Here is a 72,089-nt window from a genome sequence, read left to right as displayed (position 1 = left end):
ATAGCATGGATTCCTCTCTCCAAACAGCGATCAGATCCCGTACGTCCCGTTCGGTCCATGATGGAGCTCTTTTGCGATTCTGGGACTCCATCATGGTCACCTGTGCTGATGAGCTCTGCATGGTCACCTCCAGCTTGCCACGCTGGCCAAACAGGAAATGAGATTTAAAAGTTCGCGGTTCTTTTCCTGTCTACCTGGCCAGTGCATCTGAGTTGAGAGTGCTGTCCAGAGCGGTCACAATGGAGCACTCTGGGATAGCTCCTGGAGGCCAATACCATCGAATTGTGTCCACAGTACCCCAAATTCGAGCCGGCAACGTCGATTTAAGCGCTAATCCACTTGTCAGGGGTGGAGTAAGGAAATCGATTTTAAGAGCCCTTTAAGTTGAAATAAAGGGCTTCATTGTGTGGACGGGTGCAGGTTTACATCGATTTAACGCTGCTAAATTCGACCTAAAGTTCTAGTGTAGACCAGGGCTTAGGGTGGCATCCAGGAAGGGACTTAGGCATTGCAACATTGAACATTATGACACACAGAAAATCCAGCAACACCACCGTGATCCACAAAGCCAAGGCTCCTAGGCTCCCCATACAAAGCATGAGGAGAGAGGCATGGAAGAATGCAAGCCACAAAAACCAGCATGCTAGCAGGGACCTACCTAAACTAGCCAATAGGAGACGCTGCCTGGAGGGCTGCATACTAAGCCTGCCCCTCTTTCAAGTCCAGGCTGCAGGGAGGTGCCTATCCATGCCTAGTGATCCACAAACAGGAACCCACTGACTGGAGTTAAACTCATTAGGCACCAGAGGTGTTTCTTGTAGGAATGACTTAGGCACCTGTCTTGCTCCATAAGAAACAGGAGGAGGCGGTGGTGCCCACCATGTAATTTTTAGCAGAGTGCTTAGACCGCTCACCTGGGATGGGGGAGATCCAGCTTCAGTTCCCCACTCTGCCTCTCTCTCTGGCCCAAGGACTGTTCCAGTGTGGATAAATACAGTCACTGGGTGAGAGCAAGAGGATTAGAATGACTCTGTAGCCCAGTGGTTAGGATACCCCTCCCACCCGGGAGGTGGGAGAACCTGGATCCAGTCCCCCTGCTCCAACCACACTGTCATCGTTTATTCACAGTGGAACAGGAGACATGGAGGGTCCCCCACATCAGAATATCCCATAGCTCAGTGGTTAGAGCACTTTCCTAGAGTTGGGAGACCCCTGTTCTATTCTTTTCTCCCCATCAGGCAGAGGGGGGAACTGAAACTGGGTCTCCCCTATCCCAGGTGAATGCTCTAACTACCAAGCAAAAAGTTATAAGATGGGCACCAGCACCACCTCCTCCAGCCAGATTTTGAATGGGACCTTATCCAGTAGGGGCCCTCTGAGCACACCTACCAGATCCAGGTGGGCCTCACACACGACTTATGCGACTAATCGCCTGTGGACCCCTGGTTCATGGATTGCTCTGGGATGGGAGGCAGGTATCTGGTTGGTATAGAGATGTAGCAGCATGCCCAGAGGCAGAAACTTAGGCGCTTAGGGAACTTTTACCCTGAAAAACTTAAGGCACAGAGTGAGTTTAGGTGCCTACAGGCTCTGGTAGGAGTTTGATGGATCACGGTAGAGCCAAAACTGGACTCTGGGTACCTAAAACAGGGACTTAGGCACCTAAGTCTGGGGTTTATGTGCTTAAATGCTTTTGTGGATTCCACCCTTACTACCTATTGCATTCCCACTCGGCACCTTCCAGGTTTGGCCATTGCAGTGTAATGGGCTCACCCCTCCAAGGATTAGGTATTAGGGCACATCTACACTTGCTAAGTTACGGCGCCAGCAGTTACAGCACCACTCAGAGAGCGCCGAAGAGAAACCACTATTATGTGTTCACACTGACAGCTGCCTGCGCAATAGCATGTTCACACTTGCCGTGCTATTTGGAGCGGTGCACTCTGGGCAGCTAGCCCACAGAGCACCTCTTTCTCTTTTGTCGCTAAGTCTTGTGGAAAGGCGGAAGGGGTCATGGGGCATCCTGGGTCCTGTCCCAATGCCCTGTGATGCATTGCTTCACATCCCAGCATTCCCTGTGCTTCTGTTTGCATTTGGCACCATATTTCAATGGTTTGTTTACTGTGCACCCTGTCCTGCCTCTTTCGGGCTGCAGGAATGGATCCTGAGCTGCTGACCACTATGCTGCTCGCACTAACCAACATGTCTCGAGTGGCAGTGGAGTTATTACTTAAACTACAAAGTCAAGAGGAGTGCAATGTTGATCTTGCCACACGTAGTAGCCATGACACAAGATTGCTTGTGGCATTCACGGAGGTGCTGACCACAGTGGAACGCTGCTTTGGGGCTCGGGAAACAAGCACTGAGTGGTGGGATCACATCGTGATGCATGTCTGGGATAAAGAGCTGTGCCTGCAGAACTTTCACATGAGGAAAGCCACATTCATGGAACTGTTTGATGAGCTCGCCCCCATTCTGCGGCACAAGGACACGAGAATGAGAGCTGCCCTGCCACTGGAGAAGCACGTGGTGATTGCATTGTGGGAGCCGGCTACTCCAGACTGCTACCGATCAGTCATTAACCAGTTCGGAGTGGGAAAGTCAACGGTTGTGTTGTGTTGATGGAAGTGTGCAGGTCCATTAATCATATCCTGTTCTGAAAGACCATGACTCTGGGCAACGTTCGTGACATTGTAGATGGCTTTGCACAAATGGGCTTCCCTAAGGGGTGATCGATGGCATGCACATTCCAATTCTGACACCAGACCACCTAGCCATCAAGTACATTAATTGCAAGGGGTATTTCTCAATGGTTCTTCAGGTGTTTGTGGATCACTGTGGGCATTTCACAGACATTAACGCAAGCTGGTCTGGAAAGGTGCATGATGCATGCATCTTTCGGAACACTGGCCTGTTCAAGAAGCTGCAAGCAGGGACTTTCTTCCCTGACCAGAAGATCACCGTAGGGGAAGTTGAAAGGCCCACTGTGATCCTGGGAGAGACCGCCTACCCCTTAATGCCATGGCTCATGAAGCCATATACGGGGCAACTTGACAGCAGCAAGGAGTGGTTCAACAACAGGCTGAGCAAGTGCAGAATGACTGTAGAGTGTGCATTTGGCCGTTTAAAAGCCCGCTGGCGATGCCTGTATGGAAAGCTGGACATGGCTGATGACAATATTCCTATGCTTATAGCCGCGTGCTGTACGCTCCATAATATTTGTGAAGGGAAGGGTGAAAGCTTCACTCAGGGCTGGACTGCAGAGGATCAGCACCTGGATGCTGAGTTTGAACAGCCAGAGACCAGGGCTATTAGAGGGGTACAGTGCGAGGCCATAAGGATCAGGGATGCTTTGAGGCAGCAATTTGAAGATGAAAGCCACTAATAGTTGTTGCTATGCTCAGGATTGCAGTGCTTGTAATGCTAGACCAGTGACTGGTGCACATGATGCAAGAAGGGACCTTAACTTTGCAGTGCTCTTTTTGCTTTCACTTAATAGAATAAAGATTGTTTGTTTGAAAGCAATTCTTTTATTGAAAGACAATAACCAAAGGAGAGAGTCAAATGAAAAAAATCATCAGCAGGGAGGATGATGGGGGAAGGGAAGGTATCAAGAGGAGGAGGGGTCCCGGGATGGCTACAGATCTGTGTATGTCCAAGGATCATACCCAAACTTCTCCTTTGGAGTACGATGCAGTGGGTGCTGGACTTCAGCAGGGCCAAACTGCAGAGGGATCGGTGTTGAGTGCAGTGGGTAGAGAGAGTCCACACTGCTGGCTGGGAGGAGGGAGGAGTGGAATGCTGCGGGTAGAGAGTGGAGCCAGGAGGTTGATAAGAGTGTGTTGGTGGGGTTGGGAGGTGCATGGGAAAGAGTTTTGCGACAGTGCTGCAGGGGAGAGCAGGCGCGGAGCTGCTCGGTTTGAAGAGCTAGTATCTCCTGGAGCGTGTCTGCTCGGTGCTCCATAACTGTTAAGAGCCACTCCATGGCTTCTTTCTGGTGTGCCGCATTCTCCTTTCAGTCCCTCTTCTCACTGTCTCGCCACTCCTTCAATTCTTTTTTCTTGGCGGTGTAGTGCATCATAACCTCATGCATAAAGTCCTCCTTAGTTCTTCTTGGATGCTTTCTAATTCTGTGCAGCCATTCTGCCACCGATAACAAAGAAGGAGGCTGTGCTCCCAAGGTCATCTCTGTGACGTTTAAATGCAACATTTTACAGAAGCAGTATTGTTTGCAACATAGACAACACTGTTTCAGTGCTTTAACACACAGCCAGTGCTCACACACCTGTCGCTAACTGACTGAACCCAGGCAAGCACACATGAGCCACAAGACCCCAAAAATGGTGAGTAGCCGCAGGGGCAGGGTAAATCACTGTTCCAAGACCCTGCTGTACACTGGGCATGTGGCTCTTGGGCACTTGAAGAGAGTCAGCACTGTAGGGTGGGCCTGATAATCATTCCTGTCCCCACAGGAGGTAATCATTATCAAAGATATCTCGCTGCTGAGGGTGAGCAGGGAATCAAGGGAGAGTTTTCTCCAAGCCTGAAGCTTCTGCCCTGGTGCCTATGCAGCTAGCCTGTGTGCAACAATGATCCCCTCACCCGTCACAGTAAAGTGACGTGGAAAAGTTACTGTTTATGGGTCAAGAAACAAAACAGCTCTGCCGAGCAACCTGCGGCAGTGGATTGCTCAGTATCTCCACGAGTTTCCTGAAGATCTGTGAGGGAGATTACCGTGAAGTGAGGGAGTGTATCAACAGCCTGTTCTGCCACTCAGGCTAGGCATGAGGTAGTAGACAAGTCTGCTTTCTGCATCCCTCCTGTCCCCAACAACTCACTTCAGCAATTCCCAAAATCAGAGGCCTCCTCTCCTGATTGCACTTTGCCAAGCTCCAACTGCTGTGACTGGCTAGGCTCCTCCAGGGTAGAAAAGAGCTCCTGACTGCATACATCTCTGGCCTCTGAGTCATCCTCTGCCTCTGGGTCCTCCTCCCGCTCTTCGTCCAGGATTGCCTCCTCCTGGCTCGGTCCACTCTTGACTGGCACGCAAGCCAATGAAGTATCCACAGGGTCCTTCGTAGTGGAGGTGGAGTCGCCACTGAGTATCGCATCCAGCTCTTTGTAGAACCAGCAGCTCATGGGCACAGCATAGGAATGGTGATTTGCCTCCCATGCCTTGTGGTAGGCTTTCCGCAGCTCCTTCACTTTGACCCTGCAGTGCAATGTGTCCCGGTCATGGCCCCTTTCTATCATGCATCTAGAAATCTGTCCATAGGTATAATTCCAACGGCTGGAGTGCAGCTGGGACTGCACTGCCTCCTCTCCCCAAATGCTGATGAGGTCCAGCAGCTCGGCATTGCTCCAAGTGGGGGATCGCCTGGTGTGTGGAGCAGGCATGGCGACCTGGAAAGATGTGCTGAGACCACTGCATGCATCACCGAGCAAACAGGAAGGGGACTTTCAAATCTGCAAAGGAATATACAGTGTGGGGCTGAGGGTTGGTCACCTGAGGGCAGGGCAGTAGAGTTCAAACCGATGACCGGAGGGGTGAGAACAGACGCTGCAGGACACCTCCCGGAGGCCAGTCGCAGCACTGTAATCACCACGCTGTCTACACTGGCAAAGCAGCACTGTAGCCCCGGAGCAGAAAGCTCTTCGCTTCTCGTCAGGGTGGTTTTTTTACAGCGCTGCATCTGCGCACTAAGTGGCTTGGCAGTGTGTACACCTTGGGAGTTACAGCGCTCAAAGCTGCTTTACTGCGCACAAACTTGCCAGTGTAGGCGGGGCCTTAGACCTGTGCTGCACCAGAAGCAACAACAGCGCAAATTACGGTCAGCAAGTGTGAATCATTAGAAAGTAAAACTACTCAAAGTTGTAGGTAGCCATCGGTGGTCCAGAAAGCACCTGGAATGCTTCCCTAATTGGGCCTCTGGTGATCGCTCATGTAAAGAAATCCCAGGCATAATGCCAGCATAGCAGCTCTGCACCACCTACTCCCCCACTCCCAGGGAATGTTAGGGCTGGGAGGATATGTGGCTAGAGTAATCTGTGCTGCAAAGATCCTGGGCTGGCAAAGCAGCCCCAAAGGGGCCAAACCAGCACCAGGTTGTCTTCAGGACCAGGGTAGCAGAGAGTCATCTATGATCTCATGCTGACCATCGCTCATATGTAGGACCCTACCAAATTCACGGCCATGAAAAATGAATCACAGACTGTGAAATCTGGTCTTTTGTGTGCTTTTACCCTATATTATACAGATTTCACAAGGGAGAACAGCATTTCTCAAATTGGGGGTCCTGACCCCAAAGGGAGTTGTAAGGGGGTTGCAAATTTATTTTAGGGAGGTCATGGTATTGCCACCCTTACTTCTGTGCTTCCTGCAGAGCTGGGCAGCTGTAGAGTGGCAGCTGTTGGCCAGGCACCCAGCTCTGAAGGCGGCGCCCTGCCAGCAGCAGTGCAGAAGTAAGGGTGGCAATACCATACCAGGCCATCCTTACTTCTGCTCTGCTGCTGCTGGGGCTCTGCCTGCAGAGCTGGGATCCCAGCCAGTAGCCGCCACTCTCCAGTTGCCCAGCTCTGCCAGCAGTAGCGCTGAAGTAAGGGTAGCAGAACCTCACCCCCCTCCAATAACTTTGAGACCCCTCTCCACAATTCCTTTTTGGGTCAGGACCCCTACAATTACAACACGGTGAAATTTTAGATTTAAAAAGCTGAAATCATGACATTTATCATTTTTAAAATCCTGTGACTGTGAAATTGACCAAAATGGACCATGAATTTGGTAGGGCCCAACTCATATGTCCTGAGAGTCTAGCTCATACAGAGAATAGCTAAGCAAGCCTACCAAATCTTAGGCAATGAGGTGGATTTGTAGTTGGGCATTATTCTGACAGGAGTTTCATTAATATCATTATCCACTTGAGATCCTGGTCATCTTAGATTTTGTTCACTTAAAGCCCACTAAGTATTTTGTACAAAAATGTGTAACAGTATTCCACTATCATTAGAAAATAACACAGGGTATGTCAATGCTGACCCATCACTGACATTTATAGGCACTGCTTCACCTCCATGGCTGTTGAGGTTCTCGTCTATGCCTTCATCTCCTTGATCCTGGACTATTTCTATTCCCAATGGCTTCTCCTTGACTCCCCTAGCAGCTCTAGACTGTTTATCACACAAAAGAGTCTGATCACATCACTCTGCTACTCAAACAACTCTGCTTGGTATTGGTAAATATATACAAGGTGTAAGTCATTTACAGATGCTCCCCAGGTTACGCAAGACCCAACTTACACAAATCCGCACTTACAGAAAAAGTTCCGTAAGCTAGAAATAGGAGGGATTTTTTGTTTGTTTTGTTTTTTGGCGTAACGGTTGGGTTTACGTTTCCGACTTACGCAAAATTCGAGTTACGCAAGACGTTCCGGAACGGAACGATTGCATAAGTCGGAGAGCGTCTATACCTTTTTGTACTTTACAGTAAGAAAAGGAGTACTTGTGGCACCTTAGAGACTAACCAATTTATTTGAGCATAAGCTTTCGTGAGCTACAGTGAGCTGTAGCTCACGAAAGCTTATGCTCAAATAAATCGGTTAGTCTCTAAGGTGCCACAAGTACTCCTTTTCTTTTTGCGAATACAGACTAACACGGCTGTTACTCTGAAACCTGTACTTTACATTGTGTTTCTTTATAAAAAATCAGTAAAAAGAATGATAAAAACCCTACAACTCTACTGGCTCCCCATTCATTTCAGGACCCAGTTGAAAACAGACCTTGTTTTCAAAGCCCTCCACAGATTGATATAAGCCTGTTTTATGGACTTTCTCCACTCCGGTGTCTCTTGCCCTCCATACAATGTCACCATTGTGGGTGTGAGAGCCTTTTCCTCTGCAGCTCTTGCCATCTTGAATAACCTGCCTCATTAAATCTCTCTCATTTCAAATCTTATCTGCAAACATCTCATCTCTTCATATTTTTCACCTGCTCCCCCACCATTAACTTTGTAATTATGTCATTGAACTCCATAAAGCTTTTTGGGGATTCAGTTTGTATAAAGACACTATAAAAAACAATATTGTATAGTGCTGCACTTTGTTTTCCGGAAAAATAATTTTACTTTTTTTCTTACCCTTGCACTGATTCAGTATAGCTTCATAAGACCAAAACAAACTCATCAACCAAATTGCCAGCAAAACTCTAATTTCAGACTGTTAGTTGTAGGTAATGCTTGGTGCTGATGTACTTGCAAAGTAAGAAAAAATACAGGCTGATTGGTTTCAGTTTACAGTTTTGGCAGTTTAAAAACAATTCACTTGGAAAATTGATCAAATATGCTTCGGAATTAGAACTGGAGAATAAATAAGGACCAAAAAGCCACTTCCACTAAGTCACTTTTCTGATCAAATTTCCACTTTAAAATTTGAACTTCATGCAGTCAATGCTTCAGCCTCAAGTGTCTCATGTTAATTGCCTGGTATTTTCATTACTGGCCATGATGGCAGCAAATGCTCTTCCACAGATACTGGTATTGTAATTTATCTGCAAAAATAAATCACACATTATAGCATTTCCCCCTCCCCCCGAGTTAATTGAATCACTTCTTTAAATGTCTTCAAGCCTGATGATTTGAGAGAGGTTTATTGTTTGAAATATTTTAAGAATTATACTCCTGGAGTTGCATGCAAAATGATCTCATTACTTCCTCCAGATAAAAGTACAATCCTAATACTCTCCTAAATAAGATTACTAAGGGGCACCTGTTTGAAGTAATTCCTGTAAAATAGCATCCAAACTTACTACAGGGATTTTAAAGAGAAATATTAATTCACTATAAAAAGATTCTACATTCCAAAAAGGATCCACTGTCTGCCTATTAGATATCTGTAGTCGTAATTGCTTAATGAGGATTTTTGGATCTGTCGTAAGTTCTACAAATGCTACTAAAACCATACTTACATTTTGATTTATCTTTTACACTAATGGTTTCAATATAGAATCCAAAATAGATGGTGATGTCAATCATCAGCAATGATTCCTGATCACTGGAAGTCCAGAAACTACCAGTGACGAAAACTTTGATATACTATTTACTGCAAATGAGACCAATGGATCAGCTTTCAAACCTGTGATAGTGTCCATTTCATGCTGGACAGATCTATTCCTCACTACTGCAGTTCATCTGATCCTAAGCCTAAAGTCAGGATTTTAGTCAAGCCACAAGTTACTTAGTTACCTATAAACCCATACCTAGGGTGCAAGCAGAAAGAGTCTGTAGGGGTTGGGCTCTGCGGTTTTGGTTTGGCCTATACTAGAAACAGGAGTCAGTTGCAAAGTTTGGTTTTATCTTTTTAAGTCTATGATTTAAACATCATGTTCTCAGCACAGATGTATGACTTGAATAGTCTGTAGGGGCCTGACGTTGCCCCCTATGGAATGTGCACGAGGAGTAGCCTCAAAATCTGAAGGTCTCCTGAGATCTGCCTGAGAGACCATCGTCATCTGGGTGGGTGTCCTCTGTCTGCTTAGTAGGGGAAGAGCCACATGCACAGTCTGTCCCACTGTTGTCAACTAAGCATCAGTAAAACTCACAAAGGGATGGGGACAATGTGCAATGGCTTGGGTCAATGCTCTATAAAGGGTGTGCTAACATCTATGCAGTTATGCCAGGTGTGCTTTTGGTTCCACATACTCTATGCTGAGCCTTCCTACTTTGAATGTCTCTTCAATTTACTTTTTTGAATTTACTATTTGAAAAACACATCAAGCCTCAAATGGACTGACCTTTCTGCTAACGTATCTCACCTAATGAACGGATGCAATTAACGAATTCATATTGGAATATTGCACTTTCCAGTTCACATTTATCATCTCTAAATGCTCCATCTGGTTTGCCAGTTTCAATTTTTTATTATTACCCTTTAAACTAAAGGAATAAGTCTTATATCTAATTAACTGAACTTACATATTCAATTAATAAATTCATTATACCTTAATGAATATGGATACAGCACTGGGGCAACAGCAGATTGCTGTGTCGGAGTGTTCCTACCTATATATCCTGTAAAGAACATGCTATGAATCTCAGAGCAATTTTTTTTAATTAAACAAACCTGAGTGCTAAGAGCACAGTGCACATGCAATCTAACGTTTCTGTACAGCGTGAATTGGACAATTTTCTGGGCTTTGCCCTCATTCTAGCATCTGAGAGATTCCCCCATGCAAAATGAACCCAAGCAGCAAAACTTCTGTTTCTGGAGAGGCAGGGAATCTGTTAGGTGGCAAGTAACGGATTGAATGAGCTTTCAGTGGAGTTAGTGTAACATTGCTATTAGAGATGACACAAGTGAGAAGTTAAAGGAGGACCTCACAGGGTCCTAGAGCCTGGGCTCGAGCCTGAGTCCCGATGTCTACATTGCAATTAAACAGCCCCACAGCCTGAGACCCAGGAGCCCAAGTCAGCTGGCATGAGCCAGCCACAAGTTTTTAATTGCTGGGTAGACATACTAGAAGTAGGGAAGTAGAAGCACTAAGCATGAGGCAGTGCCCGGCTGCAAGGAGATCTGGGGTGGGGGACAGGGAGAAAGAGGGGTGGCCTTGGGAGTGGACTGGCAGTGTAAAGGGAAGGTGGTTTGCAATGTAAATGGAGGAAGTTCTGTTGCCCTCCTAAAGATGCTGCCCTATCCATCTTCAAAGATTTGCTTGCCAAATGCAGCATTTTATATTGTTTTTGTGGAGATGGAATCAAGTCCTCACTTCCCTTGGGTTTTCTTAAAATAATATTTCACACTAGGTAGGCTTAGGTCTACTGCCCTTCTAAAATTCTTATTGTCTTATCAATAGCCATAACAAGGTCCACTGTTCCTGCTACCATAAGGAATTTAGTCTTTGTAACAGGGTAAAAGGGTTTGATAATGCAATCCATTCTGATTAGGAAAATGTAGAACTTACATCATCAGAAAAATCCACTGGAAATACTTCAAGGCTGTCTTCCTTTTTTCATACATCACAAATGTATTTATTGAGAAACCTTTTGTTTTCAAAGCAACACCCATTTGCGCTACCTTTTGAAGTGTTTCTTATTCAGGGGTCTGAAATTAATAAAAAAAATATGAAGTGAGCCAATGATATTCTGTTCTTGCAGAGAAAGGTGTGCACAACTCATGGACCTTAATTGTTCTGAAAAAGGGAGTGTGTGTCTGAAAATGGACAAGGAACTGGCAAACAAACTACTTCTCTGTACTAAATCAATCCATTCGCAAAAAAAAAAAAACCCTGGCCAAATCCTGCCCTGATTTACACACCCCTCTCCCGTGTGCATACAGTAAGATAGAGCTGCTTGTAATGCAACTTACAAAAGGAGCTTATATTAGTATTATAACCAGCGGTTTAAGGAAAAGCCAACACTAACGCTACATATAACATTGGCTTGGACACACAGACAGCTGTACAACATTTTTATTACACTTGCCTTTTGAAACAAGAGCAGCGATACCGCAGCATTTCACTACTGCCCTCTGCCCAGCTCTTAAAGCCGTGTCAGTGTGAACGGTTATCTGTGTCATACTATTTCAGATAATCTCTGACAGCACACATTCTCAACGAATCATTGCACAGTCATCCTATACAGGAACATGGGAAGTGCCATACTGTATGCTCCTAAAAGCTATGTCAATAAATGGTATGGCTGTATGTAGCGAGGTGCTGCTGGGCTCCTCTTGCTTCTGTCCCTGCTGCCCTCACAAAACCAATCAGGGGTGCCTTAGGTTGATGCAATCACCCGTGTATTTTATTTATAGTTCTTTCCCACCACCAGCTTACTATCTATGTACAGGGTTTTACAGCCAGACTTACCATCTATGTACAGGGTTTTACAGCCAGACTTACTATCTATGTACAGGGTTTTACAGGCCCCCACTCCCAGCCCTGGCTAATTACGCTGGCAGCTGTTTCTAGTTGCCAAGCAGGCAGGGCTATTCAGCCAGCTCCAATCCATTCTGGGGTGGCAGGAGGCTGATTAAGCACTTTGTGTCCAGCACCCTGTCACACACCTCCCGCCTTAGGTAACTACTAGGTTGATCCTTCCCTGTCCTCTCCTCCCTCTGCCAGTGGGGCTACTCTTGGAGAGTCTCTTGTCTCCCACCAGGTGCTCCCCGGGGTCCTTCCTGCGGGGTTTGTTCATCCCCCACCTGCAGAACGTACACTGTGTAGGGGCAGGATTGTCTGGCTATGTAGACTCCCTCCTCAGGCCCTACGCTACCAGCACTCCCAGCTACCTTCGAGACACCACTGACTTCCTGAGGAAACTACAATCCATCGGTGATCTTCCTGATAACACCATCCTGGCCACTATGGATGTAGAAGCCCTCTACACCAACATTCCACACAAAAATGAACTACAAGCTGTCAGGAACAGTATCCCCGATAATGTCACGGCTAACCTGGTGGCTGAACTTTGTGTCTTTGTCCTTACCCATAACTATTTTACATTTGGGGACAATGTATACCTTCAAATCAGCGGCACTGCTATGGGTACCCGCATGGCCCCACAGTATGCCAACATTTTTATGGCTGACTTAGAAAAACACTTCCTCAGCTCTCGTCCCCTAATACCCCTACTCTACTTGCGCTATATTGATGACATCTTCATCATCTGGACCCATGAAAAAGAAGCCCTTGAGGAATTCCACCATGATTTCAACAATTTCCATCCCACCATCAACCTCAGCCTGGTCCAGTCCACACAAGAGATCCACTTCCTGCACACTACAGTGCTAATAAGCGATGGTCACATAAACACCACCCTATACAGGAAACCTACTCACCGCTATTCCTACCTCCAGCTTACACCCTGACCACACCACACGATCCATTGTCTACAGCCAAGCTCTGCGATACAACCGCATTTGCTCCAACCCCTCAGACAGAGACAAACACCTACAAGATCTCTATCAAGCATTCTTACAACTACAATACCCACTTGCGGAAGTGAAGAAACAGATTGATAGAGCCAGAAGAGTTCCCAGAAGTCACCTACTACAGGACAGGCCTAACAAAGAAAATAACAGAACGCCACTAGCTGTCACCTTCAGCCCCCAACTAAAACCCCTCCAAAGCATTATTAAGGATCTACAACCTATCCTGAAGGATGACCCAACACTCTCACAAATCTTGGGAGACAGGCCAGTCCTTGCCTTCAGACAGCCCCCCAACCTGAAGAAAATACTCACCAGCAACCATATACCACACAACAGAACCACTAACCCAGGAACCTATCCTTGCAACAAAGCCCGTTGCCAACTGTGCCCACATATCTATTCAGGGGACACCATTACAGGGCCTAATAACATCAGCCACACTATCAGAGGCTCGTTCACCTGCACATCTACCAATGTGATATATGCCATCATGTGCCAGCAATGCCCCTCTGCCATGTGCATTGGTCAAACTGGACAGTCTCTAAGTAAAAGAATAAATGGACACAAATCAGATGTCAAGAATTAAAACATTCATAAACCAGTCGGAGAACACTTCAATCTCTCTGGTCACGCGATTACAGACATGAAAGTTGCGATATTACAACAAAAAAACTTCAAAACCGGATTCCAACGAGAGACTGTTGAATTGGAACTCATTTGCAAATTGGATACAATTAACTTAGGCTTGAATAGAGACTGGGAGTGACTAAGTCATTATGCAAGGTAACCTATTTCCCCTTGTTTTTTCCTACCCCCCACCCTCAGAAGTTCTTGTTAAACCCTGGATTTGTGCTGGAAATGGCCCACCTTGATTATCATACACATTGTAAGGAGAGTGATCATTTTAGATAAGCTATTACCAACAGGAGAGTGGGTTTGTGGAGGGGGGGAGAGGAGAAAACCTGGATTTGTGCTGGAAATGGCCCACCTTGATTATCATACACATTGTAAGGAGAGTGATCACTTTAGATAAGCTATTACCAGCAGGAGAGTGGGGTGGGGGGAGAGAAAACCTTTTGTAGTGGTAAACACCCATTTTTTCATGCTTTGTGTGTATAAAAAGATCTTCTGTACTTTCCTCAGTATGCATCCGATAAAGTGAGTTGTAGCTCACGAAAGCTTATGCTCAGATAAATTGGTTAGTCTCTAAGATGCCACAAGTACTCCTTTTCTTACTGTGTAGGGGGTGGATGGCCCCACAGCTCTTCCGCCACGCACAGGTGGTCACACCAATCACACCCCCCAGGTTTGACCTCTCTGCTTCTCCTTCTTTCCCTCCGGCAGGGGAATCGGGGTCAGCCGCGACTTCCTACAGGACACCCAGGGCCTCAAGTTCTTCCACCCTGTCCAGTGGGGTCTGGGTCTCTTTGCCTGGGGGCTCTATTTTGGGGCACTCCTTTGGCCCCTCCTCCTCTACTCCCTTTTCTTCCCCATTCGGATTCTGTTGTCTAGGGTTTTCCTCTGTTCTTTCCTAAGGATGTTGGTCCTCCCCCTTACTGGGGTCCACTAGTGTAGGGGGCGCCCCTCCCTTCTTTGGCGTCCCTTTTCTTTCCCCCTCCCATGAGTCTCCTCCCTCTGCCTCCTTTCCCTTTTAGGAAGGGGTTCCAGTTCCAGTCCATCCCCAGTACCACCAGGTACACTCTCCGGGTACCACCAGCGGGTATAACCCTCCACTACCCTGTCCCATTTTCAGGAAAACCTGCCCGACACTTCCAGGGGCACCTGGACCATTGGGCAGTGCTTCCTATCCTCATGGACGCACTCAAGTTTCATCCTCGCCCCGGGGATAAGCCAGTTTGGCTTTACCAGCCCTCTCTGGATGAGCAAGCACGCTGAGGCCATGTCCACTAGGCTCCTCTGGGGCTTCCTCCCCACACTCCCTGGAATGGTGACAGTCCTTACCCCTTCCCCCGCCCTCCAATGTTAGTCCAGCCACAAAACTCGGCTAGGCTGTATTCCATCTCTGGGCAGTGCCCCCTTTTTATGTCCTGGTCATCCAGGGGCTCCCCTGGTATAATCTTTCTTCCTCTCTGGGTCCTTCCTGGTTTTTTTTTCCCCTACTCCAGGTCCCTGCACATCCGATCCTCCTTCCGGGGTAAGTCTGCGTCCCCATATTCCTCAGTTAGCTTGACTGCAGCCTCCACTGTGCTTGGCTGGGGTTGTTTGACCCAGACTTGCACGCTATCTGGGAAGCCCTGTAAAAACTGTTCTAGAATCATTTGGTCCATAATTTCTCCCACTGTTTGGGTATCCGGCCACAGCCAACAAGCGGCCCAGCCCGTCAGCTTCTGGGTGAATGCCCGGGGCCGCAACCCCCGCATCCACCTGGCTGACCAAAACTTCTGGTGGTATTTTTATGCCAATAGTCCCACCCAGTCTAGGACTGCCTCATAGTCCTTGGCCTGGTCATTACTCAGCACCATATAGGCTGCTTGAGGCTTGCCAGGCATCCGGGTCATCGGTGGGTCCCATCTCACACAGGCCCAATCCCATCGCTTGGGTGCCATCACCCCACATGGGACTCATCAGTCATTGTAGGAGCTGCTGCTGCACGTTGGCCTTCTCCCTTATAAAGTCCTGCAGGGTTCTTGGTTGTTCCAGCTGCCAGGTGAGTAAGACCTGCCTCTCTAGCTGGTGAGATAGCTGGAAGGCTTGCAGCGCCTTTGGCATCTCCTGCTGCTTCACTAGCCATAGCAGGGTCCCTTCCATCTCTGGGCTGCCACCCACTCACCCTGGCTTCAGACCCTGGACAAGCCCCAACATGTAGCAAGGCGCTGCTGGGCCCCTCTTGCTTCTGCCCCTGCTGCTCTCACAAAACCAATCAGGAACACCTTAGGTCCATGTAATCACCTGTGTACTTTATTTATAGTTCTTTCCCACTACCAGCTTACTAGCTTTGTTCAGGGTTTTACAGCCAGACTTCACCAGCAACAGGCCAGAGCCACCAGCCCTTCTCAGCCTCTGGCCTTTCTTTCCCCCTCCTCGCCTTTATAGCCCCTGGCTAATTAGGCTGGCAGCTGTTTCTAGTTGCCAAGCAGGCAGGGCTATTCAGCCAACTCCAATCCATTCCCCTTGATTGGAGCTGTTGTGGCAGGGGGCTGATTAAGTGGCAGGGGGCTGATCATGCCCACCACCCTGTCACACTGCACTTCTGTATCTTCTAAAATGTTATCATTATTTGTTATTTCCTGAGACCCGATGGTGTATTCAGCCTTTTACAGAACAAAGAGCTGTTGGCTTTGCCCCAAGGAGTTTACAGGACTCTCACAGACTGCAGTGGGCTTTGGATCAGGCCCTTAAGGCTATAGCCAATGTGAAATATGCTTAAAGTGTTTACTAATAGATGTAACATGAATTCATAGGAATCTTTCAAGTTTGTCACTCCAAGGGGCTGATGTTTCTTCTATGGCCTGAGATCTTTTACTCCTATATCTGATTCACGTTAGTATTTACAGCAAAGGATAGATGGAGACAGACCAGAAAGGGAAAGATGGTCTGAAAATCTGTTCCTTAGGTAGCCAAAGAATCAGTAATGCTGCATTTGAATCTGTTCAGCTCATCATAAAATAGTTGTTTTCTTTGAATGCACCAGCAGTAGCAATGATTCACTTATTAGAGAAAATCTTTCAAAGATTGTGTAGTAATTTTTCTGTGAGTTGGGTGAATAAATTTGCATACGGACAGGAAGTTTTGGACATATTTGCCCCTGGCATAGCTCAACTAAAACCAAGAGATTTACAGTAGGGAAAAATTTTGCCCATATTACAATACAAATACTGAAAGGTGCATTGTGTTGCATGTTAATAAACTTGCTCACCCTAGCTGTGTTGGGTTTAGAACTTATATCAATAATGATTTATGTGATACTCGGAAAACTATCCTGTTAAGAACTCAGTGCTGTATATACTGTTACCCCTGAGAATTAAGCTCTGGGAACAATACACAGCAGCATTATTCTTTATTTCTGTAGGGCAAAGCATGAGGGGGAACGTAAGGAAGGTAGAATAATACAGTCTGTATATAACCCTTTCTCATTCCTATTCTGCTTGGATATAGACATAGGGCCAAAGTACTTCAATGCAGATTTCACGGATGTAATGGCACAATTTGTGGGGCCCAGTTCTGAGGTTACAGTATAGGTACAGTTAAGAATGGATCACATTAATATTGTAGACATTCTTTCCCTTTTTAAAAAGCATTGGCCTCCCTGCCTTCAGTCACCTGAATTCCATTTAAAGAAACTTAAACTGTATACGTTATACACATGGGAAACTCAAGTCCAGATGAAACATCACTGGCAAAAATCAATAAACTACAGGCAGAGAGCATTCGTCTCCTTGTGCTATTCTGCACATGTGCGACCGTCTCCACCTCTTTGCAGAAATAGCAGCCTTTCCACATGAGCGATGGCCAAAGGCCAGGATTAATCACAGTCCAGAGATGCTGGTGCAGAGTAGTAGTGCTTACTGCCTGGACCTGGGGAGTTCCATCCCAGTTGTCAGGTTTTTAGGCTCTAAGTTACCCTGACAGCTTTGAAAGGTGCTCGTGTCATCTGTTTGGCACTGCCAGTATTCCTACCATTATGACACCGCGAGCAGGGCCAAGATGGTAAACCTGAGAATGAGTGAGACTAGTAGAAAACAGTAATCATGGTGTTATCATCTGACCGCTGTTTAATTGGGCAGTCCAACTCTCTACGTAGTAAAGGAGCAGTAACAGGAAAGGTAGGTTGCATGGACTACTAATTAAGGTTTTAAATGTTTAATAGCATTTCTTTTTCCTAACATTTCATGTGTTCTTCCCCCCCAATGCTATCTAGATATTTGTTAGAACTGGGAGAATACCTCAATAAACCTGCTGTGATTATCACTCAAATGATAAACTGAATTCACTACAGCTGTGTTTGTGCCCCTTTTGTATTGGCTTTCTGCAAAGATTCTAGCCAATGACTTTAATGGGAAGAATATATGTGAAAACTGCAAATTTTAAGCAAACATTAAAGAATATTTGAAGAAAGCAAATTCTGATCTTTTAAGTGTAGGTATTGGCACTCCAAAGCGGATTCTCAGAGTTATGCTCACCTAGTCAAGGAACAAAAGCACTGTGGGGAAAGCAATGTGGTCTGGAGAAATGAGCATGGAGTTGGGAATGAGGAGGTCTTGAGTCATAGTCTTGGATGTGCCACTGACTCTACTCTGTGGCTACAGCCAACTCTCCCTCCCACAGTATCTCCAGCTACCAAAAATGGGGCTACCAAACCTTGCGCACCTGTTGTGAGGATTAACGAGGTGATCATCACACTGCCCTTTGAGCACGTAAAGGGATACAGAAATGCAGTGCAACGCTGGAACAATGCAGCTCTACATTGCCTCCCTACTCAGGTCTGTGGCTATCTGCCACAATCTAGGCCTCTATTAGAGAAGGAATTGCTATCAACATTTATCTTAATCAATTACTTTTCTTAAGTACACCACTTATGTCTCATCTTTCAAGGAAGAAACACCATGTTCACCTCATTCTTGCTGTAATTAACGTGTCCTGCTGCAATTTTTTTTTAAACACACACAATTATGCAAGTCTTTTCCTTTCAGAGCCATAATAAAGTTGTACCTTTTATATGCTGCAATAACTAATATCCTGAACATGTAGCTTTGTGATGTAATAATGCAAAGGTGTCTCCCAAAATGTAATAAATTGGGTTATAATCAGACTACACCCCAAAGTTGCACGAAACCAGAGTGATCTCTGGAATAACTCAGCTGAAGCAATTGGAGTAGAAGACTTGAGTGAGGGAAGTAAATTTTACCCTTAACCTGATCCTGCAGAATCAGGCCCTTATTCTGGATGGGCCAGATCCAAAATCCACTTACGTTCATGGGAATGGGAATTCCCACTGATTTTAGTCGGCTTTAGGTCAGGCCCTATGTTCCTGATGCTGCAAGGTGCTGCTGCCTTCTACAAAGCCTTATTTACACTAGGATATTTCAGACACCTAATACCCTATGGGTACAGCACTGCTGGAGACAGGAATAGCATAAACAAGGCTTAGACATCATTATCACTGCGGCATCTAACCCACCAGTGGAAATGCAGCCACTGGGAACTGTGGATATGCCTACACTGCAATTAAAAACCCACAGCTGGCCCATGTCAGCTGGTTCAGGCTAAGAGGTCTTTAATTGCAGTTTAGACGTTCAGACTCAGGCTAGAGCCTGATGTCTAGGTCCCTCCCTCCTCCTAGCATCCTAGAGGTTGGGCTCGAGCCCAAAAGTCTACACCACAGTTAAACAGCCCCTTAGCCAAGCCCTGTGAGCCTGAGTCAGCCAGAGGTGCAAGTAAGCCGGTCCGGTGTACCAGCAAGAGCTGGTACGCCGTGCCAGACCAGACCGGCTTCCCCAGGCTGGCAATTTAAAGGGCCCGGGGCTCCCTGCAGCGGAAGAGGTGGGGCCTTTAAATCCCCCCGGGAGCTCCTTGCAGCAGCCGGAGCCCCAAACCCTTTAAATTGCCTCCTGAGCCCCGCTGCCAGAGCCCTGGGGTTGCGATGGCACGGCTCCAGTGATGATTTAAAGGGCCCAGGGCTCTGGCCGCTGTGGGGAGCCCCGGGCCCTTTAAATCACCACCAGAGCCCTGCTGCCGCTACCCTGGGACTCCAGCAGCGGGGCTCAGGAGGCAATTTAAAGGGCCCGGGGCTCCCTGCAGTGGTAGGAGCCCCGGGCCCTTTAAAGCACCGCCCGAGCCGTGCCACCGCTACCCCGGGGCTCTGGCAGCCAGGCTCGGGCAGCAATTTAAAGGGCCCAGAGCTCCACTGCAGTAGCAGTGGCTGGAGCCCCGGGCCCTTTAAATCACCCCTGAGCTCCCAGCCGGCTCTGCAGCTGGGAGCTGCCAGGGGGGATGTAAAGGCCCCACCTCTTCCAGTTAAGGCCACACCTCTTCTGGTTGAGGCCACGCCCCCGCTCAGGACTCCGGCATAGTTTCACCCCTGGAGTCAGCTGACGCAGGCCAGCCACAGGTGTCTAAATGCAGTGTAAATATACACCAGGGATCCAAAAGACCTCAGGTGTAGACACAGCACCAGACCCTGTGCATCCCCAACTCATCATGAAGTCACCTACCAGGATTAGGCTCTGGATATTCCTGTATTTAATACAAATAAAGCCAACGGATGAAATAATGCGTCAACTTGTTCAAGTCAATCAATCAATGTGTCAATTGAGTCAGTGACATCTGATAGGAACAACCAAGATGCTAATAGCTTTTTAAAGAAAAGCAGATGAATGTTTCACTGTAGAAATATTATTCCACACTGGGCCTGATTCTGTAGGGTGCTCAGAACCTTCAGCTCTCTTTCATGTCAGTGGGAAATCAGGTTCTGAATACCTTGCAGGATCAAGCCCCTGGTCAGTTTTACTTCAAAATAGGGACTACAATTAAGCTAAACATTTTGGAGGCATACACTCTTTTTCAGTCCTTCACCAGACTATATCACACTGTAGAAAGCCACTGGACTGAAGCAGATTTCATTAGAGGGGTTTACATTATTCTGCCTCATTGCTCTCATAAACAGGCCTCTCTCACCACTGGAGAGTTAAAGCATTTAGTCCAAGAAGTGTATTACTATTCAGTCCATGGATGTACAAAATCACAGCACTTCTAAAGCAGCATTCTTCATTAGGCACTGAAATCTCTCTAAACTGTACAGAATGTGATTTTTTTTTCTTTAAAAGAAAAAGAAGAAAAGAAAAGAAAAGAAAAGAAAAGAAAAGAAAAGAAAAGAAAAGAAAAGAAAAGAAAAGAAAAGCAGGCAGGCTAGAGCACATTTCTTTGGCAAGCACTCACTCACTGGCACAGCCTCCTTTGCAGAAAGGTTTCAAATGGCCAACAACTGCATAACTTTAATTCCATCTGGGAGCAAAACCAAGGGCTTGCTTCCATATTTGGCAGTTTATATAATCTCTCCCCTTCTCATCTTTTGGGGAAATAAACACACAAAAGTTTACCTTGGTAAAAGGTAACCTTGGGGGGAAGACAATGATTAATCCAGTCTATGTGGAATTAGAAGAAAAAAAAGTCCATCAGCTTGTGATTGTGAGGTTTCCAGTATTATCTCGTTCTGCTAATATAAATAGAAGCCAGCAAACTCAGATATCGCACAGGATGGAAAGCTCATGATGAATCATCAGGTCACGTCCAGGGGATCCAGTCAATGCCTGCACAGTCAGATGATTCCACTGGCAGCACAGATGTCAAAATCTCATATTTCAATGTATAAGTAAAAGTGTCAAAGTTCAGCTGAAGCATGATTACACAGCAAATTTAAGGGGTCTGTGTTGGTGCATAACTGGCATTATAGAGCAACAAGAGGAACCAAAAAATGAACGGGCAAAGCAAAAGAACGTTCAAGGAGAAATTTGCCTTAAAGAACAGCTTTATAAAAGAAGCCCTGTCAGAATTCCTGGGAACATTTATATTGATAGTAAGTGTCAGCTGTTTTCCTTCCTTCCCACTAATTTAATGATGGACAGTGTTTGTAAGGGGACATGTGCTGCTTTTCCTTGTACTCTACAAGTAGCATGGGTCAGTGACTGACAAATAGTGCACAGCAGTGAATGAATTGCTTCTATTTAATGGTAAGTTTGTTATTACTTCAGTCACTTGAAATAAATATGCATGACTATTAAATATAGACAACAATATTTGTTGAATGTACTTTACAATTGTCTGTTAAAGGTTTCATTTGATAGCTGACTAGGTTTTTAGTGACTTACCAACTTCTGAAAAACGTGCAGATGTGAACAATACACTTCAATAATCCTGCTTTTCTATTTTTTTTTTAAATCAGGAATTTCTCAGTTCTCATGCATGAGTTCCATTTGCATTGACTAATTAACCATATTGTTCAAATAGGGGATAACAGATCTCAGACTAGGTATCTTTTCACTGTGTTACACAGATTTAATCCTGTGATTCCTAGTGAATGTAATGGCAGTTGCACTGCTGAATCCTCAGGTATTTGAAAGCTTATCATATTTTGTGTGTATATACTGTTATATTTGCTGTAACCTGCTACTGTTTTCCATTTCAGGCAAATATTATACCCCCTCCGTTATGTATTCACAACAACAAAATGTTTTTCTCTTTACTTCTTATTCAAAAAGTTTCCTGGGATCTTTGCATATTAGAAATTAGACACACAACGTAGATTTGATTTACAAAGACACACTGGCATGTTATTAATATTCTAATAGCACATAAAATAATGATTATATTGTGCTTTCCAAACACTGACTAATCCTTAGTGAGTTTGGTATTCTTTTTTTAAGATGGGAAAAGTGAGGCACAGAGCAGGTCCCTGATTTACCAAAGAGAGACTTCAGTGACACAGCCGGGATTAGAATAATTGTTCCAAGACCCATCTCCTTCCTTGTAGATGGAATGCAACTGTCTTGTGGTTTTGCTAAGCATTTCATCAAGGTGAAACTGCACCAAAAACTAAACAAAACAAAAATAAAACCAAAAGTACCTACCAAGACCCCAAACTAAATACAGGCATAATACTTGCATGGAAAGGTGTATCTTTTTGTCTGTTACCATGTCAGTTAGATTTAAAGCAGGTCATCTAGAAGACTCCCAACAGTTATGGAAGTGTTGAAAATGACATTCTTTATCCTACTTCAACCAACTCTTAGCACGGGCATTACAGTAACAATCCTACTTTGCAATTTTCCAAAACATCTATACGGTGTTATAACAAGGAACAGTACTCACTCAGTTAGATGCAAGAATCTCAAAGCATTTTACCAGCAATAATCAATTAACGTCCAGTCCTATGTCTTAACCACATGATCCTCCTCCCCCACTCATTAATCAAATTCTGTAAGTGAAGAAAATATATTACAGTGTAGATACTATTATTTAATGTTCTGCCACACAAGAGTGGAAGGAAATGCAACCCTACAGTCTGTTTTATAGTATAACAGGGAAATCAAACTACATAATCCTGGGGTTGGCAATGTGACTAAATTTCACAACCTACTTTCCTTTTTTTTAGTTTAAAGTTGTTTCAGCCTTGGATAATGCTGAAAAAACCTACAAATAGACAAAACTGGATAACTGAGCAATCAGCAAGCTGCTAAGAATCTAGGCTGATGTTTTGACTGCACAGGATTTTCTGAAGTAAAGTGCAGTACAGGTTTATTGTAACAAGGTGCTCCCTTTTCTGCAGTTACTTGCCCCATGAGTCAATGGAATCCCACTACCAATAGCATCTCTCGCCTCATGATTCACTTCTTTTAAAAAAAAAATTAAACCCGATTTAATTTTGAGCTGGTGAAAGGGGCATGACTGACAACTCTGGAGACAGAAATCCACGAAGAGCAGGTACAGAAGTAAGAGCTTCCCCACACTGTCCCACTGACATGCCTTAATCCTATTCTAGAGTGAGAGTCAGACAGTTCAGTGGGTCTATTCAATCCAGAGCCTCTCTGGAGGCACAACTGATGCCAGTTAGGAGGATTGCTTGTAGGATGTGGATACTATATCCACCTAGAAATGGGCTAAGACCACCTATTGATTTCCCATATGCCACATATTGCAATGACTTTCAGTCACGACCAAATTGGGGTTTAATGGAATAATAAAAATTAAAATTAAAATAATTTGGCCAGTCTCTTATTTCTCCTAGAAGTGGAAGGCTGCATATGTTATTACTAACTCAGGATTCCAACCCCACTGACCCTAAGAAGATGTAGCTGCCCCGCCAATACACACACAGGCAAAGCAATCCAACTTTGGCTCCAGTTCTTCTGGGAGGCAACATCATTGATCCTAGACCGCAATGCATTCTTATGTTACCAAGTTTTAAAAGTTCAGCCAAACCTAGAATGTTATTTCCAAACTCTGAAAAATTAAAAAGCCTTATAGGATTTATTTCAGGATATTGGTAAAGTAGCAATTTGTTATGGGGCAAAACCTGCCCTTCCACCAGGGTCGCGGAGGGTTCTGCCTACAGTAGAACTGATGTGGATCCATTGAGGACAGGCCTTGAGGATGCCACACAGAGCTAGCTACTCACACACCCTGTGCCAGAGCCTGGCTTCATGGGGATTCACTGCACACCACAAATCCATAGGAAGAAAGTGGGATAGGTGAATTTGATGGCGTATAGGTCAACAGCCATGGCCCCCTATATAAAATGGGTCATAGATGCTGCTGTGTAGCCTACTCCAGTTTTAGACCCCTCGGCTATATGGGGAAAGGGCTGCTTTCACCATCAGTTTCCAAAGTGTTCCCCAGCACACAGCATGGCTGCTCTAGTTATGCTCTAGGACCAGGATTAGCATGGTTCCACCATACATAGGCAGTGAAAACGTCACATTTAATTAAGGAAGGAACATCAGGCCTCGTGTGTAATTTCTAAGAAACAAACTTGGACTAGTGCAGTTTCTATATGGCAGAGCTATATTAGCAGCATAGGCAAATGTGTGCTACAAGGAGTGTGCATTATGCCAAAGATTTCTGCTTGCAGATGGTTTGCTGATGTCTGAACTGTTCATTTCCCCATTTTTACACTTGTGTTGGTGGCATTACATGTAACATTTAAAGTCTCATCGTGCAGTTTAAATACACTTTTAAAGATGAAAGTCTATCTTTAACCCACCCAGTTATGGTAGGTCTGCAGCACATATATAAAAATAGAGACAACTGTTTCTTCACAGCAGGTGCAGTGTCATGTGATTTTTGCACACCCAGGATATGGAAACTACAGTATGGGCCAGATCATTCCAGTTCTGGCTGACATTTGGCCCTGTTCTCATTATGGTGAGGTTTGCACTCCTCCAAAACAGGCTGTAGGTTCTGCCCCAAATCTCAGGGACCTTCCATGGGTTTCCGTGTTTCATCTGGGTCTCCCACACACATGCATGCACCCAACCCATGCCCCATGCCAACCTCCCACACGCAGACAGCTTCCTGGCAGTGAGACTCCACTGGACCCCATTGACAGGGCTCCTGCAGCTGGCTGCAGCCCTCGCACTGTGGGGCCTGTGGCACATTTCCTCCCAGAGCTCCATGGGGCTAGTGGCAGAGGCGGCTCAGGGAGACTGACAAAACAGAGCAGAGAAGCAATGGAGCAGAGGAGTGGGTTATATGATTTCCAGGGGATCTCTCATTAGGAGTCTGCATAGGGCTAGTCTGCCTCTCTCTGGTTTAAACCTGCATTCTCTCTGTATATATTCCCTTGTTTTCTTACCCTTTTCCAAAGCCATGTCTGTGCAAGGGTGTCTTGCATCTGTGTAGCATACACCAATGCAGCTACACAGGAACCAAGGTGGTGGTGATGTGCTGCTCCAGTGTAGTCAGACTTACTCCAGTTTACACCAGTGTAACACATCTGAACTGGAGCAGTGAAATGTTCCAAAAGAGCAACTCCCTTGCTTGTTCCCATGAGCTGAGTGTATTTTCTGTTTTATTTTCACTCTCAAGAGAATGTTCTTGTTGAAAGCAATTCCCAGAACACTGGCTATGGAGCCAATAACTCCAGGGTCCAAGAGGCAGGTAGGGGCACGGCCTGTTTACTTGCTAACGTAGAGCACAAGCTTCCACTTGCAATATCAGAGCAAGTGGGTGGCAGCTGTGCAGGCCCCCTCTACAAATAGATTGAGTGTTGTGTGCCTGTGGCCTCCGACAGATTGTGGAGAACATTTCACTGTGTGTTATAGTTGGAGATGAGGTTGTATATGTTTCATGATACATCTACACTGTAACTGGGGTGTGTGATTGCAACATACATACCCAAGCTAGCTTTAACCTAGCTAGTGTGGGTACCTGACCAGTGGAACTGCAGCTGCACAGATTTCAACACAGGCCATTCGAGCCTGTCCAGAACCTTAGGTAATTACTCAAGCAACTAGTCTGCGCTGAAGTCCATGCTATTGTGGCTTCAGTACTGTTGGTACCCGTGCTAGCTAGATTAAAGTTAGCTTGGGTATGTATGTTGCAAAGTACTGCAATCACACAGTACTTAGGAGGACTGCTGTCCTTCTGCGCAGCTTTAGTCCGTGGCTGAAGTCGCAAGGCCTCCTGTGTAACTCCCATTGAAACAAATGGGTGTTTGTGTGTGCATAAAGACTGCGGTCTGTGGAGATCCGATACACCAGCTGTGTTCAAGACACTGCCACAGGCTGAGGGAAGGTAGCAGCGGTTGTTTGATTAATGACCGAATGCCTATTTATCTTGTGGTCATCAGCATCTTTTGTCTTGTTTTCAAACCTCAAGCACGTCATTATTGTACTCACCACTTTTTTTTTTCTGGTTCCTATTGTAAATAAACTCCTCTTTGGGTTTGCACCAAAATACTACGTCTTGGTTTATTCCGGTCTGAAAAAGCTACAAATCAGTCATCGACTGCTGGTCAAGTCACAGTCAAGTCAGTAAATCCATTACAATTTAGCTGACTTCATATTTTCCTTCTTCCATGCTCCATATGAACTCCAGTGCACACTGAGAATGGTATCTTCCTGTATTGCAGATCCACAGTAGCGAAGCCATATTTCAAGTCTTTATAAAGTGGTGTTTATTGGATAATAGCCAGTTTAAATCTGGATTCCTTACTTCTGTTTATTAAATGAAAGACGTGTTTAGCCTACATTGTGGAATAAGTACTTACAAATTTTGTATTTTTAAAAACAAAGATGATTTAAGTTTTGACATTATCAAAAAGCAAAGTTTGAAAGAGAGGTTAGAGTATCTATGTATAGAATGAGAGGGTTCAGTCATTTTTGTATATTATAAGATATAAATAAAATAGATATCAGTGGCCTCTAAGAGCCACCTAACTATTAGCTGTTATCATTGAAAATCTCCAGAAGCCATCATGTGAATAGTTAGTTAGAAGGAACTTGAAGTAGGATGGGTTAGTCATGAGTGAGAAAAAAGCGGTTATAAATGAAAGATTAAAATGCATTTATAATTGAAATTTTGATACATCATTTACTATGGCAACACCCTTTATAACAACATTCTATGCATTGTTGGGCTCAGATATGGTAATACTCTGAAAAGTGTCTCTACAATGTCATGGAGTTCTATGCAGTAGGGCTTCTGGCATACTGAAGTACAAATAACACAATAATAATCATTCATGATTTGAACTTGACACAGTTTGGTCCTGAACTTGCAGAGCATTTTACAAGTAAAAATGTGTGCGTTTTTTCCTATCTGCCAATGCCATAAATTCAACCTGGGGTCAGAAAGTTTTCTGGCTCCTGCAAACTTACCAGTAACATAGATTCTGAAGCTAGAATTTTGTTGGCAATCCTATTGATGACCTGCAAGCCAAATAAGAATCCCCCCCTCTTTCTCTCTCTCAAATGTATTGAACCTGCTTGCAAACAGAAGTCAAACATAATAAAAACATCACTTACTTTTGTCACTAAAGAGGACAGTCAGCCCAACACACAAGCACCAGATTGTGCTGAGTGAGGGGGATATTTTTGCATAGTTACTTTTCTGGCCATAATTGTACTTTTATCAAAATTAGGTTTTTGCTCCAAACACCAGTTCATATCTCACTGTAGTTTTTCTTTCTAAGTGAGCTGAATGTTTAGCCGTGGAGTGGAAGAACTGGAAGGGAGGCTAGCTAATGTTTTTTCAAATCTAAAATGTTTTTCACAGCAAATAATTTTTAAAAGTTACAGGAAATCCTTTGTGTTTCCTGTTACCCAAAGTGCAAAATTGTGGTAGTCAGGCTTTCCAGTATCTGACATTTTAATTTCAGGTGCTGCAAACATTCTGTACTGTGCAAAGGTTTTAAAAGAGAATTCAGTTCATCTTTGCAATACCAGCAACCCCATCTCATTGGCTCCTGTTGATTAACACAGAGGTACCAATAAGTAAACTGGGATACATTTTCAAAGGACAGAGGCCCAGAGTCCTTTGTGCAGATACGACTTTTGCCAGCAAAATTGGCACTGAAATGCATGCACATTGCTGAGTACTTTAGCCTCTCCCAGCCTGACTACAAAATAATCAAATCTACATTCACAATTCAACTGTAGGTGCAAAACGTGGGTGCAAATTTTGCAGGCGCAAATTTGGACACTGCTCTTTTGGTAATTTGGCCCATTAAGTAAGAAAATAAAAATAAATACAACAAAGTTAAACTAATAAAGTTTCCAAACTGTTACAAGAGCCTGGAACGTATAACGAGAGACAAGAAATTAACTTTTCACTATAAAGCAAGTTTACACTCTTTTGCCTTCAGTATGCTCTGATTGTTAAAATCATAGAATTGTTTGGGTTAGAAGGAATTATTGTGAGACATCTAGTTCATTCCCTTGTATAATGGCAGAATCAATTTCTAAGCTGTCCCTAAAACTGTTTATGACTGATATGGCAATTTCCTGCAATATTCTTGAAACACCTTATTATGTTAAATGTACGTATTATTGTGCGCTGGGGTTGTATGGAACCTTTCTGGGGGGAGTGGCAGATACTATACCTGGCAATTCGAAAAAGACTATATTGAAAATATGCCAGATAAGTGTGGACATCTGGAAGAATAAGTGGATTTTCTGGGGAATCCCTAGGGAAAGATTAATGCAAATTTCCCAGCTACAGGAGAGTATCATTGTCTGCTGATTACCTGTTACAGCAGGCCAAGCTCAAAGGCCTGAGCACTATAAAGAAATAGGCTGATCTGCCCAGTTTTTGTTCTGGTTCTGGATCTAAGATGGATGTGAACTTGTAACCCTGGAGAAAACCCAGTTGTGGGTTGTGAAGGATTAAAACCTACCAGACCCCTTGGTTGGAGAAGGCAATGACCTCTGGTAAGCCTTTAAGCATGCACATAGGAACTTCTATTGTTTTGATATATTCTCTCTCTAATGCTTTTGCATTAAGAACAAATGTGCTTGCTTAGAAGAAGCAGTGCAGCAACTTACACCTGTAGGCAATACACTGGTCATAGCCTTTGGAGAGAAAGCAAAGCACAGCCACTGGCCTGTTTAAGCAAATTGACTTGTTGGGGGTATCACACTGTAAATCAGGGAACTGCCTTAAAACCCCACTCAGAAGGGAGTGAGGCACAAATCTCCACCCAGAAGCAAGGAGCTGAAAACAATTAAATGGGTCCCCTGGGTGGACCACGGAGGGAGAAAACAGGTGCAGTTGCCCTGAAACTGTGACAGCACAACACCCTCAAAAGAAGAGCCTGGGAACTTAAATTCATAACTCTGCTGGATGCTAAAATATATAGATTAACAAGTGCACTTATTTTGACTCACTGTGACAATTTGTAACATACCCTATTGCCTGCTGCCCTTAATTGCCCACTTCATTTCACGTGGTCTTCTACAGCAGGTGTGAACCCCTTGTGCTTCATAATCTATTCCACCTTCTGTTTAGCTTAGGCACTCTGGTTACCTTCTTCAGACCTAAGGAAGAGTTCTGTGAAGCTAGAAAGCTTGTCCCTTCCACCAACAAAAGTTGGTCCTATAAGAGATTAGCTCACCTACCATGTCCTACTGTTCTATTAACATTTGAAAACATTAAACTTACAAAATTTATCCTATTTTTGAATGAAAACAAAGTTCAACTAGCTAAGAGCCAACTACCAACGGCATTGTACACCCAGAATGGGGTGTGACTGTACATGTGGGAGCATGACCAAAGCCCTGCTTTCCCATTCATTTGCCAGCGCCTGGAGGAAGTGCATACTGCACTTTTCAGGTACTGCTCTCCCAGGAGCCATTAGGCCAGCTTCTGTCCTATGCAGGCACAACACCTCCAGACACCACTGCCTGTGTGATACAACTCCCCAGCCAGCATTGCTGTGGTTAAACATGCTTTTACTTTTTTTAAGCTTTTACGTTTGTAAGTCGGTGCAGGAAGGAAAAGAGACAGACACCTCTCAGTACAAGAATAAATTATGAGACTTGCAAGGAAACACCAGTTTAAGATAATCTAGTTCTTCTTGAGAAGCTAAAAAGTAATTCTCCCCTCCTTCTCTTTTCTCTGCACCCCATCCCCATTTTGAAGCAGACACCCTCCACCTCTGCAAGGTAGGGTCTACAACCTGAACTCCTTCAGAGTGTTTTCCTTTCCGACCCTCTCCTGGATTTCTAAAACCCAGTAAGAACCTGAAAATAATTTTCACCAAAGAAATTAGTTCAAACTGATTGTCTTGCCTAGTTTAGGACAGAAAAGCATTTCAGTATCCGGGGATGAAGAGGGCAACATTAAATTAGTAAAATATGAGACAGTATAGACCTTTCCAGTTTCCCCGGGCAATTTAACAGTTTATTCCTCCTCTATAGCATGTGCAAGAGCAATAATAAAACATTTAAAGCACTACTTTAAAAATGTAGTAGGGTCTATAGCTCAATATTTCTCATATATATGTTTTATTTTACATAGAGCAATTTGAACCAGATCTTCACGTGTTTTAAAAGCTTAAATGTACACATTTCTGCCGACTCTTATGAAATGTACAGTATATCACTGTCTCCTAGTAGTAATGTTTTTTGCCATTAAAAAGAAAGTATCAAAATTATAATAATTTTAGGGTTTATGTCCATACTATTTAATTGCCTAAATGATCAGCTTTAATTCCAAACCCTTATTTCATTGGATAGTGAAAACAAATGAAGGGAAATCCATTTGAGCCTGAAAGGATATTGATTGTGTCCCAGGAGATCTCCAGAAGAATGGTTATGGCACTCTTATTACTCCAAGTTTGATTAAATTGCAATAGCAGGATAAAACTAAATATGTAACTAATGATAAAGAGCCATGTGGTTTTAAAGTAGTTACATGATTTTTTTTTAACTAGTAGACTACATTTTTATTGTGCCATGAAAATTAGAAATGATATCAGCCAAAACACTGGAGATATTGGAAAAGATGGAGATGAAGAGTAGTTTTTGCTGAAGATTTTCCATAAAGGATAAAAAAAGCTTCAGAAAAATTCTGTGGCGTGAATTCTTCCAGAGCTCTGATCCGAAATACTAGCTGTTCTAAAACATGCCTCTGTTGTTATTATTGTTTGAATTGCGATAGTGCTTAGGACCTCCAGTTATGGACTAGGCTCCATCGTGCTAGGTGTTGTACCAACACACAGGAAAAAGTTGGACCCTACCCCCAAAGAGCTGACAGTTTATTATAAAAACAGCTAATCAGGAAATCAAATGGGAAATAACGATTTAAGCAAAGTTGATTTTGCAAGCAGATGGATTGTAAATGAAAGAGCACTAAAAATAGACAAAGGAAAAAACTTGAAACCATCAACTTGATAATTGTCTCTGTCTGAAAATAGTTTAGATGTTATTATTAAAAACAACACCTAAGATTCCCGTAACTGAAGAAGATCACAGAAAAATATTCTTTACATTTTCAGTTTTACTTTGTGCATTTGACAGCAATTTGCATAGGATCCATTTTACTGTTTCCCCCATAGAATCAGTTATTTAGCCAGTTTCCCCTCTTTGTGAAGATCCTTCATATAGCAACAGGGAAAAATAATCTTTTTTTCTAATAGGAAAATGTGATTGTCCCCCTGCCAATTTTTGTGGTTTTACAAAGAGGCAGAGGTAGGACCTGTAACTTTTCTTTCTTTCTTTCGTTTATACTGCTATCACCGCAGTAGCTGAGCAGCTTACATGTGAGCTTGCCAGCAATACAAAAGACCCTAGTGGAGTCTCTGGCTCTTCTCCCATTTCAAAATTAAAAAAAAAAAAAAAGGTCTGGGGTATTTTTTTAGGAGTTTGTGGGAGGGGCAGGGAGGTGTTGGGGTTTTAAAAAAAATTTAGTTGGTTGATTTGCATTACAGCTATGTTCCTTTGAGTGTTCTTTAATTGACTAGATTTCCATGTGTCAAACGTTTGAGCAGGTCAGAAATGTCCACTGTTCCTTTGTCTACATTCATTTTAGAAAATGAAGATTTGGAATAGATTCGGCCCTTGATACAAGAAGGTGCAGATCACACCCTGCAGCACTAGCAAGGCCTCTGATGCCCCTTGGAAGAGGGTAGCAGAATTAACCCTTGGGAAGGGCTGTTGGTGTTCTCACTGCCCCTCTTCTTTGAGGCGTTCACAGGTCAGGGACAGCTTCAGGGCTACTCGACACTGGAAAGTTAGGTCGACCTAGCTATGTCGCTCAGGGGTATGAAAAATTCATTCCCCTGAGACACATAGGTAGGCTGACCTAAGCCCCGGTATAGACACAGCTAGGTCAATGGAAGAATTCTTCCATCAACCTGGCTACTGCTTCTTGGAGAGGTGGGTTTACTACAGTGACAGAAAAACCCCTTCCATCGCGGTAATAAATGCTACGCTATAGCACTACGGCAACTGCAGTTCTAACCTAGACATACCGTTAGTTTCTAGGAGCACTCCACCAGAACCCAGCTGGCAGAGGCTGTCAAAGGCACGTCCAAATCAGCACATCGCCTGAGAACCTAGCTATACCCACTCCCAGGCCAGTGACACCACTTTATGGGCTGTGCTGGTGTTAGGACCCAGGGACTAGAACCCAAGTCTGCAGAGTCTAGGGCAGCTGATATTCCCACAGTGGCACTGGGAGGCCATGCAGAGGCACAGCTAGGGAGCACTGTGGAGAGTAAGTGCTGCAAAAAGCAGTGCCCAAGAGACCCAGAATGACTGTACCTTGTGGCCCTCTGACTGGCCAAGTACCCCTACTTAGCTGCAGGGGTTGCCCCAGGAAGTTGTTGGGGCAACCACACAGACTTTGGCCTGCTGGAACACCAGACTTCGCCTCATCTCCTGATCTCCATCTCTGACTCCAGCCTGACTTCAACCCTGATTGCTGCCTCTCAGTTCTAACCTGGTACTATCTCTGATCTCCAGTCTCTGACCCTAGCTTGACTCTGACCCTGACTCTTGTTTATGGGACGTGGCCTTGAGATTGCTCCAACTCCTCCCACGCGACTCCCATCCCTGGTGGGCAAACCTCAGCTGCGACCACCTATGCCCTTGTCCCTTACAACCGGTTAGCCATGTTCCCCACCGCAACCCAGCAGAGGGCAGGTTGCAGCCATTTCATCTGCTCACCTGATGGACTTTCTGAAATCCTATATCCTGATTTTTCCCTGAAAAATCCTAATCAGCCAGGGGAATATGGCTACTGCCTTAAGGATGTCACATCAGACAGTTTTCCCCTACAGATGGTCCTCCAAGCTCCCAACAGGTTCCCATGACAATCTTTCTGCTTCCACGCACTCAGAATGGATGAAGCTAGGATACAGCAAGGACTCTCTCTCCTGGGATGATAGGACTTTTAGCCTATTGTACTGCATTGCATTCTGGGGCATCTCAGCCTCAAAGAACCAGATGCAGCTGTAGAATAATCCAGACAAATATTAAAGAGGCCCACCTTGCCTAAGAAAGAGGGAGAAGGCATGTTGCCTGCCAACAGAAAATGCCCGCCGATGGTTGCAGAGAAAGGTAGGAAGGCGGGTCTGGTGTCGGAAAGGGGCAGCGAAGCGGTCCTACCTTCACAAAGAAATCTGCACTGATAGTTTTACTGCATTAGAGTGATCCTTGGAGCAAGCAAATGTGCGTGTTAACATGTGGCTGTCCTCTGAAAAGTGACTAAAACAGACACTATTATTTTTCAAAGACTTTCAGATTAAGAGTGCTTCATGGACAAGTTAAAAGATGGGTTTTGTAACTGCCACCTCTGGGATCAGCCTGAGTTTGTGCCGAGTTCTTTCCTTCTTGTACAATATCAGCAGTTGTAAAGATTCTGAAGACCATATTCTGCCCTCAGTGACACCTGTGCCGCTCCATTGTAGGCTTGCACAAGTGTAACTGACTGGAGCTTACTGCACAGTTCTGATGATGATGCGCAAGATACAACAGAATGCAGCTCATTGTCTAAACTGCGTTGGCTCTTTGCAGCTAACAGCGGTAAAAAGCAATAAACTTCGTTTTGGCAAAAAGAAAAGGAGGACTTGTGGCACCTTAGAGACTAACCAATTTATTTGAGCATGAGCATCCGATGAAGTGAGCTGTAGCTCACGAAAGCTCATGCTCAAATAAATTGGTTAGTCTCTAAGGTGCCACAAGTACTCCTTTTCTTTTTGCGAATTCAGACTAACACGGCTGTTACTCTGAAACCTTAGTTTTGGCACTACAGGAAGTAGATCTGACTCTGAATACACAAGCAGCAACTCTGTTGAGTAAAGAGATACCATTCTTATATATACTTGAAGTATTGCACTTTAAGAGGACTCAGACACTATAGCCTCTATAGAAAATAGATCCCTTATTGTTCTGGACTTGGACCTTTCAGAAAACCCTTTTTCATACCAGAAATGCTATTATATACATTTTTGCAGAAATCCTGACTATCACACAGATGGAGGCAGTATGCTCTCAGTCTCGCCAATGTCTGGGAAAGTTCTACAAGCTGCCAAGGAGTAACAAGGATATTATGCTTAAAGGAGCCCAATTGTTTTCCTTCCCCTGATGTTTGTCATATTACCCAAGACAAAGGAAAGGCTTCAATGTCTGAGACGCGAGCTCTTCTGCCAGAGAATGTGTAGACAGCCACCCCACACCCAGCCAAACTACATGTTATTGAAGACAATAATCTTGTTTGTTTTGGGACAAAAAGAGTCAGCCCTGAAGCTACTGGGGTAAATATAAGCAGATGAGGCTGCAGACAACTGGAAGCACAAGATAAGATAAAGGTATCTGCCCTCAATTACACTCAGGCAACCCCCACTGATTTCAATTGTTTCAGTCAATGAGATTGCATGGGTGTAACTGAAGGCTGAACTTGGCCTAGAAACTTAAAATATTGAGTTACAACATGCTGATCTAGTCCAGTTTCAGCTCAGATTAGTGGAGGTTACCAAGATATTAAATTGCTGCTCATGTAATAATATTATGAGGTGGTATCTGCAAGCTGAGCTCCTGGTATGCATATAATGGACTGTGCCCATGATAGTCAGTACTCATTCACTGCGCATGGGCAAGCATTACACATACACACTGGGCAAGGTATTGACTGCCTGGGCTGCACGTGCTAATTTCAGTTTGTGTGCTTGCTTCTGTGGGTGCCGTTAGTTGCAAGCACAAAACCAGAGGGGCTAGAGCTGAAAGCTTGGCCCAGGGCATGGCTACGTATTTAGAAAAGATAGCAGTTAGCACTCCCTGCCCTCCCTCCCCCATCTCCTTCCCCACCCCAGCTGTCTCTCTCACACACAGGCTGGGTCACATTTTCAAGAAGGTGGTCTCTTTTCTGAGCCTGCAAAACCTGTGCCCAGCCATTCACTTGAGGGATACCAACTGACTGAGCGCAAACCGTACCTGCAGAAAGGCACATAGGCACCATAGCAATATTGGGAACTTTTTGTTACACTTCCAAGCTGTGTCATTCACTAGGTCTTGCCTGGTGCAATTTCTCAGATATCCCCTCTCCAAAGTCTGAAGAATGAGGTAGCTGCAGAGCACAATGCTTTACTCATCCTCTACCAGCTCTGGTCCCATCAACTATTCCACTACCCCAGTCTTGTGGTCTAAGTCTCGAGTTGCTTCAGTTCAGGCATATCAGTTCTTGCCAGATTAAAGAAACGCCAACATACGAGCCTGGACGACCCAGGTTGTAGCTAAAGACAATAAAACTAGTCAGATTTAAAAACAATTAAAATGCCTTTTGTTTTGGTTTTTGTTGTGCGTGTCTAATCATTAAGAGAGAATATACATTACAGAAGTGTTCCACTCCTAGCATAGCATAAAGCAGACTGAAGCATGGAATTGGTCGGTCTGCTTCACAAGATACAATGCTATAGCCTACGCTACTGCTTTCCAACACAGTAACCCCATCTATAAAAAGTATCCTGGCAACTCTAATGCTCTGGCACCACATAATGCTTTGTTTGCTTGTGAGCGACCTATAACTTGTAAGCAACATCTGCCCCTGCGTAGATGATGCAGTCGGAGACAGACCGGCCCGGCCAAAGGCTTTTTGCTGGTATAGTAATGTCGGGGGGTGATTTTTTTGGCAACTAGCAAAAGCCCGAGTGTAGATGCAGTTATACCAGGATAACTGAGATTACACTTGGGGAACCTGTACAGTATATGCTGGAAGAAGCACTTTTTTTGCTGGTATAAACTGCATCTACACTGGGAGGCTTTGCCTGATAGCTACACGAACAAACCTTTTGTAGTTTAGAGTAGGCCTAAGGCAAAATAGGCTTTTACTGCTGCTCTGCTTAGCTTCTGCAAAGAATCTGCATCACACTCACAATATGCACTTCTCTAAGAACAAATGTATTTACATTCAGACAGAGAGTTAGCAAGACCATCTGCAACGCAGCCATCTGGTGGCTCCCAATAACATTACACCAGTGATTGAAGAGAGGTGATTAGCACGAGCTAATTTGGCATCACTTTTAAGTAAAGATAAGAAAGTGATCATTCATGAGGCGCAAGAAAAATTAGAATCCCATACACATGGACAGGTAGAAAATGAATATGCACATGAATATGAATCACCAACATAATTAACATTAAGAAAAGGAGGACTTGTGGCACCTTAGAGACTAACCAATTTATTTGAGCATAAGCTTTCGTGAGCTACAGTTCACTTCATTGGATGCATTCACTGTATTTTCCACTGAATGCATCCGATGAAGTGAGCTATAGCTCACAAAAGCTTATGCTCAAATAAATTGGTTAGTCTCTAAGGTGCCACAAGTACTCCTTTTCTTTTTGCGAATACAGACTAACATGGCTGCTACTCTGAAACCTGTAATTAACATTGTTCAAGATAATCCCAGTCACACCCTAACAAGGAGTGAGTCAGACTGTGCTCTGGCTCCTGAGGCGCTACTATCCAGTGAGCCCTAGCCTCTAGATACAGATGAACATGCTGTGAAATGGAAGTGCTCAGGCTGTTGATAACCACCCATTCTAGGGCCCTGGGCCCCAGTTCAGCTGTGGATCCCTAGTCAGCATAGCACTGAAGTGTGTGTTTACATTTAGGAATGTGCTTAAAGGGAGATTTTCAAAGGCACAAACTGACTTGCGGTGAGAGCTGGGTGCCTAACTGCCTTTTGTGACATTCACAATCTTCCCTATTGGTTTAATGTGGGGCTTGAGCATGTGCTTAAAGTTAAGCATAAGCTTAGTTCTTTGCTGACTCAGGATGGACTTAATCACTCTAAGTGCTTTGCTGAACTGGGATCTTGATGAGAACCAGCGTAAAATGTAAATTTGTTAACCTAGTGAGAATGCCCCCATGTGAACTGTTGGAGAACCCTCATTTTAATGAGGTGCCATGTGGAGAATGCAGAGACAATGAAGCACTCATGTGAGGGCTTCCGCTTGCCCACACATCCAAGAACAGGGCTAAGATAAAATATTCACAAGTGGGCAGATTTTCAAACCGCTCAGTACAGAGCAACTCCCCTTTGCTCTCAATAGGAGCAGTTGGGTGCTGAGCACTTTTGAAAGGGTAGGCATAGGTGTTAAAGGAAAGAGGCACTCATTAGTGAACATGTATAACTATTTATTTTTCAGGCTGTTTGCACAGGGAAACAGCAAACAGGTAGATCTATTTGGCTGATTTCTCCAGAACTTTCTCCAGCTTGTCTCCTTCCAACCTAGGCCCACAATGTAATTAGTCCTGGTCTTTCATTCTTGTTTCTGACCTTCATTTATGTAACGCTGGATCTTTCCAATCATTCCAACCTCTTCTCTATACTGTCCTGTCCATTTTATGGACACCTGGCATTTTAAATAGTTTTACATGATATTCTAGCAATTCACATTCACACAGAGTGTTGTCTGATCTCAAGACAGCATTACATAAGCACACGATAAAATCTCCAGAGATTCCTCTTTTACCTGCTGGTTGAACAGCGTAATCCAGAGTTTCAAAATGAAGTGACATGCTATGAAACTGTTGCGATATATTTCACAATTTTTATCATCATTTTCTCATTGTTTATAATAACCGATTGGAACTGAAATCTTCCCAGACAGAATGATCTTCCCCAATCAGCACCCATCCACTGGAGTGGACTTGTTTGTTTTGGGAGGTGGTCTTCAGAAAGGGCAGCATTAAAAGGATTTAGTCTGAAAGAAAAGTCAAAATCAAAATATAAACTTGAACATGTTTTACACAATAAATCAAGCTGAATTTTGTGAGGGTGGTGCACTCGAAGGTGTGTTCCTTTCCAGTGACACTCAGCCCAAAGGCTCTTGTGCAGGCTCCGCACTGGGCTGAATTTCACCAACAGAGTTCAAAAGCATTTTCATGGGAGAGACCATATAAAATACTATGTATATGCAACATAAGTTGACCTAGGAGGCAAGAGCTGGGTTTGCTGCCTTTTAGTGAAGCAAGAAGAGAAATGTAACATTGTCATAGCACTTTGTCTTCCAACCTAGACATTCACTTTTATTCCATGAATACCAGATCCTTCTCTGTTATAATCTAGGACATTGGTAGATAAAATTCCTACCCACAACAAGCCATGCTTTCTGCCACTGAATTGAGGGAGATGCAAAACCAATGCCCAGCACAATTGAAGTACTGGTTGTCCACATGCCATTGATTTCAAACACTTGCAATTCTTCACCAACATGCTTCCCTTGCCATTAAGGCAGCACGCAGGAGTTACAACTCTCCAGGAAGATCTCATTTACCACTTGGCGCCAGCATGCTCATGTTTTATCTTTCCCTTATGAACTACAGGCACTCGGATGTGGGTGTGTTGCCCAAGACGTCCTTAGCCGAGGGGCCATGGGCGGGACTATAACAGTAGCCGTTGGATTTGCAATGGCAGTCACCATGGCAGTGTATGTATCCGGGGGCGTGTCTGGTAAGTCTTTTTTTTTTTTTTTTTTTTTTTTTTGTGTGAAGCATGCATACCACAGCTTTCACAGATTTATATATAGTCTAGTTTCATGGTATTCTTATCAGATACACATTTAGCAACTTCAGGTTGCTGTCTGCACCATTATAGCAGAGCGTAGATCAGATCTTCCATTAACCCCATCCCTCCCCACACTTTCCTTTTTCAGTATTTAATAAATTCAGCCACCAGTTTCCATTCTGAACCTAAACACATAACACTAAGGCCCCTCAGAAACCTGGTACTTACAATAAGTGCTTTGCACCAGGTCAGAAAACAGCCAAGCCATTGCCCTGAGGTTTCCTCAACAGAGAGGGCTCCCTGGATAGCACAGGAGCCATGTTAGGGTAATGGCCAGGAAAAGCTGATAGAGTCTAGCGATGCCCAGCTACTACAATGATTCCCAGCTGGGCACAAGTTAGAGTGACCCTGAAGTTGCTCTAACTTGTACCACTAGCCAGCCCTACGATCAGGGATGTATAAAAGTGACATACAGATACCTTTGCCATCCCCTTCCCCATGTCTGCAGCACGGGGAGCCGAGCCAGACTACAGATCTAGGTCTCACGTCAGTAAAGTGTCTACCTCCTCCTCCCACCCCCAAGATTTGTAAAATAATGTCAGTTTGGTCACTTTTAAGAATCAGGCATGACAGAAATCAATAAAATAATAATTCTCTTCTTGTACTGAGAGACTTTCCCTTTGTTTCGCTGTCTACCTTTGAGGTAACTCAGTACAGTACCAACATGCAGCACATTTATACCTTCCCATTCAGCTCTGACCAAATTGATCCTGGGAGCGTTTGTATACCTGCTTTCAGCTCGAGTGTTTATTCTGAGTTAGCTCTCGCCCCTAAAAGGGAAGCTTGGATTTTTTGTCTATAAGCAAAATTAATTGCCAGTGAAGAGGAGACTGCCATGGTTAAAGTTAAAGGGTTCCCTTGCCCTCTAGTTTCGGTTGAGGAAACTGTGACCACTGATAAAGAGGGGCAGTTCAGCCTAGCAATAAGCATGTAAATCTAGTTGCCTTGGAAGGAATTGCTGTGGCTGTTTGTTTTCTCCTCTCTAGTGTGTTTTTACGCAGACAATACATTGAGATAACTGACTGAGAGGATGTTTCTAGGTTCATACCAAGAAGCGGTTCAGTGTATTGTGAAACAGCCAGATCTCATTACCTCCACTCAGACAGATAAGTCAATAGTACCACACCAGCTTAATTTGATAGTACAATATGTCGGAATGCTGTTCTAATCTGAGCAAGGATTAACTACGGCTGTTCCTTGTGATGTGGATAGGGTTCAGTTAGGTCTTCCAATGCAGCACTATGAAAATAATCTGGAAAGCACATCTCACTTTTTGTACCTTTAAAGGATATTCATCTGAACCTGTCTAAAATATATGGGGCTCGACTGTGGCAAGGTTGCAAAGCTTTTTCTTTGAGAAGGGATTCTGTATGCAGCAAACTTTCTCTAGGAAAGACCAGATGTGTCAATAGGATGCGACAACCCAACATCTAATGATTTGTATATGTAGTAGAATATCTGCCTCCACATAGCCTCATTAATAAACCCTATGGCTCACTGGAATCCTGCATTCCCATGGCTAAGTGCTGCTGACATCCTTCGCATTGGTACTTTAGGAAATTCTAACTCCCTGTATCATATGGTTAAAGGTCTGGATAATCTGAGCTTTCTTCTAGATGCCATTTTAAGGGAATTTCCCTTTTCCCCACCATTCTGGGGCTGTCCACATCCCTGTCAATGCCCTGAGAATTCCCCTCCCCACACTTTTTCCTCATTTCACTGTTGATGCTTCCCCATCCTTCTGGCTGAATTAGAATGGAAATTACACTTTCCAAAGCCTGTCAATGCTGTTATTTCGTCATTTGAAGGAGCAGCAAGTGGCTCAAAGACCAAGAATCTTGAATCTCCCAAGTCAGTGGTAAATCCACCCAGTAGACTAGCCCATTGCAGATCTAATTTTATCAGCCATTTCTAATGAGCTCCTTTTCCAGGTTATAAGCATCTCCCCTGCATGTACTCGCTAAGAACAGGTGGGGGATTGTTGAAAGAAAATAAAATTCTTCCTTTCAGATAGAGTAAGGAAAAAGAAAGAAAAGACAAGAACATATGAAATTCCACATGAAGGATTGTTAAGTTCCAATCCATCTATTAGCTCTATGATGAAGAATTAGAAGAATTCATTCCAGATTGATGCCACTAGGTGACAGTTTTGGAAAGGATACAAGGGATGTCTTTATCCTACTTGTTATCTGTGTTTATCTGTTCACATGTCATAGGTGCTTATGTTTCACAAGAAGATAACACAGTGCAAGTAAACATGGAAATAGGAGAGAGACACCCTTTCTCCATTGCTATCCTTTGACAAAGGTCACTTTCTTATATACATATTATCAAAGACAAAGGCCATCATGTTTCTTACCTCAATATATCCCTGAATGTGGCTTTACCTGGAAGTTACCACATGGCATGTTCTACATTGTAGCAAAATCCAAATTCATCATATTTATATTTTAGATATCTTGAAGTCTACTTATTACAGTAACTAGAAATATGCATTTCTTAAGAATCTACTGCACATCCAGCAATAATGAGGTTTACAAAGGCATTCAACACTTTTCCCCAATGCGGATGAAAAGGTGTTGAGGGAAGTGGATAATACATGACATAACAAACAACATGATTCAGATGTTGATAATGAAGTTGTTACAGTAAACTCAGCTACTGGAGAAATCTCGTCCTTCCTAAATATCTGGGTACTTACATGGTCCCTGTCACAAATGCATCTGAGCATTTCCGAAATATTTAAAAATAGATCCCTCTGCGTCCACAGGGTCACCCCAGCAGCCCCCTGACCACACGCCCTCCTGAACTCAGCATAGGAGTGTGGTGAGGGGCAAGAGTGTGTCTATTCACTGGTGATCCCTAGATTCCAGATAGCCTCTAGCCAGCACACCTGAGCAGTCTGAGGTGATTTTACTTAATGCCAGGGAAGGCTCAGTTCCCATCCAGCCCCAGGATCAAAGAGGGCAGCATAAAGATGACTTAATGCCACCTTCTCCTGAGTGCAGCTCAGATGTAGCCCAGAATCCAGATCAAGATTAGCAGCATGACCAAGTCAACATTACTTCTTAATCTTAATAAATGCTTGGGAAACAGAATGAACAGTCAATAACATTCTAATGAGACGCCCTCCCCACAAATACTGAGAAGAGTGAGCTGTAGCAAAATAACCCCATTGCCGAGCAAACCTAGGCACATAGTCTAGTGTTCAAAAGTGCTCACATTTTTACAAACACTCCACCTCCTCCTATTTCTCTGTGTTGTCTATATTATCGGTATTATTTTGTGATTTATTTTTCAGGTGGTCACATAAACCCAGCTGTTTCATTAGCCATGTGTGCAACGGGAAGGTTGAAATGGACCAAATTACCTTTTTATATATTAGCACAATTCCTGGGAGCATTTGTTGGAGCAGCCGCTGTCTTTGGGATTTATTATGGTGAGTATATAGTAGACACACCTATAGGACTTGCTAGAAGTAAGGAAATCTCTGAGACCCTAATGCTTTGATGAGTTCCAAGCAGGCACAGAGGTCTGCCACACACCGTTCATTGTGGGACTGGGGCCTATGTCACAAAAGAGAAAGGAAGAACTAAGGGGGAAGGCTCTGACCTCCCAAGTGTTCGACAACACTTACATTTCAGAAAACAGAAAAAGTTCTGAAATGTAGGAAAAATGACTCATTCTTGGGAAATTAGATACTCTAAGAACATATTTTTTCTCACAAAGACTTTTACTTATTTAATTCTTAGCATGTATATAGGGCTCCTCCTCCTCCAAGGACTTTAGAAATATTAAAGGACAGATCCAACAGCCCTTATGTGAGTAACACCAATGGTGTTCAGTGAGACTTCAGAGTAGGAGATGAAGTCCCGCCTGACTAAATCTCATACCACCTCTTTGAGCTAGGTATTAACCCTATTTTATAGATGGAAACTGAGGCAGAGGGGTTAAGTGGTCACATATTAGAGGCAAGACTAGAATGCAGGAATTTCTGACTCCCCACTCTGTCTGGGCCATATTGTGGTATGATAGAAAAATAAAATGTCAGATTGGATATTTATAGGCTTCCCTGGCTAGATAAATCCTCCAGGATTAGGTCATTTCTTTAACCTCTGATTTTTGTTTAAAAGGACTCACGCCATGCTTCTGTGGTCCCATCCTTAATTCTGTTGATCTCTGTGGGTGTTTTTATTTCATTAATGCTCTTTTTCTTTGTTTTCTGCTACTGTCTCCTAGAATCTAGGATTACAGGAATTCTCTTTTCTCCCATTTCCCTAGGCCCTGTACTATCTCTCTCCTTTAGTCCTCATTCAATCCCTACATCCATATATGCGCCTCCCATTATACTATTGCTTGTAATTCCTGAAGCCAGGTAAACTCTTCCAAAGCACCAAAGTGACTTAGGAGCCCAAGTCTCATTTTAAAAAAGTGATTTAGGCACTTATGTGCTTTTTATCATTTTACCCCACATCACTTGCCTGTGCTATTTTCTTTCACCACCAATGATGTCCCAGAGAGAGATGATACTTCACACAACAGAATTCTGTGATAATTTGACTGATGTACATATGGAATTTTTAAAGATATACAGAATTAAACAAAAGTAGGGCACAGTTAAAAAGTTTTCTTTTCCCTTTTTATTAGTAGATAGTTGTGATGGAACCATCCACCAATGAGAAGGAGGGAGCCCGAGGGGGGAAAACTAGTCAAGAGCTAACCCAAAAGCCATTCACAGTTAAACTAATCTCAACTCCACACAAACCTAAAACAGAAAAAACAACCATGGGGTGTAGATGGCAGAGTTGTTTTTTTTTCTTTAGCTTGGCCTTTTATTTCAAAAAGTAGAAACCTGGGCACTCTTACCTCTGAGAAGTTTCTAAAACCATTTTGGGTCTCCCCGGCTCTAGCCAAAGCCAGCAATACTTACCAGTGACCTCCATTATGATATAGGTGAGACTATTTCTATGCTCACATAGCATCACTTGAAGGCAGGAGTGTGGCACAGAAAGCAATGCTCAGTTTCTTCTCATTGTTTGTTTTTCATGGGTGCTTGGTGCTGGTGATCCCTTCCTTAGAATCACAGAATATCAGGGTTGGAAGGGACCTCAGGAGGTCATCTAGTCCAATCCCCTGTTCAAAGCAGGACCAATCCACAACTAAATCATCCCAACCAGGGCTTTGTCAAGCCTGACCTTAAAAACTTCTAAGGAAGAAGATTCCACCACCTCCCTAGGTAATGCATTCTAGTGCTTCACCACCCTCCCAGTGAAAAAGTTTTTCCTAATATCCAACCTAAACCTCCCTCACTGCAACTTGAGACCATTACTCCTCGTTCTGTCATCTGCTACCACTGAGAACAGTCCAAATCCATCCTCTTTGGAACCCCCTTTCAGGTAGTTGAAAGCAGCTATCAAATCCCCCCTCATTCTTCTCTTCCGCAGACTGAACAATCCTAGTTCCCTCAGCCTCTCCTCATAAGTCATGTGTTCCAGTCCCCTAATCATTTTTGTTGCCCTCTGCTGGACGTTTTCCAATTTTTCCACATCCTTCTTGTAGTGTGGGGCCCAAAACTGGACACAGTACTCCAGATGAGGCCTCACCAATGTCGAACAGAGGGGAACGATCATGTCCCTCAATCTGCTGGCAATGCCCCTACTTATACATCCCAAAATACCATTGGCCTTCTTGGCAACAAGGGCACACTGTTGACTCATACCCAGCTTCTCGTCCACTGTAACCCCTAGGTCCTTTTCTGCAGAACTGCTGCCTGGCCATTTGGTCCCTAGTCTGTAGTGGTGCATGGGATTCTTCCGTCCTACGTTCAGGACTCTGCACTTGTCCTTATTGATTTCTTTTGGCCCAATCCTCTAATTTGTCTAAGGCCCTCTGTACCCTCCAGCTTATCTACCACTCCTCCCAGTTTAGTGTCATTTACAAGCTTGCTGAGGGTGCAATCTACGCCATCCTCCAGATCATTAATGAAGATATTGAACAAAACCGGCCCCAGGACTGACCCTTGGAGCACTCCGCTTGATACCGGCTGCCAACTAGACATGGAGCCATTGATCACTACCCGTTGAGCCAGACAATCTAGCCAACTTTCTAACCACCTTATCATCCATTCATCCAGCCCATACTTCTTTAACTTGCTGGCAAGAATACTGTGGGAGACTGTGTCAAAAGCTTTGCTAAAGTCAAGGAATAACATGTCCACTGCTTTCCGCTCATCCACAGAGCCAGTTATCTCATCATAGAAGGCAATTAGATTAGTCAGGCATGACTTGCCCTTGGTGAATCCATGCTGACTGTTTCTGATCACTTTCCTCTCCTCTAAGTGCTTCAGAAATTGATTCCTTGAGGACCTGCTCCATGATTTTTCCAGGGACTGAGGTGATGCTGACTGGCCTGTAGTTCCCTGGATCCTCCTCCTTCCCTTTTTTAAAGATGGGCACTACATTAGCCTTTTTCCAGTTGTCCGGGACCTCTCCCGATCGCCATGAGTTTTCAAAAGGTAATGGCCAATGGCTCTGCAATCACTTCTTCCTGGTCAGGCAGGGTGCCAAGGTGGCAACTTGTTTTTAGATAGTTAACACGCTACAAACTCACAGACAGAAAGTTATGAATCTCCCGCCCCACCACATGGGCAGTGGAGGGTGGCAGACTGGCTGAAGCAAAAGGAAGGTGGAGCAAGGGAACTATTCAGGCAGGTTTCCATGGCCTTGGAGCCCAGCCCAAGTTTGACCCAGTTCTAGTAAGAGCTCATTCCAGGTTAGGATCCAGGCAGAAAATCTGGAAAGCTGGATCTTTAGGACCAGAATTTTGTTACCTCAAATTTTATAAGTCAAATTACAGAAAGCTTTACATTAAAATACCTTATTTTGATACATATAATGGATTCCTCATTTCTTTCCCCACAACACCATACTACAGCTGTAGTGTAACAATAAGATATTCCCTTCTCAGCCAAGATTTTCAAAACTGAGGGGTGTTTTGGATGTCTGACTTGAGACACCTTAAAGGGACCTGACTTTCACAGGGTGGGTGCTTAGCACATGGTGATAATCAGGTCCCTAAAAGGTGTCTCAGGTTTAGCACCCAAGAATCGATCACAAGTCACTTTAAAAAAATCTTGGCCATCATGAAGACCAATGCTAGAAGTGGTAATACTTTACGTACAGATAAAAAGATAAGAGAGAACTAACCGTGTTCTGTCTGCTATTTAAAAGAAAAAGTACGTTGGATGACTAGGAAAATGAGAGAGCCATTTCTTTTAGGCTTTAGCCCTTCTTTTAGAAGGGACTATAATTTGGGAAAGGAATGCAACTCTGAAGACATTGGTAAACACTAAATTAGATAGAGAAATTAAGAGTAATAAGGCACCAACTCCCATGCCACCAAGCAGGGCCTTCCAGGAAGCTGAGCTCTTTGGCTGGGGAATGGCCACATCTGAGAGAAGTGACTCCCTTTTCCACGCTGGCAGATGTTCAGGTATCAGAAGAAATTTCTGGCAGTTGGTTGAAGTAAAGCCCTCACACAGAGCAGGGAATGCAAGCTCTTTTGGGGCCAGAGATCTCTCAGGAGCGTTCCTTCACCCCAGCAAGGAACTGTATAACATAATATAATGAAAAAAGTAATGTGGCATTATTCCCTGGCTGCTGGTAACCTGAATGGTTTTACAACAGTAAAATCAGAATGCTGCTGAAATCGGATATCTGAAGATGTCATGTCAGGTCTAGAAACATTTTGCAGAACAATATAAATGTTTTCAAGACCAGGAAACTTTCCCAAGCACTGGTTTGGGGCAGCAATCAGAAAGAAAGAACACATGAGCCTGGATTTGAAAGATGGAACGTAAGAGACAAGAGGTGCACTGCAGTGCCTGAATGCACAGGAGCAGAAATGAGACACTGTGGAGGTGGTTTTATCATTCCTCAGCCATAAATAAAACAGGATTCAATAGTTTCCAAATGAGAATGTGATGTGCAATTCCCACTGTATGTAATGTTGATAAGTAAGCATAACCAGGCAATGGATATGTTTTCTGTAGATGCATTCATGAACTACAGTGGTGGAGAGCTTATAGTTACAGGATCTAATGCAACCGCACATATTTTTGCAACCTATCCAGCTCCACATCTGTCCCTGATAAGTGGATTTGCAGATCAAGTAAGTACACAGAGAAAAACAAAAAAACCTAGTCTTGTTACATTTGTTGTCTTGATTGTAGAAACAAAATGTTGAAAAACATAAAATTGGCCAATAAAAAAACCCAACGATTAAAATTCTCACAACTGTGGCCAAGTTTATCATTTTGGTCACTCCTTGTTATGCATTATAGTAATGACAAGATATGACCGTTTGCAGAGAGAAAATTTCATTCAGATTGCAATAGGGTGACCAGATGCCCCCATTTTATAGAGACAGGCCCGATTTTGGGGTCTTTTTCTTATATAGGTTCCTATTACCCGCCACCCCGTCCCGATTTTTCACATTTGCTGTCTGGTCACCCTAGATTGCTAGCAAAACTCTTTAAAATTGCTCTTTCCAGCTGTGAGAGCCATGTTAAAACCCAGGTAACAGCTATTCTTATCCACACAGTCTTTGGAATTCTTCTACTATTTTATGTTTGTCAGTGTATTGAGCCAGATCCTCAGCTGATGCAAATCAGCACTGCTCCCCTGTCTCCAGGGGAGTACACCAATTTATACCTGCTGGGGTTCTGGCCCATTTGGTACATGTATGTTATCCCTTGCTAAATAGCAGTTTACCCCTAGAACCACAGTCATTTATTTCTTACCTTTAACTCCCTCATAGATGCCTCTTCACCCCACTCCGCACAAATTTTTGATGATTAAAGAAAAATTGAGAGGATCCACCAGAGCTATCAAAAGAATGGAAATTCCATTTGGTGAAGGATTTTGAAATTTTCAAAACATGGCTTCATTTCAAATCTGAACAAACCCTGAACATTCCAAAATTCTGTGCAAAAGAATTTTTTTAAAAAATTGTAGTGTATTGATCAATATTTTGCAACAAAGTAAATTTTTATTTTATATTAAATACATGACATGCCAAAAAATTTCAAAATGAAAAGTCATTTCAAAGCAAATAAATAAATAAATAAATAAATAAATCTTTCCAAAAATGTCTACATTGGATGTTTTGACACTGTCAGAACTCTCCCACCCCTCCACCCACACAGGTTTTTCTCCAAAATAAAATTTGGGGACATTGCCCAATTTTCCAACGTATTTTGATTTTGTCGGAACTGTCTTTTCTCACAGAAAACTGTTTTGTCAAAGTTTTTCCATGCAGCTCTATTAAAAATTATGTCATAAATCATATGCACAAAGGGCCCAAATTAAGGTTGTACAGGCAATGAAAATTCTGGCATTTCCTAACTTTTGAAAACTTTTGAGTGCTTAACTTAGTAAACATATTGTTCTTTAAATGTAGGTTTTGGATGTAATACCAGAATAAAGGTTCTCTCACTCTCTTTTTTTAAACTGTAAATTTAGGGGAGTAAGCTGTATCTGCATAAGTCACCTTTATACTGGTATATAAAATTTACCAAATTAGGAGTTGTACTAATTTAATGATATCAGTAAAAAATATCACACTCTTAACCAAAATAGCTAAATTACTACAAAAACCTGATTGTAGATGCGTCCTCAGACACTGGGGGACTTCTCTCTTTCTCTCTCTCTCTCTCTCCTGCTCCACTTGTTCAGGCTTGTAAACAAATCTTGCCACTTCCTTCTCTACATTTCTAAGATTTGCCCTTTGCTTTCTGTTTAGACAGTCTCATCCTTTGTGTCTATGTACACACACACACTTTACATAAAGTTAACTAGAATCAAGCAGAGCTACTTGTGACTGTATGAAGTACTCAGTGGGTGGGAAAGGTGATTTTTCTTCTTCAGAAGCATCCTAGACAGCAAGTAAAGCAACCCTGGATACATTTCCAGGTAAGCACACTGGGCTGACTAATGCAAGTTTTGCCTGTACAGAGTCTGCAGGATTAAGCCCATCATCAGCAAATGGTTCTGTAGCAACATTTTTAATATGCATGGATGTTGTGTTTAAATAGTCACTTTGACTGATTATCAAAATGTGCAACAGGGACTCTGAGCAAAGCAGAAATATGAAGCAATTAGTTTTGTGCGGGCAAAATCATTGCATAAAGGAATGTGATCTACCAGGTACCAGCAGCTTCAGTTTACATTGCATTTCTCTGCTTGCATTTTTCAGTATTTTTTTATCTATTATTGCTCGGGCACCTTTCTATTATGTGTTTGCAAATGATGAACATTTGGGTGGAGTTGGATTTTTTTTATTTTGGATGCTTACTGCTAATAAGGGACAAACCAGACCGTATTCCTATCACCTTGAACTATAGGGACAGTGGGATCACAACTGGGCTGCTCTGTCCTCTCTCCGTAGTGGAATGAATCTGATCATCAAATCCAAACTTCACCAAATTTGGGGGAAGTTCAGATTCTGATCCAGAAGGCCCCCTCTTTATTTAGAGCTTATATATATATTTATTCAATATATTTTCTTTTCATTGGACAGGTGATGTCAACAGCTCTTCTTGTTCTGATTGTCTTTGCTATTTTTGACACCAAAAATATGGGCGTACCAAAGGGCTTGGAACCAATTGCAGTTGGACTTCTTATCCTTCTGCTCACTTGTTCTTTGGGAATGAACAGTGGCTGTGCCATGAACCCAGCGAGGGACCTAAGTCCAAGGATTTTCACAGCTATAGCAGGATGGGGTTTTGAAGTATTCACGTAAGTAATTCTTGCATCAGTGGGATGTGAATATATCCCTGTTAAGTGTTCTGCTGAATGATTAAGACCCTGATCAAGCCTGGTACTTCAGCACATACCATACTCACCTGCATATGAAATAATCCCAGTGAAGTCTATTCATGTACTTGAAGTTTGACATGTGATAAAGTACCTTGCCTTAATGAGATTTTCGGCACATCTAGAAAATAAAACTTGCATTTCCTCAAAGACCAGGTACAGTTTCAGACAGACTCTCCTAAAATAGTATGGGGTCTCAGATAACACTGCAAATAGCATAAAGGAAATGCTTTCTTCTCTCACGACAGTTTTCATAAAGAACAAAAACTGCTGTAGAGAGTCAGCAATTAGTACAGTGATAGGTGCACTAAAAGCCATAGCTAGATCAGACAAGGTGGGTGAGGTAATGTTTTTCATTGGACCAACTTCTGGGGGTGAAAGAGACAAGTCTCCGAGCTTACACAGCGCTCTTCTTCAGGTCTGGGAAAGGTAAGAAAAACTCTGTGTAAGCTCGGAAGCTTGTCTCTTTCACAGAAGTTGGTCCAATAACAGCTATTATCTCTCCTACCTTGGCTCTCTAATATCCTGGGACCAACCTGGCAGCAATAATGCTGAAAACAACATAAATAGATCAGGCTGATTTGGACTGTTATTTGAAAGTTGAATGCATGTAATTGCAGAAATATGAAAAATCTAAAGGCCTGATTTTTAGGTTGTGTGATGCCTCCTTAGTTTCATGTTTCAGCATGCACTCTCAAATCCCTGGTTTGTACACACTGAGCTGGCTAGGCACACAGTTAGCCATGTGCACATACCAAAAGCAAAGCTCACCTGTAACCAGTTGTATCCAGGTGCCTCTTTTGTACATACACAAACAGCACTGTTTTCAAATGTTTCTTCAGGAGCAGGCTCCTCTGGTTGGTTAGTTTTGTATAGCTAATTATTTACAGGTAGGAATCCCAAGTACTCACCACAACTGCTTAAAGCCCGTAGATATCTACAGGATAAATATCCAGAGCACCTAATAGTCCATACAAAGACATTTAATACTACTACACAGCTCTTATGTAGCAAGTTTTCTATCCATAGATCTCAAAATATTTATAAAAAGAGGCCAGTATCATTACCCCATTTTCCAGACAGGGAAACTGAGGCACAGAGTGCCTGTGAAATGACTTGCCCAGGGTCACGCAACAGGCCAGTGGCAGAGCTGGGAATAGATTCCAGGTCTCCTGAGTTCCAGGCCAGTGCTCTATCCACTGGACAATACTGCCTTCTAAAAAATGGAGCACATGCAATGTAAGATTTCATATCCGGGAAAAAAACTTTCATTATAAATAGGCAATTTTGCTGGAGAAGGTTGGGAAGCCTTGTCATACAGTAATCTAATCATAGACTCCCTAGGAACTCCCCTCTCCTCATATGAGGTGTCATACACATTTATATTTTAAAATCTACAGGAAAACTATGCTGAGAAGAAAATGCATTCGTTACCTGTTTCAGATCATTTCTGCTAGTGTTGCTTGGGATTTATAGTCAGGTGGGAAATATATCCACACTGAAAAGATCATATTGAGCATTTAAAAGGGAGAGCACAGAATGTCTGGCAGCAGATCTTTGAAACCACAAGAAAAAATAATCTGAGCAGTTTTAGAGACATATAAATTAAGTAGGACATCTTCCTCTCTGTCCTCATTTACCCTACAGCTGTAACTGGGGAACCAGTTACAACATGCTTGTTCCCTTACCCATTTACAACATAGTTCCAAGTTGGAGTACAGAAAGTTACATAGAGTGTTACATAACTGGGCTAAAACTTAGGTACAGTATGTTGGTTGCAGACTACAGATAAGGTCTTGAATATGCTGAAGTTTGAATAATATTGTAAGCAGGTCAGTGGCAGGATTTCTATAATCATTGTGGACAGATTTGGTTTTGCCTAACCCATGTTAGAAATGTGTTGTCAAACCATTCTGTATATTTCAGAGGGGGACAGAGAGGGTTGTCTGTAGTACAGTTTGGATAACTTACTCAGACAAGTAGGTCCTATTGAAGTCTACTGTCTCAACAGAAAGCCAAAGTTTTCAAGTTTATCCCTCTGAACAGGGCAATAATGCTTAACAGCCATGCTTAAACATGGTTTCCACTAACAGTTCTGGTTACAGTGGGGGAGGGGGGGCAGAGATTCAGATACAAATGCTCAACCTTGCAGTTGATTAGCTGGCAGGTTAACAAAATGTGAAGAGGTGATGAGCGACATTGCTACAGATGAGTATTTTGCTACAATATCTGAAACTATCTAGCAGCAGTGGAATTTTCCCCCCCCCCCTGTGTTTATCATACCTTCCTTTTTAACCAGGGCCCACGATGATTCCGAAAGGCTAGGTAAGCACGCAGTGTTTCCTTTAGAGATATTAGCATTTCACTGACTAGCAGACTGAAAGTTCTGTATGAGCTGTGCGGCCAGTACTGTTCCTTTCAATATTACATCTGCAGTGTATTTAGACTCCCCTGAAACTGCCTCTGAATTCCTTTAGAGAGACAAGGTGGGTGAGGCAATGTCTTTTATTGGATCAACTTCTGTTGGAGAGAGAGACAAGCTTTCAAGCCACCCAGTGCCCTCTTCAGATCAGAATTCCTTTGTGTTGGGGTTTTTTTTTAGTTATATTGTGTAGTAATAGTGCCCTCTGGTGGCTAGCTGCAAGAGATCAGTCCTGATATTTCCATACTGAAGCTTTAGGGATTTATCATCTATCAACTTCTCCTATTTAAAGGTTATAGGTAGCACTCAGATATCTACTGCCTACACACATCTCTGTTGACATGTCTGGTTTGAATGATGCAATTACCAAACAGCATTAACTAAAACCAGTTCTGTTCTGGAGAAGTCCAGAGGAACTACATAAGGCAGTGATTCCCAAACTTGTTCCGCCACTTATGCGGGGAAAGCCCCTGGCGGGCCGGGCCAATTTGTGTACCTGCTCCGTCCACAGGTTCGGCCGATCGCAGCTCCTAGTGGCCGCGGTTCATTGCTCTAGGCCAATGAGAGCTGCTGGAAGCGGCGCGGGCCAAAGGATGTACTGGCCTCCGCTTCCAGCAGATTTTCTGCTTTGCCCAGTTTTGGGTGTAGCAAAGTGTGGAGCTATTACTGAGCTAATTACAGCTCCCCAAAGGACCACGAACCAGCTGGAGATGACCAGAGTGCAGTGTATTTCAGCCACTCCTGCTCCTCACCTATACCATGCTCCCTGAGCCAGAGGCTGCAGAAAAGAAAGCATAGGCATCAGCTTTGTCAGCTCTGCATCCACTGTGTTCTCTTTTGCCCTGAGCTGCAGCAGAGGTAACTACCTGCAAGCTCCCTTAGTCTTCAGTTGCATGAATAAAGTGGACAGAATGTGTCCCTTTAGTAGTAATGGTAGAGAAAATACTTTATCATCACAAAGACATAATTGGATGATTTCCTTCTGACCTGGCAGCACAGCTGTATGCTGGGCAATAGGAGAACTAAATGTGCATCAATGGAGCTAAGGGATGTCACAGAGTACTTGTCTCTGTTTCAGTGGAGGATGACAGAAGGTAATGGCAACTCACAAGTCAAGCATGTCCTGATCTCCGTTTAGTTTTGGCATCAGCTCCAGGGCAACTGCTCTTGCACCCTCCTAGCAGGAGGGAAAATGCCAGAACTTCAGTTGTCCAGTGCAAGTAAGGGCCATAATTTAGAGAAGATAAAATAGAGAGCACCAGGGTCCCATCTTCACTGGCTTTGTTTGGAACAGCGACATGCACACACATGCAAGACACAGTTGGAGTTTTGCATGTGTAGATCAACGGCACAAAGACTACTGAGTACACCTTGTCACAGCAATCCAGAGCCCAGACGGCCATTCAAGTCTGAGCAATGAATGGAGCCAAAACTCAGTGGGACAATGTCAAGGACTATTTTGTACCCTCTAGCAAGATCTTAACAACTCCAAAGGAGGAACTCCAGACTATGGCATAAAGACTGAGTAAAGGAAGAATAATTTCATGAAATGGACATTGTGAAGACTGCAACAAATACCACTGTACTTGTACTGTGGCTAAACATAAATTCACTTCCACATAAAATTATGCTGTCATGCACTGAGCAATTATTTATATAATTTTAAAATTAGATTTGCCATTGTTTGTAGTAATCTCCTAGAATCGTCTTCCAATAAAATCCTTTCTCAAATTAATTTATCTTTTTGTATTTGGGGAAAATACGTTCCCTCTTCATTTCCAGTATGCATTAAATGTAAGTGACTCTTTTCTCCTTGAGAATCACATCTTCAATTGATATATCATGTTATTGAGCCAAAACAGCTCATTATACCAGCAGAGTTGAGTATATCATCAGAGCTCCGGGACCAGTGCTCAGAATTAACTGCTGCTGTTAAGTGAATATGTCTAGGATACACACATATAGTAGCTTCCTGTATTACCCATAGACCCAGCCCCATTGAAATCAATGGCAAAATTTCCATTGACTTTAATGGAACCAAAATTTCACCCTTAGATTCTACAAGGGTTTCCATCAGGGTACTGCAATTATAATACGGCTCAGTTTTAGGCCAGCGTCTTTTTTAACTATTACTGAAAGAAAACCTCACACCTTAAAACAGAGATAATAAACTTCCTTACGAAACTTGAATCTTGACCACTCTAGTCAAGCATAATATACTTTACACTTTAGTATTTTAAACTATACTTTTCAAGACACCCATAACATACTACGCTTCTCAAGCAAAATATTATATACTATGTGAATATAGGGCCTGATCCTGCAAATCATTCCTCATGTAAGCAGAAAAATTGAGACATACCTGTGCAATCATCACACTTGATGTTTCCAGCTGCCCATTAATGTGTGTTCATAATCTGACAATGTAGTGCACAAAATGTGTGTCATTTAATTTCACTACAAGCCAACAAATTTCAGCTTTCCCAAATTCCCCATCTGCTAAGGGTCTGGTAGTTAGGAAGCCTATTTTCTAAAGAACATATACAGTAATCGACCTATGGCCCAGGCGGTTGTTAGTATATTTCAACCAGAGTGTGCGCAGGAAGATAATGGTTGTCACCAATCTACAGAAACATTAGGTCAAAGTAAACATTTACCACAAGATATGATACAAAAACCTCACTGTGATAGGCATTCTAGCTATACAAAATATTGCAGTAAAGTCAATACCACCATACAGTGTTTATAACTCAGCTGCCAAACAATAGATACAATATTAGCAACACAGTGAACCATAATTCTGTTTTTCTTTCTTACAGGGCTGGAAATAACTGGTGGTGGGTTCCTACGGTTGCACCTATGATGGGAGGAGTAATTGGAGCTGTTACCTATATTATTTTTATTGAAATTCACCATTCAGATACACAGCTGGAAGAAGACACGGATATGTATGAGAAATATGAACTTACCAATATGGAGAAAGAAGAAAGAATTTGCGATCAGCACCCTGTTCGGATTTAAAGCAGAATGACTGTATAGGCCATTCTGCAAAAACTGTGCCTCAATTAAAGTACACACTTCATAAGTTACATGTGACCTGCACAGAAAACAAAGTCCAAAAAGAATTTCTTCCCCTGAAGCAGATTATTTCAAAATCTGGGACTTAAATTACTTACTTGCTTCAGGGAAAAAATTGCTGTCTTTTTTTCTGTGGTTTTCAGGTCAAGTTTTCTCCTCGATGAAATTGTAATGGGATGATACACTGACCTGCTAATTCAATCCATACAATCCATAAGTCAAGTGATCTAATTAACCATTAATGGATGAGGCACTGTGTCACAAAACTGCCTGCACAGAGATAGTTAAGTGGTCCAGTGCTGCATTATCATGTAAAGAAACGATTTCACTCATTACAGCCATTTATTAAAAAAAGGCATGTGCTGAAAAGATTATGCGTTAGGAAAAATATCAGAATTGCCCGAAAGTTAATTGAAGTGGTTTGTACCTAATTTTGTATCTGGATATTAACTGGACAGCTGTGAAAGGATATGCAAGTGGTGAGGATTGAGAAAAGATAACATGTTGACAAAAGGTGAGAAATCTCTGTCTTGAGCTTTAGTCCAAAAAGACAATATTGATACTTTTGCTCAGCTTCTTCATAGCCATAATGCTCCAAGTAGGTTTTCAAACCCTTTGATTAATCTTAATGGAATCTATTTAAAACCGAAACTAGATTATTCATCCAAATGTCTCTTGCTGTGTTCTCTGGGTGAATTTCATCCTTGCGCAGAGGGCCAGCAGCACAACGCTTACGCAATGCAGAAAAGTCCTATGCACTACTTACGTTCTTAAGAGGCCTCGTGTGGGCACTCTGTACAGGCCTCGTGTGGGCACTCTGTACAGGCCTCGTGTGGGCACTCTGTACAGGATGAATTTCATCCTCTAAGAGGGAGCAATTTTTTGTTTTGGTAGCTTCAAGTCATCTCACAAAAACAGTCATTAAAATTAAAAATAGGTCCAAAGCCAGACCCTAGTTTCAAACTGCACTGAGCTCTGAGATCCAGACTGAGTTCAAATCCAGACAGCGTGCTCTCTCTCTTGAATGAAGATGGTTAGATGTATTCTACTTCCACACTATTTAGCTTATGCTAGTTAGTATCATTATCAAGTCCTCACTTTGAAAATCCAGTTTCCTGTTTTATCAATGTAAATTGAATGTGTCAAATTAGCTCAATGCAATCTCTAATTTTTATATGGCTGTTGGTGGTGATTGTGAATAAAGAGACTTCATGTTCAAAAGCCATGTTTCAAAAGTCGGTTATCAGCTCTATTCACTCATTTTAGGATATTATTGTTCCCTATTTAACGTCAATCCATCCTCTAAATCCACAACATTTTCTCCGAAGTATCTACACTGGGGAGTGCAGAACTCTTTTTATGGCCAGCCACTCCAACAAATGACAAACAGAGGTGGTTTTGAAAATAACGTGGCCAGAAGCCTTCTCCCAATTTCCAGAGGGCAGGTCTGTTACTCCCCCTCCTTGACATAATATGCCAGTAAAAATCAGAGGCCCAGCACATGGCAGCAAAAAGGTAGAAAATCATCTGATCAGACAAAAGCTTTATTTGAATTTGGATTGTTGACTGGACATTGATGATACCATTTACCTGAGGAGCTGCATAGAATCATAGGACTGGAAGGGACCTCAAGAGCTCATTTAGTCCAGTCCCCTGCACTCAAGGCAGGACTAAGTACTACCTAGAGCATCCCTGACAGGTGTTTGTCTAACCTGCTCTTAAAAATCTCGAATGACGGAGATTCCACAACGTCCCTGGGCAATTTATTCCAGTGCTTAACCACCCTGACAGTCAGGAAGTTTTTCCTAATGTCCAACCTAAACTGCCCTTGCTGCAATTTAAGCTCATTGCTTCTTGTCCTATCCTCAGAGGTTATCTCCCTCCTCCTTGTAAAAAGCTTTTAAGTACTTGAAAACTGTTATGTCCCCCCTCAGTCTTCTCTTTTCCAGACTAAACAAACCCAGTTTTTTCAATCTTTCCCCATAGGTCATGTTTTCAAGACCTTTAATAATTTTTGTTGATCTTCTCAGGACTTCAAAATTTGTCAACATCTTTCCTGAAATGTGGTACCCAGAACTGGACACCATACTCCAATTGAGGCCTAATCAGTGCGGAGCAGAGCAGAAGAATTATTTCTTGTGTCTTGCTTACAACACTCCTGCTAATACAGCCCAGAATGATGTTTGCTGCTTTTTTTTTTTTTTGGCAACTATATTACACTGTTGACTATTTAGTTTGTGATCCACTATGACCCCCCAGGTCCCTTTCCGCAGTACTCTTCCTAGGCAGTCATTTCCCATTTTGTCTGTGTGCAACTGATTATTCCTTCCTAAATGGAGTACTTTGCATTTGTACTTATTGAATTTCATCCTGTTTACTTCAGACCATTTCTCCAGTTTGTCTAGATCATTTTGAATTTTAATCCTATCCTCCAAAGCACTTGCAACCCCTCCCAGCTTGGTACCATCCGCAAACTTTATAAGTGTACTCTATATACCACTATCTAAACCATTAATGAAGATATTGAACAGAACCAGACCCAGAACTGATCCCTGCTGGACCCCACTCAACATGCCCCTTCCAGCTTGACTGTGAACTACTGAGAACTATTCTCTGGGAACAGTTTTCCAACCAGCATATCTCCATTTTCAATGAACATTTTAAGAAAATATACAAAACCATAAACACTCACCTTGCCAAGTCACCATACAAGCACAGTGAAAAAGGTTGTATCTACCTCTAACTAGTTTGCTTTGGACTACTGTATTCAAAAACATATATTCTGTTAGATTCATCTGCTTGTGTCATATCACACCACTTTTTGGAGAGTCATCATAACAAAATGGGAGGACAGACATAGCTGGTCCATGTCTTTTGGAGAAGAGAAGAATACAGGAAAAGCAAGTGTATGACACATATGTAATTGCTCACTGTACAGAGCTATATGCAGGGTTTACAGCTGTGGCAGCTTTCTCCTCTGCCTTGTATATTGATATATTGTGCTGTTATAGCTTGTGACATCATATAGTAAAATACAAGGCTGTCAGAAAATGAAATTTATGAACTCTAAGAATAACTTGCACTTATAATACAAATCAGTAACACCCTTCCTCCGAACATCTGCTCTACAATCCTCAGTCTGTTAAATTACAGAACACTCCAAGACACTGAGAGGTTAAAGTAGCTTGTCCAAAATCACATAGGGTGTGATCCTGCAAGTTGCTGAGTGCCCTTAACTCCCACTGAAGTCAGTGCCTTACTGGAAGCATCTGTACAGAAGATAAAGATATGTATGTGTTATGCAACTGGACGGGAGTAATACATTTTGCCCGGAATGTTTGCAGCAGGCTAAAGTTTGTTGTTCCAGGATTTTCCACAAGAAGGCCACAGCCAGTTAGCATGCCCCCCACACCACACGCTGTTGTTTCCTTTTATGCACCATGGTACAAAGTGCGGAAGCATGGGTCAGGAATGTGAGTGGGACATTTTGCACAGGATATAGAACAACTGGTCTACACCTATAGCATGTGTCTGTGAATTAGCTGTGGTACACAAAGCTCCTCTTCTGCATTTTCTGCATGGTGCCCAGATTGCTACAAGAGAAATCAACGGTGCGCCTCCTCTCTAGGTCATTCACAAATATTAAATCATTGTTTAAAGTTTTCATGGTTAAAAAAATGACTAGAAGCAACACAAATCTCACCAATTTGGCCCGAAAACCTGGTATCATTAAGTTATCAATTCTATACAGGGACCCATTTTTAAAATTAATTTTAACTCAAACTAATTAATGAGCTTATTTCTACATTTTCAGAAGATTCCCTCTGTACAAATGACAGCTCTCTTTGACTTCAGTGGGGCCAGGATTTCACCCAGAAAGTACGCGCAATAGTTTTTGAGAGCGTATGTTGTACTCTTCATGCCAAACAAAGAGACCGAATCCCTGCTTTGAGTGCAAAACTCAGCTCAACCTTAACAATGGAGTCATAATCAGCATCTCCATAACACAGCTGAAAAATTGAACTCCATCTCATGCTACAGGCCTCAATTCATGAAGTTCAGTTTGTGCAGAACAAAAGTATTTTTAGTTTACATAAATCATGAAGTTGTCTATTATCAGTTGATACTGCAAATGTGCCCATTGCCTGAGTTAATATAAGATGATCAGGTACAAAGAAAAGCTTTTCCATCAAGAGAGACTTTCCAGTCACTGAGTTGACATTGAGCAGGCTTCAGTGTACTTATTTGGATCTGAAATATTAGCTCCTGGAGAAAAATCATTTCGGGAGCATTATTTGATGTTCCGATTATCTTTTGGACAATTTAAATAGTGTCTTAAATCTAATTAATCACTTTACTAGTTTAGAGTCTGCTCTTGCAAACACCATGGGGTCAAATGCTTACTGTTGTTATTGTTCAGAAGTCAATGGCACCACTCACAGTAATAAGCAGTGTGGCCAGTATTTGTACGATCAGGCTCTTAATGTAGCTGAAACTGCACTTTCAAGTAGTTTTGATTCAAAAATTTGGATTACACTGCAAATGAGTTATAATCCAAACCATAATGAGTGCATTCTAATACCAATTTTTATTTATATCAAAATCCTCCCCTTTGACACTGAAGAAAATACTAAGAAATAAATAGCCACTAATCATGACATTCAGTGTTTTATAGGCTGGTGTTGCAAGAACACATTAACTAACCAAATTCCCAGAACACAGACTCTGTGGCAAATTACTTGGGTCAGAAGCAGTGCCAGGAGCACAGGAATGCTGGGGCATGAATAATGGCCATTGTGGGGCCAGGGGGCATCCATGCACAGACAAAGTGGACCAAGCCCCTAGATCTCAACCTGTCCCCCCCTCTGCAGTTCTGCTTGGGGAAAAACTCTTGAAGTAGCTTTCCCACAGGTCTGAACTGAAGCCAGAATAGGGTGGAATAATTTTGTCTACATGAGTCTCATTCCAGCAATCAATTTTAAGCCATGCACAGATAGTCAGATTTTGGCCTACCGTGCTTTAAAACCTCCCAGGCCAACGTAACCACAGGGGAGCTCCATTGAGGTTAACAGATTTATACCGGGGATGCATTTTACTCTTTAATTTAAATTTACATAACAAAATTTGATGTACAGATTACAATAACCAAAGGAAATAACCCAACAAAACAATGGTTAAGTGAGGTTCTTCACTTTGTCACAGAAATCAGCACAAGCAAGGAGATTCAGAGTTGTAATTGATATTTCATTCTTCATCCATCCAGCAGGGTATTACCTCCCTAAAGCTTATGGTCTTTTTGATAGTGTATGTTCTGCTCTCTTTCCTTAGCCATCTCTATTTTCTCTGCTCTTTCTCTATATAGTGCAATGGCTCTCCAGAGATTTATATTCAGCATTTTTTTTCATCTACTTTTGAATCTGAGAATGTTCTCATGAGAGCAACTACAAGTTTTACCTCACATGCTTGTTTTTTGGCAGTTGCTTGAATTTTTTCCTCCCACCAAACAACCTTGCACTGGAAAATACAAGTAAACTGACTAAGATCCAGTAACAGCTGTTCTCTGTCTGCTCAGTACAATTGTTATTGCATAGCATTACTGGCTCTGTAGTTTTAAAAAAAGTTCTACCTTTTAATCCGTTGCTAAACTGTAACAAAAGAGTATTTAGGAAAAAAAAATCTTCTGGGCATAACAGTATTTTTGATTTTTTTTTTTTTACCTGCATCTTGTTAAAATTATTTCTTTGTATGGCACTATTACTGTTACTGCCTCTGCTTTTCTAGTCAGCCTAAGGTGTACAGCATCTGTTCGTTGGTCAGCCAAGAATGAAGAGTAGGTAATGATTTTAAGCCACTGGTATGTGCTCTGCACGTGTAAATGGCACCCTAAAGAAACCTATATAGGTGTGAAAGAGAAAGCTGTGCACACTATACTTGTGTGGGTTTTTCCCTCATTCCTCCCCTTTCTCTTCCTTAAAGAGATGTTATCAGGAAAAAAAAACAATCAAAACTTATTCTTCTGTATGTAATTAACACCCTCCCAAATGGAGTACAATCAGATTTACTTTTCACTGTCTCCATATTTCCAACCCCAAGCATTCAAAAATCATAAAGTCAAACCCCAACCAGTGATGAGACTGGTTTAAAAATCATGAGATTTAAAAATAATAAAGGTGGGTTTCTTTTTATTTGCCTTCTGGATTTTGTTCCTTTAGGGGGTCACATTTTCAATCTTTGCTTCATAATAATGAGGGCTAGAAATTTTTGCTGGTTTGTTTTAATGAAATCAGAGATTCTCATGTCATCACTTGACTCCAGGAACCAGGGCTTTAATTAAAAAAACAATCAATCATCATGAGACTCGTGATAGAAATCAAGAGCTGGCAACAGTGCAGTTTCTGCTGTTATGCTTTTGCATTTCACTCCGTGAAGGCAACAGATGCAGACTGATCCATTTCCTTTTTGTTTCTGTAGCTCCTGCCTGGTCTACACTATCGGGGGTGGGGGAGAGCTAAGTCGGCCTAAGTTACACAACATCAGCTATGAAAATAGCAAAGCTGAAGTTGACATGTTTAGAGCTACTTACCGCAGTGTCTTCACTACTTACCGCAGTGTCTTCAACAGCTGACACTCCCACATCGACTCCGCCTACACTTCTCGCTCCAATGGAGTACTGGAGTCGACGGGAAAGCGCTCGGCGGTAGATTTATCACGTCTTCACTAGACCCCCGCTGGATCGATCGCTCCGGAGGTAAGTGTAGAGTGGAATTTTCAAAAGTACTACCGCTGACCGCCCTACCTCTACTCCTGCTGAAATCAACTGTAAACCTCCCACTGACTTCACTGGGAACAGAGTTATGCCAAAGCTGAGTGCTTCTGAAGATAGCATCCTATATTCATTAGTATTTACTGAAGTCAGAAATTAATGTCTAGGTCTCAGAATCTGGTAAGAAGCATGCTTAGTCATGAGTACTTTTGTTTTGGAAGCAGGGTGCCTTCTAGTTTGTAGGATGAGTTCTTTGGATGGGTTAGATCTAGAGCCCAATTAGGAGTCAATTTGTCCTGCAAATCCCAGGCCAATTTTTTTTAGGACTGATACAGGATGCTGTATTTGTAGGTAGTGTGAAGGTTCCTTCCCCACTCTGAACTCTAGGGTAGAGATGTGGGGACCTGCATGAAAGACCCCCAAGCTTATTCTTACCAGCTTAGGTTAAACGCTGCCACCACCAAAGTGTTACACAAAGAACAGGGGAAGTGCCCACTTGGAAACATCTCCCCCCCCAGAATATCCCCCCCAAGCACTACACCCCCTTTCCTGGGGAAGGCTTGATAAAAATGCTCACTAATTTGCATAGGTGAACACAGACCCAAACCCTTGGATCTTAAGAACAATGAAAAAGGAATCAGGTTCTTAAGAAGAGAATTTTAATTAAAGAAAAAGAAAAAGAATCCCCTCTGTAAAATCAGGATGGTAAATACCTTACAGGGTAATCAGATTCAAAACACAGAGAATCCCTCTAGGCAAAACCTTAAGTTACAAAAAGACACAAAAACAGGAATATCCCTTCCATTCAGCACAGCTTATTTTATCAGCCATTTAAACAAAACAGAATCTAACGCATATCTAACTAGATTGCTTACTAACTCTTTACAGGAGTTCTGACCTGCATTCCTGCTCTGGTCCCGGCAAAAGCATCACACAAACAGAGAGAACCCTTTGTCATCCCGTCCCGTCCCCTCCCCAAGCTTTGAAAGTATCTTGTCTCCTCATTGGTCATTTTGGTCAGGTGCCAGCGAGGTTATCTTAGCTTCTTAACCCTTTACAGTTGAAAAAGTTTTTTCTCTGGCCAGGAGGGATTTAAAGGTGTTTACCCTTCCCTTTATATTTATGACAGGTAGTGTGTTGCACAGGATAGAAGACCTAGTTATGAAAAGGTTAATAGCAGGCTAATACACAGGACACCCACAACCAAGTAACATTCTTTCGTATGCTTTAAAGAATTAGAAATGCCTTTTAGCTGCATTTTACTGTTCTTAAAATTACATTAAAAGTAAAGGTACCGTGTGCAAATAATGCAAGAAGAGAGCTACATTTGGAGATCTTTTGTACAATAATTCACCACCATCTCCAGACACCTATTGTGATTTGGAACATTTCTAGGTAGCATCTTTTCACTTCGATGTTTAGAACAATTACAAATTCTACTACGAAACCTTGGACTGCAATGGCATGCATATTTAGGTACACACACGAAGACAAATTCTGGTCTCTGTTATACTCTGGATTTACTGTGAAGTAAATCAGAGGAGAATGAGACCCATTGTTTCTTTTTGTCCATATTGGTTTTTCATTCTAGGACTATAGTACAACATAAAATCTATTCCTTATCTTTAATGCAATGCTTCAAAGACATTAATAATAGATAGCAAAGCAGGGATTCTCTTTAGCAGTAGAAAGAAACAGCCATAAGTCAGATAAAAACAAAGATAAATATCAATTAGGAAAAAACAGATTGTTTACTGAACAGCAGCAATAGGATGGCTCCTATTGTTATAGAAAGAGTGTTGGAAAATGGTATTATAGTAAAACGGTATTTGCAAATTTAACCATATTTTCCCTCAAGTGTTTACACTCTACCTAAAATCCAATATCATGAAAGCAAAACACTATGTAATTACAAATATATAGCCTTCCCCCTGTTTTACACCACATTTCAAGGCCCACACCTTTACTCCTATGTAACAAGAATGATTGTGGACAGTGTAAAAACTGGCAATGCAAACCTACAGTGTCAGCCAATCAGCGCACACGTCACCTTACACAACAGCTCCCCTAAAGGCCTTTATAACTATAAATGGAGTGATATGGATGGCCTGCTGGTGAGCATCATAAATATGAAGTGTTCTCTGCTGTTTGCTGGAAAGCATACAGCTGTATCTAGGGTGGGGTGAGGTGAGAGACAGAATAATAAGATCCTGTACTCCTTCCCACAATAAAAATACAAAACTGCATGTTTCCATTGATTCAAGGGAAATTTAATTTCCCATTATAATGAAAGGAGAAGAGGTCTGATTTCTGTGCTGGTAGGCTTCCCTCCCAATTTTCTAGAGACTTCAGCTTTAGATTTAGACTATGACTTGGGCTACACCCCCGGCAGGGTGCATACGGGGGATAAGAACCTGTGAATCCTTTCTTGGCACAGGATATCCATCGCTTGGATCAGGAAGTTCTGTGCAAGCACTCTTCTCCGCCCATCTGTTTCAGGGGTGAGGAAGTGTGTGGGGAGGACTAAGGAGTGGCTGGAATCTTTGCTTTGCCACTACAGTGCATCAGCCAGCATAGATGAGCTAGAGCAGAGGATGTTGTAAGTTAGACCAACAGCAAAATTACTTAACCCCACACCAAAGCAAGGGAAAGTACATAAAGAACGCTGCCTCAAAGGGATGTCTCTGAGACACAGTGCCTCCTAGGTGTATTCCTGGCATGGTGGTGCAAGTTCCAGGCTGTGCCTAATGGCACAATCTCATCCCTAAAGGACATGAGCCCAGGATTGAGAATGGAGACCATGATGCTCAGATACGATCTTGATGGGCACAGTATGAGGCTCTATCTAGACAGGTAGGAAACATAAAAGTTGTACAACTACAAAGTCATAGATCTAATCATTAAAAATAAGGAAAGAAAAGTATGGAAAGTTCTGAGCAGCTTCTTCTCAACCTATGTTTTATATTACAGGGACAAGTGTCCCACAGCATCATATCCTAAACCTATCAGAAGTGAAAAAAGGGGCTGTAAAAAAGCAAGTAGATGCTAAGATGATGATCCGCATTTTAGGCATGATGTCAGCAAGAGTTAGGGAGCTTGCAAGCAATTTGAATTTCAGGAATCTCTGTCAAATATTATAGAAGCAATGAGAAAATGTGCTGAACAGAAAATCCACAAATGTTGGCAAAACAAACCAAGACATGAAGGCCAGCCACAAGCAGACATAATAAATGTTTGCTCACTTCAGGAAAATAACATTGTCTGTGGAACGTGGCATAAATAGATAGTGGTGAAAAGCAACTGTGACCTGACAGTACTGGAAGGGTGGGTAAGGGCAGGTATATCAGTCTCCGGCCTAGTCTACCCTAGAAAATTAGGTTGGTTTAATTACGTTGGTCAGGGGTGTGAAAAATCCTGAGCGGTATAGTTAAACCATCTTAAGTCCCAATTTAGACAGTGCTAGATCAATGGAAGAATTCTTCCAGCGACTTAGCTTCCACCTCTTAGGGAGGTGGATTACCTACACTGACAGGTGAACCCCTCCCTCAGCATAGGTAGTGTTTACTCCAGGGGTTCTCAAACTTCATTGCACGGCGACCCCCTTCTGACAATAAAAATTACTACATGACCACAGGAGCGGGGATTGAAGCCTTAGCCTGCCCAAGTCCCACTGCCTCGAGTAGGGGGGCTGAAGCCAAAGCCGAAGGGCTTCCGTCCCAGGTGTGGGGGAGGCCTGTAACCTGAGCCCCAATGCCCAGGGCTGGAGCCCTCGGACGTTGGCTTCAGCCCCGGGTAGTAGGGCTTGGATCCTGGGCCCCAGCAAGTCTAATGCCAGCCCTGGTGACCCCATTAAAATGCGGTCATGACCCACTTTGAGGTCCCAACCCACAGATTGAGAACCACTGGTCTACACTGAAGAACAGCAGCTGTGCCACTGTTGCATTTCAAGTGTAGACAAGCCCTTAGAAAAAGGGCTTTAACTATTCCTATGAACTTAGAGGTTACCTCTAAGGAAATAAGGAAAATAGTTATGGGCACCTGAATCTAATTAAGGGCAGCCTGAGATCTTTAAAAACCTCTTCTTGTGAGGGAGGAGGGTGGAGAAGCCAGCTGCGGAAGGGTTGTGTACAGCGAGGGGGAAAGGCTTCTCCTAGGAAAAAAGCAGTTTTTCCCTATAAGGGGAAATCTTGTGTTTATTTCTGTTTGAGGAGGGGATCTTGATTCCCAGTGTAGCTAGGCCCACAGTGGGTTAGAGAGGGTTGCTGGCAACTGCATAAGAGGAGGCAGATTTCCAGTGCGAGTTAGGAAATGTATTTTTGTTTGTTTGTTTAACGATGCCCTTGGGTGAAAACCCCAAGGCCTATCCTATCAATATTGAAGTATTAAACCTCTGCAGTGGGTCTGATTTACCCCAGGCTCCTCCCCCCAACACCAGAGGGAGAAACGCTGGACCCTGACATGACAAAAGAGGTGTGTTGTCACAACACTTAGTCACGGCCATTCTTCCCTTCTCCACCACGAGCATCATGTTTGACTCATGAAATTAAAATCTGGTATCAGAGGTGAATTCAAACCTTTCCGAAATAAGTACTTTCTAATTCAGGTACCTGTTTTGATACATCACTAGTCAACACAAAGAAATATAACTTATTAAAAGTTGAGCTTTTGAGTCTTGTGTGAATGATGTTGCATATTTTAATGTGCTCACTAACAGCACTTAATAATAATGTAATACATGAGGAATACTTTCAGCATCCTCAAAAAGTAGTCTGTACTCCAGTCATTTCAACTTTGCAGTCATGTCAACAGGATTGTCAATGAGAAAGTAACAGAGCTTACACCACACTGAAACTCAAGAACACTACACTTGAATACAGAGATCAGGAACAAACTTGACCAGAATTCAATAGATGTAACTAACCTCAAATAACTAACATGCAGCCACAGATGCCTAAGTTTGGCAGCAAAATATTGCTAACTTAAATAGCTATTTGTTTTATCGGATGTTCTCTTGAATGGGGTAAAATTGCAAATTATACTCAGTGATAAAACTCTCCCAAGGCCTAGGATTGGTGGATATTATATTTTCCAATACTCAAGCAAAAACTTGCATTTTCAAACTGGATGACTTATTTCAGAGTAAGGAAAAACACCTAAGAAAGAATGAATTTAACGTCTTCATAGGGGTGAAGGGAGGGGCAGAGAGAGCGAGCGTACACAATGACAACCATCTTGAGTTAACTGCAGCATTACAAACCCCACTCCAATACCCAACAACTGGCAGGGAGATCCCAGACATTTAATTTGCATGACAGAAAACAAAATCATAATATCATTGCCTCCCTATCACGCATACACCACAGGTGACACCATCCTGGAGGCTGGTGTCAAAAAAGTGGTCAAAATACAGGTTAGTGCTGACTAAGCATTGCAGGGAACTTGTTTAACGTATGCCTCCTGCCACCAAAGGATGAAATCCTCACCTCACTGATGTCAGCGGGAGCTTTCACATTGGCTTCAAGGAGGTGAGGATTTCACCTTAAATGTCTAAATCCCCATATGTTTGCAGTGTTGTTGTAGCCATGTCAGTCCCACAGACCTGAAGAAGACTCCATGTAGCTTGAAAGCCTGTACCTTCCACCAATAGACATTGCTCCAATAAAAGATATTACCTCACCCACCTTGTCTCCCTGTCTGCATCTAATGTTCATGGTCCTGGTGTTAACCTCCCTGCAAAGAAGGGAGCAAAATCAGGCACATGTGGTTTTTTGGAGAGGGTGGCATGGAAGGGGAACCATCAGGAGAATAAGGAAAATAATTACTTTCCCCTTGGATATCAAAATAATCACAAGGAAAGGAAGTCCTCGGAGTGTGACTGCTGTCTAGTCCCACGACCTAATTACAACAAACTGGATGGAGTAAGCACACAAGCTGCTCCATGAAGTCTTGGAGAGAGAGAGAGAGGAGCTGCTGCACAAACCTCTGCTTAGAGGCACGTATTCCTAACAACTACTGGCTGTACATGAAGTAGTAGTTTTTAATAGTAGACAATCCAAAGTCACAGGCCATGTACATTGTTGTAAAGCGATCAAACCAAACACTGCATGCACCTCAAAGGCATCTGAATCAGTAAAAACACGGTGGCTAAATAAAATGTAAAATGCAAACCACACACATTCCAACCTACTCCACAACAAAAAGGTACAAAATAATCAAGCTGTAGAACCAGCAGCTGGGGTTTTAGGATCTCTGCCTCACATCACAATGGGTTCTTTGAAATCTGAGAAACTTTTGCGGTTGAACAGAACAGCTTTCAAACAAAGACAGAAGGAAGAAAGAAAAACTCCACCTAAAATATTTACCCTGCCAGCAAGAGTATTTGTACCCTTTTCTTGTTCCAAGTCTTTTATCTGTTTTACAGCACAACCAGCAGCAGGCCCTTCTGTCTCTCTCAGCAAGATTTCTTCTGTCTCTCAGCAGCTCCTGTCTTGACTGTGTGCCACTGGTCTTTCTATTCCCTTGAGCACATGCTCCCATTAGCAACCTTTTCATTTCATGAAGCCAAATGAAAAAAAAAAAAAAAAAAAGTGATTTTCAAGCTAAATCTCAGCAAGTTAATCAACTGGGCTTCCAACAACTTCTCTAGCAACCACATTCCTTTGCCTTTTTGTTTATTAGATGTGTTACATACAGGAGCCTGACATGATAGAGATTACAGCTTCAAGGAATTTGGATGAGTCCCAACAGAATCATGAGCTTTTGGGACACAGGTGAGACCAGTGCTTTTTCAAGAGGCCCAAATGTTATGATTTGTGGTGTATTAGGAATAGGATTTATGAAAGTTTAATTTGAAGTTTAGAACATGCAAAATCTGAGGGGGTTGGGTATTCTATTTACACAAAATCAACCTTAATTTGGAAAAATTTATTAGTTTGTTAACTAAGTTCTGATTGAAGAATTTTTATTTATGGGTATGATGCATGAGCCACTAAGAACCCAGGTTGACTTTCAGATCCCAGACAAGCCTGTGATATTGTCAGTTAGAAAAAGCACCCTTTTGCCTGTAGTCTGAGGTGATTTGACATGCACATTAGAGAGAGCTAAACACAGAACCCCAAGATGCCATTTTTCAGTCACTTTTTAGAGTAACACTGTATTAAAAGAACAAAAACAAAACAAAAAATCTTCCCAGCTTTAAAAACTTTATCCCATTACCATAAAACACTTACTTAGAAGTGAAGTGTTAGAAGTGACTAAGCCCATTTCATAATTTTTAAAATGTTACTGTGGCTTAGAGAGTGATGTTTAAAAATGTCCAATGAATGATCACTAACACAAACACACGTAACATCTGTACAATCATGCTAAGCTTTTGCTTTTATTAAGACACTAATATAATTTCTCCTCCAGCTATTTTGCAGGTCTCAGGTGCGTTCATTTGGCCAACTCTTCTTTATTTTCTACATTCCTGTTTTTAGCCATTTGTTCCGTATGGTATTTATTTCTGTTACTTAGTCATGAAATGTGCATGGTGTTCCCTTGGACCTTTTCACTTCCAAGTGTTGGTGGCTAACTTTAGACTGCACTGCCATTGCCCTCTTTTCATGCATCTGGCATCTGACTGCTGGGAGAGCAATACATTATGTACTGCAGCTTCCAGAGAACTGCAGCACTTTAGTAGTTAGCAGTACCCTGAGGATCTGATCCTGCAATCTTTCTGCAAGCAACACTCACATCAGTTTCAGTAACTTCATTCAGTAACTTCATGACCTCGGATCGCTACCCCTTCCTGCTTCTCCACGTGGGCACCAATGATACTGCCAAGAATGACCTTGAGCGGATCACTGCGGACTATGTGGCTCTAGGAAGAAGAATAAAGGAGTTGGAGGCGCAAGTGGTGTTCTCGTCCATCCTCCCCGTGGAAGGAAAAGGCCTAGGTAGGGAGCGTCGAATCGTGGAAGTCAACGAATGGCTACGCAGATGGTGTCGGAGAGAAGGCTTTGGTTTCTTTGACCATGGGATGGTGTTCCATGAAGGAGGAGTGCTGGGCAGAGACGGGCTCCATCTTAAAAAGAGAGGGAAGAGCATCTTTGCCAGCAGGCTGGCTAACCTAGTGAGGAGGGCTTTAAACTAGGTTCACCGGGGGAAGGAGACCAAAGCCCTGAGGTAAGTGGGAAAGCGGGATACCGGGAGGAAGCACAGGCAGGAATGTCTGTGAGGGGAGGGCTCCTGCCTCATACTGGCAATGAGGGGCGATCAACAGGTTATCTCAAGTGCTTATATACAAATGCACAAAGCCTTGGAAACAAGCAGGGAGAACTGGAGGTCCTGGTGATGTCAAGGAACTATGACATGATCGGAATAACAGAGACTTGGTGGGATAACTCACATGACTGGAGTACTGTCATGGATGGTTGTAAACTGTTCAGGAAGGACAGGCAGGGCAGAAAAGGTGGGGGAGTAGCACTGTATGTAAGGGAGCAGTATGACTGCTCAGAGCTCCGGTATGAAACTGCAGAAAAACCTGAGTGTCTCTGGATTAAGTTTAGAAGTGTGTGCAACAAGAGTGATGTAGTGGTGGGAGTCTGCTATAGACCACCGGACCAGGGGGATGAGGTGGATGAGGCTTTCTTCCGGCAGCTCACGGAAGCTACTAGATCGCATGCCCTGATTCTCATGGGTGACTTTAATTTTCCTGATATCTGCTGGGAGAGCAATACAGCGGTGCATAGACAATCCAGGAAGTTTTTGGAAAGCGTAGGGGACAATTTCCTGGCGCAAGTGCTAGAGGAGCCAACTAGGGGGGGCGCTTTTCTTGACCTGCTGCTCACAAACCGGGTAGAATTAGTGGAGGAAGCAAAAGTGGATGGGAATCTGGGAGGCAGTGACCATGAGTTGGTTGAGTTCAGGATCCTGACACAGGGAAGAAAGGTAAGCAGCAGGATACGGACCCTGGACTTCAGGAAAGCAGACTTTGACTCCTTCAGGGAACGGATGGCCAGGATCCCCTGGGGGACTAACTTGAAGGGGAAAGGAGTCCAAGAGAGCTGGCTGTATTTCAAGGAATCCCTGTTGAGGTTACAGGGACAAACCATCCCGATGAGTCGAAAGAATAGTAAATATGGCAGGCGACCAGCTTGGCTTAATGGTGAAATCCTAGCGGATCTTAAACATAAAAAAGAAGCTTACAAGAAGTGGAAGGTTGGACATATGACCAGGGAAGAGTATAAAAATATTGCTCGGGCATGTAGGAATGATATCAGGAGGGCCAAATCGCACCTGGAGCTGCAGCTAGCCAGAGATGTCAAGAGTAACAAGAAGGGTTCTTCAGGTATGTTGGCAACAAGAAGAAAGCCAAGGAATGTGTGGGCCCCTTACTGAATGAGGGAGGCAACCTAGTGACAGAGGATGTGGAAAAAGCTAATGTACTCAATGCTTTTTTTGCCTCTGTTTTCACTAACAAGGTCAGCTCCCAGACTGCTGCGCTGGGCATCACAAAATGCGGAAGAGATGGCCAGCCCTCTGTGGAGATAGAGGCGGTTAGGGACTATTTAGAAAAGCTGGACGTGCACAAGTCCATGGGGCCGGACGAGTTGCATCCGAGAGTGCTGAAGGAATTGGCGGCTGTGATTGCAGAGCCACTGGCCATTATCTTTGAAAACTCGTGGCGAACCGGGGAAGTCCCGGATGACTGGAAAAAGGCTAATGTAGTGCCAATCTTTAAAAAAGGGAAGAAGGAAGATCCTGGGAACTACAGGCCAGTCAGCCTCACCTCAGTCCCTGGAAAAATCATGGAGCAGGTCCTCAAAGAATCAATCCTGAAGCACTTGCATGAGAGGAAAGTGATCAGGAACAGCCAGCATGGATTCACCAAGGGAAGGTCATGCCTGACTAATCTAATCGCCTTTTATGATGAGATTACTGGTTCTGTGGATGAAGGGAAAGCAGTGGATGTATTGTTTCTTGACTTTAGCAAAGCTTTTGACACGGTCTCCCATAGTATTCTTGTCAG

The 72,089-nt window shown here is 43.1% G+C and overlaps 1 protein-coding gene across 2 annotated transcripts; it reads left to right on the top strand.

Moving 5' to 3' along the window:
• The first annotated feature begins 21,143 nt into the window (after positions 1 to 21,143).
• On the top strand, positions 21,144 to 56,505 carry AQP9 (aquaporin 9). Of its 2 annotated transcripts, none has more exons than XM_084641732.1 (6): positions 21,144 to 21,450; positions 38,700 to 38,826; positions 42,242 to 42,379; positions 46,991 to 47,109; positions 49,519 to 49,736; positions 55,056 to 56,505. In XM_084641732.1, exons 1-6 carry the CDS (start codon positions 21,349 to 21,351, stop codon positions 55,255 to 55,257), a joined length of 906 nt encoding a protein of 301 aa, XP_084497858.1. In that variant the 5' UTR covers positions 21,144 to 21,348; the 3' UTR covers positions 55,258 to 56,505. The 2 variants fall into 2 exon arrangements, with proteins under 2 accessions (XP_084497858.1, XP_084497859.1); XM_084641733.1 differs by lacking the exon at positions 21,144 to 21,450 and adding an exon at positions 21,500 to 21,604.
• The last annotated feature ends 15,584 nt before the right edge of the window (positions 56,506 to 72,089 follow it).

This window comes from Lepidochelys olivacea (genome assembly GCF_965140295.1).
Source record: "Lepidochelys olivacea isolate rLepOli2 genome assembly, chromosome: 10".
Classification (NCBI taxonomy): Eukaryota; Metazoa; Chordata; order Testudines; family Cheloniidae; genus Lepidochelys; species Lepidochelys olivacea.
This window is presented reverse-complemented; position numbering and strand designations above follow the sequence as displayed.

Excerpts from the sequence above, each read along its gene's own strand:
- AQP9 (XM_084641732.1), top strand. The coding sequence starts at position 21,349 with ATGAACGGGCAAAGCAAAAGAACGTTCAAGGAGAAATTTGCCTTAAAG. Across the intron at positions 21,451-38,699 it reads TGGGAACATTTATATTGATA|GCACTCGGATGTGGGTGTGT; the intron begins GTAAGTGTCAGC and ends TATGAACTACAG. Across the intron at positions 42,380-46,990 it reads TGTCTTTGGGATTTATTATG|ATGCATTCATGAACTACAGT; the intron begins GTGAGTATATAG and ends TGTTTTCTGTAG.